Below are 72,089 nucleotides of genomic sequence, written 5' to 3'. Positions count from 1 at the left end.
GAAAGACAGGCTTTCTGACTGGCACTTCTCCTGCAACCAATGGCTTTAGGTGAGTCACTAGAATCTCTAGATTATGATGTCCTCAATTTTGAACAATGGGAAGAGCTTATTTAATTTTTGGAAGGGTTTAAAGTGATATAGAGGGTCAAAACAACATTTGGCATATATTTTGCCTTTAATAAAATTAGTGGAAATCATAATTGGATACCATACTTGCCACATAATTCTAAAGAGAAGAGAAACAAAGAACTTGGTTCTAAAAAGAAACCAAGAACTTGCCTCTCAGTCAAGGCAACTTTTAAGCTATTTTTACTCCCTTTTCTATTGTTCTAGTGGCTGCTGAACTAATTCTTGACAAGGTTGATTTATAAATTCCTTTTTTTTTCTTTGTTCATTTTCAGATAGACTAAAAAAGAGCAACAGAAAAATGTAATTACCAGGAAAGGAGGAAAAAAAATTGGAGTTTGGTAAAGCAAAGGAACTCTACACAATTTATTTCTGTGATTCAAAGCCAAAACAGTGTTTCGCACATAGTCAGTTCACAATTAAATTTTGTTAAACTGAAAACAGACAAAAACTCTTGATGCCTCTACTTTAATAGGTATAGTGGTTTAAAAAAGCCTTTATTTATTTTCTGGACAAATGGAAAAACTTCAGGAATCATAGTTGATAATCAAATGTCAAAGTGCTCTAAATAACTTCTATTTGTTCTGCTACTTTTAAATAACACAGGAAGGAAAACAAGATTCAGAGAAATAATGTTTAAGTGGAACAAAAAAAGCACAGGACTCATCTGAAAGTTGACGCATTTCCCATAATATTCACTACAGTGATAGGTAATTATTTTGAGCTAACATTATGGATACTAGAAAATACAATATGATGTTGGTAAAATACATAAAATACAATAACAATGCTAATATAATAATTATAACATTTCTGGAGTTAACCCATGGTTATGTATCAGGTACTGTTCAGTATATTTCCATATATTATTTATCCTCATGAATACTGCAATAAACAACATGTGTTGTTCTTTTCCATTAAAGGTGAGGAAACTAAAGCACATGGAGGTTGGGTAATTGGCCCAAAGTTATGCTGCTCTTACATAGGAGAACTAGAATTTGAACCCAGGCAGTCTGACTCCAGGATATATAACTGTAATCATTATGTTGCAAAAATGTGGAAGCAGTAGAATGTTCTTATGTTTGTCTTAGAGTTTACATCTAATTTTAAAAAAGACAATAAGGAAATTGACAAATACCCTTATTAATGGTTGATCCAAATTAATTTCAGCTACTCACCACAAAATAAACTTCACCATCGTTGTACACACCCCCAACCCCATACACACACTTCAACCTGATCCACACAACCTTAGCATTCGGAAACATTTTTAACATATCTGTTTATGCTTAAAAAATAAGGTCCCTGCTCAAACCATTTTTATTGTCAACAGAAAAAAACATAAGCCTTCTGGTAGTAATAACATTGCCTAGTTAACTTTTGTGTTAATCATACACTGGCTGCACTCTGAGCTTTTCTACAACAAACTTTATACCATAAAATTCTACCCCTAGAAGCTCTTAAATGCTTAAGAGGGACGTTTGAACGAGGAGCTTAAGTGATGTCTAATGAAATGAATATGTATTTATGTTCTCCTATCTTCCCATTTAAGGTAACTTAAATCAAAATGTCCATTACAGAAACTGCATTCCTATATTAATCTATTTATTAAATGTGTTACTTTAGCTTAGATTCTAAATAGTTTATGTCTAAATTCCATCATTTTAAAAAGGAACTTAATTATCATCTTTGCAGTGTTATTGGTAGAACAAGTAACTTTGAAATGTATAATGTTTAGCTGAGTATGTGGTACACTAGAAGTGCTCAATAAGCATTGATGACAATAAGGCTGGTACTTCAGGAGAAGATAGAAATGTTTTTCAAGAAAGATATTCTAAAATGAACAAGGTATTTTAGCTGGGGTCTATCAAGCAAGACATCTTATAAAGGAAAAGAGCAATACAGTTGGAGTGAGAAAATCTAGACTCTTTTCCTGGCTTTCGAGCGACTTTGGAAAGGTCTTTTACAGATTATGAACCTGCACACTGCAGAAGGATTCTGGTCCTGGCTAGCTCCCTGACACCCTCTCTCTCCATTCTCCATGTCCTCACTACCCTTCAGCTGACTTAAAAAAAAAAAGCTTTATTAAGGTATAATTAATACAAGAAAAACTACACATATTTAGTTGGGTAACTTTTGTCTGTTCTGAAACCTATTTAGTACTTTACTCTTTAGAGCATTTACCTGGAAAAATCCCCTAAACCTACCCACCCAGATCTTCCTCTTGACTTCTTCTCTCCATTCAAGTTCTCATCTTAAATAGCACCTTTTCATGGGAAGTCTTCACTGGCTACCCTTTATAAACCTGACTCAGCCCCCAACCTTATTGGCTTCTTAACAATCATTATTATCTGAAATTATGCATCACTTTGTTTACATGCTGTTGTCTGTTTATCCCTGATAGAATGATGTCTCTGTGAAAGCACAGGCCTTGTCCACCTTTTTCAATGCATTATATCTGACACAAAGTAGATTCTCAATAAATATAGGTTGAATAGAAGGAAAAAAAACACTACCCTATCATTCTGAGACAGTTATTACAAGGACAAATAAGATAACAGACATGAACACATCTCCTGAACTGTAAGGTACATTACAAATTACTGTTATAAGCCAGATCTTAACACGTTTATGTGACTTGCCCCAAGTTATAAGAGCTATTATGTAAAACTAGAATCTGAACCCAGACAGTCTGACTCAAAGACCTATAATCGTAATCACTTAGCGGAAGTTCATGTGCAACTACAGAAACTAGGCAAGATAATGATGGCCAACCACTTCAAACAAAATAATTCTTTCTTCATTAGCTCAAAGACATTTCAGCCTATCAGGACTTCCAGTAGGGTCCAACGTGAGCTGGGAAGCTTTGTAACTCATTTTAACAACTTGGTATGGAGTATTTAACTTTTTGTTAATATCTAAGCTCTCTTGGATTGCCGAAGGCTGGTTGGGATCATTAAAGTGAACAGTCCTTCCCTTTTTACCTTCCTTTGCCATGACTAAGGACACGTCAAGTAAGGACTCATTGGTGAAAAGAGAAGCAGGGAACTAGCTGCATGAAGCCTATAACTTTCAACCCACTTTTCCATGACCTCCAGAGAGAAATGTGGCTATATGGAGTCTGATTTCAGTATGAAAACATATTTGCCTGGCGTGAACTCTCTTGGGATTTAATTCACAGCTGTTAGAAAGAAAATGACTTAAGCGAAGCCATATGTGCTTATTTTATAATTGTTTCAGGCACTGCTTGACAAAATTCAGGGTTTTTTAACCTTAAAATATTTTTTTTTATATAACTAGCTTATATGGGTACCAGTGCTAGAGCCTTTTTCATGATATAAGCAGGACATTAAGTGAGTATGACTTTTTCCTTTTCTTCTGTCAACGTCATTTTATGCTCATTTGGTTGTCTCTGTAGTTCTTATATAATGTTGAGTAAGTATTTCTCTTAGACTTAGAGCAAACTTATATTTTGGTTTCTTCATCAGTTCCTTTATACAGTTTGCCAGGGAGCTATAGCTCTGAATTACTAATATTCCATCTAGAAAATAATGATGATCTATTAGGGGAGTTAAACACTAACAACATTCAAAGGTTTACTTTTGGTCAAATATGTTAGCTAATGAAATGATAAGGACTGCATTATAAGAAAATTCTGATAAATATCTTCAAAAATGAAAGATTCAGGTCTTAGGTAACAACTTTGCTCATTTTTTAAGAGGAGTACTGGCAAAGTAGAAACATCAGAATGCTGAGAGGGCTTAAAAGTATATCATATAGCACTAAGGAAACAGGATGTTTAAAGTAGAACAGAGGAGATTACAAAAAGACTTATTATTGCTATCAAATATTGGAAGAAACATGAACTGAAGTGCCATGGGAACATGTATTGCTAATAACACTTCTTTGAACCACTCTTTGGAGAGCAAGTGTTGTGTTAGTAGGTGGTGAGTTTTCCATAATTGGAAACATTTAAGTGTGAGATAGAAGACTGCTTACTGAAGATGTTACAGGTAAAAACTGATTTTTCAGATTGACACATAAACTTTAGAATTTTTTCAAGTCCTATGCATTTGAGGAATGAATAATTACTCTCAGGATCAGAGCCCTAGATGTCAGAAGACCTGAGATGTATAACTAGTTCTCTCACAGACCTTTGGGGGTTATTGGCCACATGACTTAAGCACAGTTTCATTATGTTTAGTAACTCTTTCGTGTACATGCACACACTCAGATGGAACTGTACTTTGGAGTATGTTTCTTGGAAATTTTAAGTTTTCCTCAATTACCTCGGACCAGCCAGGGCTGACAGTATCCAGCAGGCTGCCCCAAACCAGTGCTAGGACCTGTGTGAGTCCTACCTTCTAAGCCACTTCTGGATAATCTGTGAACTCTACCTCCATGCAAGAGGTTGACCAGATGCCCCAATAAGCTCCAGAATTGACACGTATATAGTATCTAAGGGTCCCATCCTTGAGTCCAAGCCTGGCAAGTTGATTGCTCCCATTGACCAGCATGGCATTTCTTTCCACATATTGCATGAGATTGGGCTTTCCAAACAGTGCTAACATGCTGATTTTGAGTGATCTTTGCTCATGTTAGACACAGAGTGAGTTCAGGATTACCAATGCTCCACTGTCAAATGTTGGACTTAAGCCGTGTGTGTGGCTTCATGTGTAAGTTCTCATACATCTGTGTACCAAGCTTGATGAAGCCTCTAGTGTACAGCAACTGAAAGCAGCAGGGCAAGCAGCAGGGAACCTTTACCTTATGCACTTCCTGTCACTGGCACTCATGGTGGTCACCTATACATTCTCTGTGACGTATTCTCTGATAGTGGCAGAACCTATTTCTTCGAAGGACTTTCATGATTTTTGCTCCTCAAAGACAATGAGACCTTTCATTCGATGTCTTCTCTGCATCCGATCAATGCAGTGACATTGTGCTTCCCTAGGTCAGTCGCAAGCCACCCTGGATAAAGAACAAACATTCCTTATGTGAATGAAACCACCTATGACTCTGCCCATGGACTCTTTTTCTATCCTTCCACTGTTGGTTGAGTGTGAAAAGCAGGGGTATGGCCAATATTGAAATAAATTACCTTCTAAGAAAGCAGTGGTCAAGACCTAAAGAGTTCAAGAGGATACATTATTGGGAGATGTGTTTTTCTATGTTTACACTGTATAAATTTCTGAATGGTAAATTTAACATGACCATACAATGAACTACTGTTTAAATTTTTCTGGTTAATCTGGATAACTCTTGCATTCATTATCATGGTCAATAATGCAGAGTAATAACCTTTGAGAGATTCAATGGAAGTCAGTATTCATGGGTAACACAATGGATAACCCAGAATTATGAGAAATGAGGTAATTAGCATTAAATACACGGTAGTAGGGAACTTCAGGGACAAGAAGTTCCATGCTATTTCAATACAAACTGGTCTGTAAAGCCATGGCATTGTGAGTAATAATTTGCTACATTTTTCTCAAGTTGAGAGATGTGAAATTAGCCAGGAACAGTATATGTCACAATATAGAACATGAAAGAGAATTTATAGGATTGAAGAGAAAGAGGTGGTGCTTGGGCACTAGGTAGAATCATCATGTCCACTGACTGGACAGTAATAAAAATGTGAGGAACTCTTCTCCACTCATTTTTCTACATTTTCATCAGTAAATTACTACTCTTAGGATTCCTTGAATCTTCTAATAAATGTTTAATTGAATTGTTTATATAGATGGGCATCTTACAAAATATTTGCTCAGGGCCCCACATACCCTAGCCGTGGCACTGCTCATCTATTTTAGAAATTGTCCTATAGTCTATAAAAAGTTCCTTTTAGCTCTAAAAGGCATGATTTTATGTTACCATTTTATTATCTATTCCATAAATATATTTGTGCATCATTTTTAGCAAACTTAATAAGAATAAGCAAGCTTAAATAGAATAAGCTTGATGTACAAATAAGGTGAAATATTGTATGATGGGCAAGACCAAAAAACTGGATCAGATTTGAGTACTGGTGAAAATAACAGTTGGGTCTTTTCTGAGTCTATTAATTAATGATTTTATAATTCACTAACAAACAAGTTATACAAAGAATTTCTGTATAAATTCAAGATCACAGTTAAGTGATAACACAAGTGGAAGTGACTTCTAAGTTTTTGATTAGTTCCCCATGGTTAAGTTTGAGAATTCACTGAGCATATAGAATCTGTTTACCATGTTAGGTGACTCCATGATCCTGGGAGAGCTTATTTTTATACACTTTAACCTAGAGTCTGGGGAGGGAAGAATGTCTTTGCTGAAGGGCTTTCCTCACTACCATAACCATGGCCAGACAGTCAGTTGATTTATTGGTGCACAATTCAACCCACTGGGTGGTTCCTCAGGCAGGTCTGGCTATAGCCTACCCTGTAGATGGTGACTCTTCCACTACACAGGTCCCTTTCATTTGCGTATGTGTCCAATATAAGTGCCCCTTAAATTAAAAAACAAACAAACCCAAGAACAATTAAAATATCAAGGTATATGTCAAAATTAAAACTGCCCAACTTTTTAGGGATTCCTAACACATGAAACAAGTTAACCCCACACCTTCATCAGGGACTGATGGGTTTGATTAGTATTTAATGTGAGGACTCCTGATACTATAATGTTTTTATCCTTGAAACATTGAGCATAATGTGATTCAAGGGCAGAAGTGGCCGTCAGTGTTGTCATTAAGTCTAGAGCAGGAGCTGGGGAACTGTGAGATATTTGTAGGAGGAAAGTTAATAAAGTAGCTTCAAAGATACAACAAAACTTATATGCCAGCTTTCATACTGAAATGGGAGGAACCAGAGATTCAGAGATTGCACAGCATAGTGGATGCATATGTGTTTTGGTGTCAGACAACTTGACTTTAAAACTCATTTGTTATTTACTAGTGTCATATTGAGCAGAACTGCTGCGTATGTTTGTGCAGGTTGTATACTGCCCAGGTTCTCTCAGCCAGTAAGATTCAGCCGATGATCTACTTGCCAAGAGATTCTCAGAGCTGCTTCTACCTGGAAGTAAGGAAGCTTTTTTCTCATTCCCACAAAGGTATTTTGTGTCCTGAGGATGCTAGTTAACATCTCTGAGACTCAGTTTCTTCATCTTAAACATGTACATAATACTACTCTATTTACCTTGCGGGGTTGTTGCGACGATTACAGAGAATGTGTGTGGAGAGCCTCCCACGATACAGGCACCCAATTAGCGCCTGTTAGAGTAATAGGACTATTGTTTGTGCTCAGCTCTGTGTATGTATGGAAAATTATATGCATCGTATGATGTATTCTGGGGGATTATGAGTTATCTGTGGAAAAGATAATGTGCACATGAACCATATTGAGTAGGAGAGGGTCAGGGTGGCCAAGAGAATAAAGTTTCATGGCAGAGGCTGGGGCATTTTACTGTGTAATTTACAAATTATATCTCCTTAAAGAAATGTTTTTAAGAAGTCTTTTGTTTTGGAAAAATGTAGATTTTTCATGACTAGTAATAGGCAAAGTATCCTTGAAAAGAAGCCTGAGATGAAATATATCAACACGTTAATAGCATAGAAGGAGCGCAGTGAGTGGACTAGAGTTAATAGAGTTCTTGATTTAGACCCTTTCTCTGCTGTTTATCAGCTTCATGCTCTTTAACAAGTTATTCTCTGAGCTCCTGTTTCCTCAGTAAAAGTAGACAATATAATAGAACCTATCTTAACACTTTTGCTGTGAGAATTAACTGAGATCATGAATTAAATAACTATAAACTATGAATAGTATCATTATCATCACTGAGCAGGAGCACCAAAGGTAACTGACTTCATCCATTTCTGAATTTTCAGGTTTTCTGTAGTGAGCATGACTTGCATTTATAACAGAAAAATATAAACTAAAGTATAAAAACATTCCAATAAAAGGAAAACTGTGATTGTATGTAAGAAAGAAGATACGTTTCATAATCAAAAGCAATGAAACTTTCTCTGGGTATATCAAATGGAGTAGAGAGAAGTGCTTTCTTATGCATACCTTTTTTCAAGTGGAGACTTCTATGGAACCATCTTCCAGTAGATTACAAATCATAAATATTAGACTTTCATAACCCATCTACATAATAATTTGTAAAAGTTTTATATAAAAACAATTCTTTCTAAGGTGTTTGAAGTAATGCTTTCATAATTAGAATAAAAAATAAAGCAATAGGGATTCTCAACCTAAATTTTCCTTTACCCAAAGGAAAATGTTGATGATGAAAAGTAGAATGGGAATTTTCTTCCATTTCTTCATAAAGCATTTTTTTCAATCAACAAATTAACATTCTAATAAGAAATATATAGTTGGTCTTTATCCCCATTTTGGGCACAGAGCTCTTAAAACTCTTGGAATTTCCTAACTGATGACAGCAATAAAGGTATTTTTTATGTTAATACAGTGACTTAGAAGATTTCCAAAAGTCAGATATCTACTGCTTTGAAAAAAAATTGTCTTCTTTGGTGTGATAAGGAAAGTGCTTTAGCTTATATTTGTTAGCAGAAGATTTTGCCTCTTAGTATATTTTGGTGAGAAGAAGTTTTTAGAGCAATTAATAATGCATTAACTGACACGTTATCATTGCTTTTTTTAAATCAAATGTCTCACCACACCACTTTGTAATTTTACTCTCAGCCATCTGCCAAGCTAGGTACTTTAACCACGTTTTGTTTTACATATGTGGCCTACTTTGAAAGTTTCAACATTTTTCTGGCTTTGTTTTCAACAGACACCAAATTCAAATAACTGAATGTGTGAATGTTCCACATTTTTATACAAATATAAGCATCACAGAAAATATACATACTATTATTACTTGAGAAATATTTCTTGTTAAGCTGTATTTAGTTAAGTGCTTACTTTGATAAAGTAATCTGAATATTTCTCTTTTGGTTAAAAGAATACTTCTGATGGCTGGAAAAGAAAAAGCCTTTAAGATTTTCCTTGACTTTTGGTTATTCTCAGACTTAGTGAAAAAATTTTTCCTGCACCCATTGCTGGTAGACCAGTCCCACAGATATGGCTTCAGGCAATGAAAAAGATAAAGTTCTAGTTCTTCATGTCCACATGGTAGACATGAATGGAATAATTCATATTAAATGGATTGTATATGTGACAAAGAAAGCTTCCTAACATTTACTGAGCACAGTAGTAGGCTGACAAATGCCCCCAGTCCACCAAAGATATGACCATGTCCTAATCCCTGGAGCCTGTAAATGTTACCTCATTTGGCAAAAGGGTCTTTTCAGATATGATTAAGAATCTTGAGGGACTTCCCTGGTGGCGCAGTGGTTAAGAATCCACCTACCAATGCGGGGGACATGGGTTCGAGTCCTGGTCCGGGAAGATGGCACATGCTGCAGAGCAACTAAGCCCATGCGCCACAACTACTGAGCCTGCACTCTAGAGCCTGTGAGCCACAACTATTGAGCCTGCGTGCCACAATTACTGAAGCCCACGCGCCTAGAGCCCGTGCTCCGCAACAAGAGAAGCCACTGCAATGAGAAGCCTGCGCACTGCAATGAAGAGTAGCCCCCGCTCGCTGCAACTAGAGAAAGCCCGTGCGCAGCAACGAAGACCCAACGCAGCCAAAAATAAATAAATAAATTATAAAAAAATGAATCTTGAGATGAGGAGATCATCCTGGATTACCTGGGTGGACCTTAAATGCTATCAAAAGTGTCATAAGAGAGAGAAAGGAGAAGACTCACATACAAGAGAAGGCTTTGTGAAGATAAAAGCAGAGATTGGAGTGATGTGGATGCCAGCAAAAGGTTGGGAACCACCAGAAGCTGGAAGAGGCAAGGAACATATTCTTGATTTTGGCCCATTGAAAATGTTGAACTTTTGGCCTCCAGAAATGTGAGAAAATAAACTTCTCTTGTTTTAAGCCACAGAGTTTGTGGTAATATGTTAAGCAGCCACAGGAAACTAATACAGCAACCTACTATGTTCAAGGCCTAAATATGTGGTAGGTGTTTTTGTTATGTTATCCTACTTATTCTTCAGGATTATCTATAGTTTTGATGCCAAAAGCTCAGCCTGTGTGCACCAGTGCCAAATTGAATCTCGGAGACAAAGTTTTGGGTGAAGTAGAAGAGAATAGCTTTATTGCTTTGCCAGAGAAAGGGAGACACAGCAGGCTCCTGCCCTGAAAAACTGTATGTCCCAACCAGGGAGGATTTGATGAGTTTTATAGCAATAGTTGAAGGGTGGGGTTGCTGACAAGATTAGGGTGTGTGCAGGGCCTGTATTCTTCTAATCTGGTCTCAGGTAGTCTTCTTGATGAACTTCTCTAGTTCCTTTAATGTAGCCTCAGGTGGTCTTTCTCTGGTATGAAGAATGTTGACATCTTAAAGAGTTTAAAGGCATTGTTATATGTATCCCTTGAGGTGGAACCAGGACCCTGCCCCAGGGCTGCAGTATGGTTTCTTGGCTACTCCTCCCTTGTCTTTGCATCCCTTCCCTTCCTGGATTAGCAACTGTTTGAATCTGCCCTTTGGAACTCAGGGAAGTTCATGGAAGCCAGAGTCTGTTTCCTACAAGAAAACAGGGGACAGAAAGGCTTTTGTGCCCAGGAGCCCCATGGGGTCCTGCTTGGTTTCAGTTTGAGAAAGATTATATTTATCTTAATTGTACAGAGGAGGAAAAAGAGTGAATTTACCCAATGTCCCACAACTGCAGTGCATCAGGGTCAAGATACAAGAGTTTCTCTAAGTGGTCCCAAAATTTATGGTGCATTTACCTACTTATGTTTGCTCACTAATATATTATTCCTTTAAATATCACCCCAAACACTGGTGGCCTCTCATTTAAAGGTTCCTTTGGTAGTAATGAAAAGAAGAGACAACCAGTGTCTTAGATAAAGCTTTCATAGGTACTTGCTATGAAAAGAATAGTCACCATATATCTCTAGTATTTTTCTACTTTTTTTTCATCATAATAGTTATTTTCACACAAACCTGGCTAGCTAAAGATAGACCTGTTAGGTAGACTTTCAAATTGGTTTTGATCCCCAGAGTCTTGACAGCTGGAGTTTCTCTTCATGAAAATCTTAGATTTGCTCATAAGACAGAGTTTGAGAAAGCCTGTTATTCAAGAAAATGATAGATTTTCATTTATGTTACCTAAGAAAAGAATAAAATCAGGGTGAGAGTGTTAAGCAATGTGCACACATTAAATGTATTCATTATAAAGTGACTACATGTATGCATTTATGACTCAGATGGTTTCCTGTTTTAATTTAAATTGACAGAAAAATGTACTGTGTTTCTCTTCCCCATCTTGTTTTATTTCACTTGTAACATGCTAACAAAACACATTCTAGCTTAAATCTGATTTTGTTATTCATATCATATAAAATTAGGTGTACAGGTGACCAAGGTTGTTGGTAAATTATAAATCAGTCCTCAAACTGCATTCTCCTTGTTCGCTGGTCTACCTTCCTGCCTTTAGATTCAGTGTTGCTCTAGTTCTCAGGTCAGAATGGATTGTAGGGAGGAAGTACTATGTTTTGTGATTTAAAGAGTAATCTTTAGCAAAATCAGATAGAATCAATAGGTAGGATACACCCAGTATAGGTAACTGCAGCAATGACCACAGAAGTTCTTTCATTGTAGATATTATCCAAAATATTCATTGGAATACAATGAACCCATTCAAAGGAATGTAAAGAAAATGATTGTTTTATTATGTAAAATTTGTTTTGTGTGGTTTTATTCACATGAACATAAATTTTTCCATGATTTCATGGCTCATTGTTATTCAAGACACAGTGATTCTCCTTAGCCTATTAGGTTGAGTCATAATCCTTGCTCTGGATGAGGCTGGACCTCCATTTTTCTTGGGCTGCATCCACTGAACTGACCCTTCTTTCCTGAGTCCTGTGAAGTCTGATCACATGTCATTTGCTATTGGGATATTGTTTCCTCATTTCATGACTTGAATTATGATTTCAGTTAGTCCTTTTATGTAGATTCTCTACATGTTCAAGGTTCACTGTGTGTTCAGCCTTTCGAGTGATTTGGCTGATCTCCTTATGCTGTACACAAAGCTGGTGCCTTCTCTGCTGGGTAAGTCAGGAATGTCTTTTGTCAGTCTGCTTGGCTTGGCAGCTTTCTCTCTATCTGGAGCACCCTGGCCTGCTCCATCAGTATCCTGTGCTCTGCTGTGGCAATAACAATTATAGAGTATTTTCCTCTTGGCAAAAAGAGTTACTTTTTAACTAAAAATGGATTCTACCATGAATACTGCCATGACACTTGCTGACAACATCACTTTGGCGGCAATATCTTTTTATCTATGAGGTTAATTTCTATACAGTAAAATATACATATCTTAAGTTCACAGTTTGACAAATGTTGACATCAAGGTATAGAATATTTTTATCCCCTAATATAGGTCCCTCATGCCCTTTACTATCAACCCATCCCCTTCCCCAGGCAATTACTATTCTAATTTTATCACGTTGATTAGTGTTGCCTGAGTGTGAACTTCATATAAATAGAATCATACATCATACATTATTAATACCTCATATATGCAACATGAATCTTTTGTGCCCGGCTTATTTTGCTCAACGTCATGTTTTTGACATTTATCCATATGTTTACACTCATCAATACTTGATTTTTGTTAACAGATGAATGGTCTTCTATTCCATGAATATACTATAATGTATCATCTGTCAATTCTGCTATTGATAGATCTTTGGACTCTTTTCAGTTTGGGGCTATTCTGAATAAAATTAGTTTGAAAATTCTTGCACAGGAATATACCTAAAAATGGAATTGCTGAGTTACAGAGCAGGTGTTTCTTTAACTTAATTAGAAATTGCAACATCAGTATTTTAAGGGCAGTTGTTAATATATTTTATGGCCACTCTGGACAGGCAATAAAATTTCAAACCCCTGTAATAACACAAAATTAACAAATTGACTTTTATTTCTAAGTTTTTGAAATTGAATGTTTCACTCATTTATTTGATAAACTTTTAACACATTATTGACTGGGGGATTTTTGCAGAAACTAACGCCTGTGGCCGTAATACGTCTCCGGTCAAAAATGTGTTGATTGAGAAAGAAAAGCAGGATTGTCATATGCGTAACCCTAAAAACTCAGGTTGCCTCGTAACAGATGGACCACAGGCAAGGATGCTTTTCTTAATGGGAGGAATTGCACCCAAGCTTACCTTCAGATGGGTGTAACTCCCTTCCTCTCTCTAGCATATGCGTTCTCAATTGTGGTGACATCACCCCTAAGGGGGAGTAAATTGGTTCTTGAGAGGGTGGGTGGTGAGAAAAACTTATCCTTTTAAAGTATACAGCAGAGATATGCATACAGAACATAGAATTATATCTGTGGTATTTCTATATATTATATACAGGTATCTATAAAAGGCTCCCTATAGGGGGCAATAATGGAAAAAAATGGTTCAGGAATATTGATTTAGTAGCTTAGATACGATTTCTCAGACAACTCCTTGCACTGGTATTTATATTTAGATTCTCTAGTGCCTAGGTTCTTTCCTTTTATACCTCACTTCCAAGGCTATTCACAAACTTGCACTATAAGAAGGTATATAACAGAGGACAGGGACCTTCCCTGGAGCACCATTGCATGCTATCACCTCCAGCCTCATCTAGTTCTCACCTGGTTTCTCTGTGTCATGATGAGAGAACTTTGATGAAATATATGTCTATATTTGATAACCTGGGGGTTTATATGTTTTCCCTACAAAGGGTGGTCTTAACCAGTGCCATGAGACCTGGTGTTATTAGCCTTTACTCACCTTGTCAAAATGTCTAAGTTGTATTCTATCTTGTATTCCATGTAAAACAATCCATACTAATTTGCTTGTTTGTAAAAATCTTCTTTGCCAAGAACCTGTTGAGAAATCCAGTCTTGTTCTTGTCAATTCTTTCCCTAAAACTAATAGTCTGACCCCTGATCCCAAGTCCAGTGCTTCTGGTCATGGTTCTTCTTGAGCATACCTGAAGAGACCTTCTATTTTGCTGTCTGGGCATCCAGGCCTTTCCTGCTTTGCTCTGCTGACTTAGAATATTGAGATTCTTTGATACTTCATGTCATTCCCCATTTTCAAATATTTACCTTAAGAAAGAACAGAGATTTCTATGCCTTTTACAACAAGCCATGCCAACACAAATTGACTTCCCTTGACACCAAATATGTAAGTCTAGCACCATGTCCCAATTTTCTCCAGCCTACTCTGTCTTGCTGCAAATACACTGAAATGTCTAGTAGTCAATTCCTCAATTCTGACAAGAGTAATTCTATATAAATGGAAGAAGCTGATTTAATCCCTCTCTATCTTATCTGTGGCAGATAACCTGGTTGAGAAATTTGCTCTGGTACCTTTCCATGGGTTTATCAAGAAAGAATGACAGGTATTCTTTGCCTTTTTCCCTAGGGACTCTTTTTCCCTTATTCTCATTGAATAGATAATAGGCTTAGGGAAATAAATGCTGGACTGTGAGACTGGTTGAATTCTAGGTTTTGAAAAAAAAGAGAGACGTGACTCTGAGAACATATCTATTCCCTAAATCTTGTAAATTGGGTGCTTTGAGGTTTGAAACAAACCTGCACTCCCCACTTCCACTCTGACCCAGAGGTGGTAGGAGCATTTAAAGGAATATTTGGATTATTGGAGACTGAAATTTAAGTTGTAGAACCTTGGGAATCACAACAATGAAAAAGCTGGGATTTGCCCAGAGCATCAGCACTGTAATGACTTTGAATGGTCCATGCAGCCTCAGACAATGAACATCTTTGTGGAGACCATGACATAGAGCTCTGTGGTCTTTTTTCAAGCTTTCCAAAGTTATTAAGTATGGAATCCTGCGTGACTCTATGGAAGGGAAAGGGTCTCCTATAAAATGATTGACTGAATTTCTCATTAAACATTCAAGGAGAGGACAGAGGTAAGGAAGTCCAAAGCCAAGTTGAACTCGATTTGGAACATGGGGAGAGAGAGTTCATGCACTCAAGTGTTGAGAATCAAATTTATACTTATTTTACATTTAACAGTACTGCCTCTGTTAGATTTTGGCCATATGCTTTTAAATAGACCATCCATCTCAAATTTGTATCACTTTATCTTTTTTATTTTTCTTCATGGCATTTAATACTATCTGATGTAATAGTATGTTTGTTTACTGCTTTTCTCTCTACTAGTTTTAAGCTCCATAAAGGATGAAGCTTTGTCTTTCTTATTCGCTGCTCTATACCCCATACTTGAAATATGCCTGGCATATAGTAGGCACTCAATAAATATTTAATGATCGAATGAGTAGTATTCAGAAGTTCTCATGGTAAGTAGGAAGAGATAGTGAAGAAGTCAAAATATTTAATCTTAAAATATTGACAAGATGCAGCTCTCTATGAAATAAAAAGGATATCCTGGATTTCTTAAAAATAGTTTTATATCATCATTTTGTATTTTGCTTTAATACTCTCTTCAGTTTATTTAATACCTTTGATTTCCTTTTATGGCTTATTTTTGTTCAGAAGATGATCCCCTTGGAGTGTATCAGCAATTGGGGAGGTGTATGATTTTATTAGCTTACTTTATTTCTTTGACAATCTTAGACTTCCAGTCAGTCTGAGTGATCTTATGTCCCTCTTTGCATATTGCTAATATACCTTGCTATTTTTTAATATAGCTTAAAATGCATATTTTATATTCTCCCTGTTTCTGATTTTCCAAAGTAATAATAGATCATTTTTATATGGTAGATGTTTAATTTCTTTACCTCTATAGTCTATGTGGTGTATTTACATTGATATCAGCATGGAATTTTTAAGGTACTTTGAAGCATAGAATTCATGTTAAAGGGATTAAGACAACTCTCTTTGTTTATCTAGAGTCGAAAAATAAATGTGAGGTGGGGGAAAAATTGTGAGAATTTAAGAGAAGGAGAGTCCAACCTATCTGGAGCCAAATTCCAACATATTCTTACCAGCAGTGCATACAGTCTGAAGAAAAGAGAAAATTATTGAGCTATAGGACTTTTCTTTACCATGAAATCTCACCAGGTCACATGTCTCTCCAATAGAATACATTTTCCTTTATTAGTTATCTAGTGCTTAGTAACAAATCTTCCAAGTATGAATGTCTTAATCCAACTATAATAATTTGATATCTTTCACGGTTTCTCTGGATCAGGAATTTGAACGATTTGGCTGGGAATTTTTGGCTCAGTGTCTCTCCTGAGGTTGCATGCAGCCAGATACAGGCTGGGCTGCAGCCACCTGAAAGTTTCATTAGAGCTGAAGGATCCACTTTTAGGTGATTCTGTTATAAAGCTGGCATATTGGTACTGGGTATTATGAAGAGGCTTTACTTTTCACATGGGCCTCGCTATGGGGCTGCTTGAATATCCTGACATCATGATGGGTTTTCTGCAGAGTTGAGCAATCCAAGAAAACCAAAGCAGAAATTGCAATGCCTTTTATGGCCTAGCCTTGGAAATCACACTCTACCATGTTTCTTGGCCAGTCCAGATTCAATATGGAAAGAAACTAGATAAAAATATGAATACAAGGAGACAGTAAGTATTGGAGTCCATCTTGTGGGCTGACTTCTACAACTTTCATACTTAAAACTGTCTCTAGGCAGAATTAGAAAGAGAGAAAGCAGAAATTTATTTCCCCAGTTGTGAATGTCTACTTTATCAGTCTCTCTTAATAGTATTTTTCTGCTCTCTGAACTGCTAATCAAAATCAACAACATCCAGCCCTATGGTACCTTAGGGAGAATTCAAATGATATTCAAGTAGATATGAAGGAGACCTAAATAGAATACACTCAAAGTACTTTTTTCTTTTCTTTCTTTCTTCCTTTTTTTAATTTAATTTTATTTCTTTTTCAAATATTAAGCTTGGTAAAATTGACCTGTTCTCATTTAATATTAGAAAGGAGAAAAAAATGACAGAGCAATAATTGTACCACATTTCCTTAGTCCATTTTCTCTTCTCTCCTAAACTGTCATTTTCTGGCTTCACTCTCCTCAAATCTCTAAGCCTCCTCTCCTCTCACTGTCAGATGATGACCTTGCCTCTTAACTCCTTAGCAGTTAGACCCACTTTTAAATTAACTTTCTTACACATGTGTTGTGTACTCTCCCTCACTTCTATCATTAGGAAAAAATTGTCTGCGCTTTTAGCTGCTGTCAGCCGTTCCCCTCATGTACTAGAATGCATCATCTCTTAATCATGGAAACTTCTCCAGCAACTGGTTTCTTTCTTTCCTCCATTTCCAAGTTTTTCTTTTTGGGGGTTGTTCCTATCAGCTTAAGAGCATGCCATTAATTTTCCCATTTTATTATTTTTTTTTACTTGACCTCACATTCATCTCCAAATGTTGCCCATTTTTCTCTAACCTTTTAAGAAAGCTCCTCAAAAGAGTTATGTATACTTGCAATCTCCAATTCCTCCTCTCCCATTCTCTCTTGAAGCAACTTCTTTTAAGCTTTTTATTCTCATGGTTCCACTGAAACAGCTCTTGTTAAAGGCCAGTAATAACCATCATATTGCTATGTTTAAAGGTCAGTTCTAAGTCCTCTTTTTACATGACTTATCAGTAACATTTGACACAACCAATCACATCCTCCTGCTTAAAATATTTTCTCCATTTGGCTCCCAGGCACACAGTATACTCTCGCATTTTCTACCTGTAACAATGGCTGCTTGTCTTCAGCTTGTGTTGTTCCTTCTTGCTCACCTATCTGATCTCTTCACAACAATATATAACAGAAACAATTACAGAGTCTCAAGAGTTTATAGAATTGATGTCTCTACAGAAAAAAAATCTTGAAAATTAGTATCATTTAATTGGAGAATTTGACATGCTCTCATTTCATGACACTCAAAGGAAAAAAAAAAGGGAATCCAAAATATATGGATAACACAATTATAATGCTCAAATAATACAGACCTGCTAAAAACAAGCCCTGGCTGATTGTTACTCAGGAGGACCTCCCTGCTCCCTTGCTGGGAATTAGAATTGAGTGAGTTGCCACACCCACTCTCCAAAACAGCCTTCTTTCTACTATGTATGGGATTGTTCACGGTGCTTACATACAGTCTTACTCAGAGACTTAGGATCTTGTGGCTTTGTTTACATTATTTTGTTTTTATTGTTTGTTTTTCTCTGTTAGAAGAAAATAATAGAGAACTCAGGAAGGATTCCATTACCTCTAAGGAGAAGAGCAGCCATTTCAGCAGCCACTAGTCTGTAAAGGTTTTCCCATCTGCCTACAACACTGGATGTGTACTATGGGTGTAGAAAACCAATGGAGAAAGAGATTAACAGTATGAGTAGGATCTAGCATTTTAGGTGGAATTACTGGACATCTGTGGGTTAGGACAGAAAAACAAACTCATTACCAAAGTTTTGCATACCAATGGTTCTGGTTATAGGTAAGATGTGTGGAAATTTAAGTTTGAGGTTTCCAAGAAATTCTGGTTGTCAATAAATAGTATATACACTTTAATGTTTAGAATATATTTACTAATTAATGTTAATTCTAAGTTAGACTATGCCAATAGTAAAGAGTTGAGAAAGATTAGAAAGAAAGATAAGAATATTCTGTACAGGGAATGTGAATATAAAAGTAAAACACTTGATCAAATAAAAATACAAGAGTTTTATAGTAGACTCACAAAGACTTGCCTTAGCAAGAATGATAAGTGACTATCAGCTAGTTATTTACTTTACAGCCCTCAATTAGGTTTCGTTGTTATTTAAAAGATGAGTAAGTACCAGTATTATATTATTAGATGAGAAACCGTAATAACAGTTCTTATGAAAAACACCTACCATTTTGCATGTAGAATGTCCATTATCTTTAGCAATGCAAATCCTCTGTTACATTTGAATTAAGTATTTGCATTATCGTATACTCGCTTTTTCTTCACTTTTATCCCTAATTCATAATTATGAGCATTTTGCTTAGAACAGGATTAGGATCATTGTTATTAGGAAAACATTCTTTCCTATTTAGAGTTAATGAATTCACTAGAGATTTTTGCCCTCATGATGATTACTTGATTAGGTACACCTGGAAAATCATTAAAGGAAAGAGCCGGAACAAGAGGGATTCTTTTTCTTTTTGCTGTTCAGACATGTGCAGGCATGTCTGAGGATACTAGGGACACTCAGGCTATAGAAATCAAGCTATTTATTTAAAACATGAATCCGTGACACTCACTGACACCTGTGTTCCCACAGCTGAGATCAGAATCCTACTGCATTTAAACTGAGCAGAAGCTGGGGCTAAAATAATAAGAGAATAGTTTTATTTAATAATTTAAATTGCTGATTTTAGTGATAACCACCTGTTCAGATTTTCTTATCCATAGAATGAAGAATGGTATGGGAAATTTGATCCTTCTATAGTAATATCATTGAGAATTTTCTTTGTAAGTGGGTACAGGCAGCATAATCAATTGGAATATTGTTGAGATGAGGGGTGGCTAGTATGTATATCTTCTAATTTTAGTGATTAATTAAAGCCTAGAAAGATAGGAATTCAAAAGAAATGTTTTCCAAAAGAAATTGGATAAAATAAGCTAATTAACACATTTTAATTTAATTAATCAATATTTAAATAATTTATTACATCTCTCTTAGTAGAAGACATTTTCTCAGGCATAGTAAGGCAGAATGTTATTAAAAAATTATACAGGCCCTGTCTCTATACTCTCATTCTGTAATTGTGGTAATTTATGCTTTGATATGTACTTTTGGTAGTCAAAAATATAATCTCTATAAGGGTATTTTTTAATATAAATGTCATTATGCATGCTAGTCATAGTAATTTATTAGATCACCTTTGGGGATTAGTTGGGAGTACAACATTGTATTACAAGTAAATTTAGTGAGTCTATGGTGTTGGATGTAAATCAGTGCTACTAAAAGTGAAAAGAATCCTATTATATAGAGAATGAAAAGTGGAATTCTATATTTATTTGTTTGGTCTTATTTCTCAATTAAATGACAATAATAAGTGTTGGAATTACTATTGCTTCAAATAATATGTAGAACAGGATAATATTTGTGTTAGTAAATGTTTGATTAAAATTATTTGAACTAAACTAAATATTGAAATATAGCATTATTTTGGGATTTCAGTTACTTTTGATTAGGTGAAATTGGCTAGCAATTAATATTAATGGTGGTAACTAGCTTATACCTACTGTTAAGGGTGTGGATAGTGAGTTGAAAAATAGTTCAATAAGATATTAAACTTATTTATTTATGCAATAAATTTATTAAATAATGAGGCTTTAGGAGATAGTTAATTCAGATTTTGTTTTGAGGCATCATACTTAAGGTAGGAAAGCAATTTTTAAAGTTGAAATGTATTGAGAATTTTGATGTAAAAAACTGTACATAATACCAACTACTCTTACAAGAAGTGTTAAGCCTATAGCAGCTTTCTGGGGTGCAAATATAAAATGTAGTGCTTGATGTTAGGTTAACATTTACTTTTCAAAAAGCATTATAATAAACAAACATAATATTATGCCCATTAAACACTGTAGCGAAGTTATATGGGATAAATTAAAAGACTTAGAAGAACTATTATAAATGCTAGTGAGAAGTTTATATTGATAGAGTTATTAGGTAATTGTTATAACCCGTAATCTAAGGTGTCAAAATTATTTGTTTTATTGTTAAACTACATAATTTTACTCTTATAAATCTTTTTTGAATTAATTTGTAGGCTGAGTCTGTGACTCATAGTATAAGAATAGCATTTATTTATTTATCTATTTATTTATTTACCATTTTATTTATTTACTTCATCTATAGGTTGATATCCTAAAAAGTCCAAGTTAGTGTTAGTAAAAATAAAATATGGGGTCAAACAGTAAAAATTTGATTGAGACTAGGAAACATTCTGTTGTAAATTGTAAGAGGGACAGTTCTAGATTTTCAAATACAAATTCATATGGATTTGATTTTTCTGTATATTGGTAGTAATTGTGGTAACCAGAATGTGAAATTACTAATATAGATGCTAATATTGTTAAATAGTCCTGAGTTGGTTGTACTAATTAGTACAACAAAAATAGGATCAGTATCAGTACACTGTTATATAAAGAAATAGATGATAATTAAAAGGGTCAGCTTTAGGGTCAGTTTCAAAACTGAAGTGAACAGATGTAAAGTAAAAATTTATTTGCCATATAAAACATATAATTGGGGAATGTTTTACCATTTCCGTGAAATCCATTTTTCAGAAGTAATACTGAGTCATAGATGCATTCGTAATTAGTGTATGATGTTTCATAATAGGTCAAATATAAACATCTATGATGATAAATAGTGTTTGTAGTATTTGTTTTCTGTGTATTTCCTTTAGACCGTGGGGGCTCCGGTGATGGATACTACAGCAGCTGGAAAGGGAAAAATGTTAAGAAATGATACTTCTAATGAATTTAGCAGTTTAGTAGTTTAATTCATGCTAATGATTAGCCTCTGTCAAATTTTGGCAGAAGGGCTGCACTTGAGTGACTGAAAGCTCAAAAATATCCTGCAATAAAATATTTCTAATACATTAAAGAGAATTATTTCATATTAAAGTTCTTTTTGTACAACTGATGTATGGGGATCTTGGAAAGTATCTTCTTAGACACTATCCCTTCATTAATAACATACTGTTAGTGCATTGTTTAATAGTCTGATTATTAATAGAGTTAATGATTTAAATAAAATGGAATCTTTAACAGTGCAGATAAGGCCCCCTTTAGTGGACAGGAACTTAACTTTATTACACAGTAAGCATATGTGTGGCAAGTCATTAGGTATTTTCTGTAATTATAAGCTTCCTAGAGGGGTGAAGACGTGATTGAATTAGGACAACTGTAAACTCTAAAATTGTAAGAAGTATTCGAATAATAAACATGATTGAGGCTACTGATAGGAATTTACATTATTGATGTGGATCAACTTTCAAAGTATTCTAAACGTACTGTCTCAAGCACAGTGTCTATGAAGTTATGGTTTTAACCACAAAATTTCAGATCCATAAATTTTTTTTGTTTTTAATAAAGACCGCTTCTAGTAGATGTTAATGCTTCTCACTTTACTTGTCCTGGAAAAGCAACTGTTTTTAAACCTAAAGAAAGAATAGCTCATGGATGGACCATACTTTCTGATGAGGCTAATGTTTAGATTGGCAGTTCTATGAGGATTATTACATGACTATCAGTTTCTAGGAAATAAAATTCTCTGAGTTATAAGTCTGAATCAAAGTTAAGACCTTCATAGTCTTTATAATCATAAATTCCATTCATTGGCATCCTTTTGTTTCTGTGGTTAGGAATGGGCTATTGTTTTTTCCCAATAATTAAATAATACATAATAAAGAACAATAAGAATGAAGATAATCAAAGGTAAGATGACTTATACTGTTTCTAATTCTTAAGCACCTGTTGTGCTTTTGTGAGTTAAAATTAATATTAGATGCATAATATATGTTAAAAGATAAACTGAGGCATATTAAAAAAATTAAGAATTTGAGCAAAAATTGATTTGAATTGGGCATTGCCAAATCAGAAGTGGTTAGGAGTGCTTCATAACAGGAGGTTGGGGAGAGGCTTTTATAGAGAAAAGGTGGAAGCAAAGTAAGGAAATTACTGATTGGCTATAGTCTGGAGTCTAGCAGGCTGTTTCTGACTGGTTGTCCTTAGGTTTTGATTTTATAACCCTGAGGCATTAATTGATTTTTGTTTGTTTACATAGGCTGTTACATTAGAGCCACATCAATCCAATGATCTCCTTGTTTAATTAATTTAATAATTCCCTCTTTGATCTCTCCGCCTCGGGTCGCCGCAGCCTCCGCTGCTTTCGGGCCTAGCAGCCTGAAGAAAAAAAAAGAGAAAAAGATAAAAAATTAAAAAAACCGAAAACGCTTTACTATCTTGAAAAAAAGCGAATCCTCCTCGGAGAACCCGCGGGGAAGTCACTTTTGCACGCTTCCGGCCTGCCCGACGCTGCCGCCACCGCACCTGGGCGTCCGTCGGTCCCCGCCCATCGGTCCGGTGGTGAGCTGCTCGCGCGCCCGCTTCCACGCGCCTCCACCCGCGCCGCCTGGCCGCGTCGCGTGGCAGCCCCGCGCCCGCCGCCTTCCCCCCCTCGCGCCGGCCTCTGCGTTTCACGGGTCCGCGCTGCCCTTCGCCGGCCCGGCGTGGGAGGCGGCTGCGCACTCCGGCCGCCCGGGGCTTGCTGAGTCGGCACCGACAATACTTGGTTTCCCTTTTCCCAGGGCTGCTGTAATCTTAAACCGCCGGGAGCCCGAGGCCTATATTTATAGAGAAACGCACGTTCCGGAGGCCGCCGTGGGCACCACTGGCTTTCCTCTGGAAGAATTTTTGTAATTTGCAGGACAGTCCTCTTTTTAATTTTCTTCATTTTTTGAAATTGGGAGCTTCAAGATCAGGACAGCTGAAAATTACAAACTCCCAGGGAGGGCCATATTGTTTTTGAGAGCCGTTTGTCTGCGGTTTGTCAGTCTCGATCTCGTCCGAGCCGTCCCCGAACTCCTCTCCCGCCCTCGGAGCCGACTCCAACTTCTCTGAGCTTCACTGCCACCTGTGAGCCTCGGCACGGGCCACGGCTCGGAGCGGAGCCCCCTTTGTCCTGTGTGGTCCCTCTAAGAAGTCCTCCTGGTGGGGCTCAGGGTGCTGGGGGCTGGGGAGATGAACGCTGTGGCCAGCAGCTACCCCATGGCCTCCTGCACGTGGGTGCCCTGCACTAGGACGTCACCGAGGTCATCCTGTACGGAAAGTTCAGTCCTGCGGGGCCTGTGCTGTCCATCCGGGTCTGCCGCAATATGATCACCTGCCGTGCCCAGGGTTATGCCTATGTCAACTTCCAGCAGCCGGCTGACGCTGAGCGGGCCTTGGATACCATGAACTTTGATATGATTAAGTTAAAGCCAATCCGTATCATGTGGTCTCAGAGGGATCCTTCTTTGAGAAAATCTGGCGTGGGAAATGTCTTCATCAAGAACCTGGACAAATCTATAGATAACAAGGCACTTTATGGTACTTTTTCTGCTTTTGGAAACATTCTGTCCTGCAAGGTGGTGTGTGATGAGAACGGCTCTAAGGGTTATGCCTTTGTCCACTTCGAAACCCAGGAGGCTGCCGACAAGGCCATTGAGAAGGTGAACGGCATGCTCCTCAATGGCCACAAAGTGTTTGTGGGCAGATTCAAGTCTCGAAAAGAGTGGGAAGCTGAGCTTGGAGCCAAAGCCAAGGAATTCACCAATGTTTATTTCAAAAACGTTGGGGAAGAGGTGGATGATGAGAGTCTGAAAGAGCTATTCAGCCAGTTTGGTAAGACTCTTAAGTGTCAAGGTGATGAGAGATCCCAGTGGGAAATCCAAAGGCTTTGGCTTTGTGAGTTACGAAAAACACGAGGATGCCAATAAGGCCGTGGAAGAGATGAATGGAAAAGAAATCAGTGGGAAAGTCATTTTCATCGGCTGTGCACAGAAGAAAGTGGAACGGCAGGCCGTGTTAAAGCGAAAATTTGAACAGCTGAAACAGGAGAGATTTAGTCGCTATCGGGGTGAACCTCTACATTAAGAACTTGGATGACACCATTGATGATGAGAAGTTAAGGGAAGAGTTTTCTCCTTTTGGATCAATCACCAGTGCCAAGGTGATGCCGGAGGATGGGAGAAGCAAAGGGTTTGGCTTTGTCTGCTTCTCATCCCCTGAAGAGGCAACCAAAGCAGTCACGGAGATGAACGGACGCATCGTGGGCTCCAAGCCACTGTATGTCGCCCTGGCCCAGAGAAAGGAAGAGAGAAAGGCTCACCTGACCAACCAGTATATGCAGCGGGTGGCCGGGATGAGAGCGCTCCCCACCAATGCCATCTTAAATCAGCTCCAGCCTGCAGCTGGGGGCTGCTTTGTGCCAGCAGTTCCACAGGCTCAGGGAAGACCTCCATATTACACACCTAACCAGTTAGCACAGATGAGGCCTAATCCACGCTGGCAGCAAGGTGGGAGACCTCAAGGCTTCCAAGGAATGCCAACTGCTATACGCCAGTCTGGGCCTTGTCCAGCTCTTTGCCATCTGGCTCCAACTGGTAATGCTCCGGCCTCTCGCGGCCTCCCTACTACCGCTCAGAGAGTCGGGTCTGAGTGCCCGGACCACTTGGCTATGGACTTTGGTGGGGCTGGTGCTGCCCAGCAAGGGCCGACTGACAGCTGCCCGTCTGGAGGTGTTCCCACAGCTGGGCAGAACCTAGTGCCTCGTGCTGCTGTTGATGCCGCTGCTCCTCAGGCTGTTGCACCTTACAAATATGCCTCCAGTGTCCGCAGCCCTCACCCTGCCATCCGGCCCCTGCAGGCACCCTAGCCTGTGATTCACGTGCAGGGACAGGAGCCGCTGACCACCGCCATGCTGGCCGCAGCACCCTCCAGGAACAGAAGCAGATGCTGGGTGAACGTTTGTTCCCGCTCATCCAGACGATGCACTCAAACCTGGCTGGGAAGATTACGGGGATGCTGCTGGAGATTGACATCTCGGAGCTGCTGCACATGCTGGAGTCCCCCGAGTCTCTCCGCTCCAAGGTGGATGAAGCTGTGGCCGTCCTACAGGCTCATCATTGCCAAGAAAGAAACTGCCCAGAAGGTGGGCGCTGTCGCTCCTGCTACCTCTTAGACAAGGACAGACTGATTCAAAAGCCAAGTAAACCCTCATGGAATTCAGCTCAAGGTTTGAAGACGTCCTAGCTTGTCCTATGGACCTCAGCACCAAGAACCACAAATCGCAAATTTAATAGGTCATTTTGTATCAAAAGGTCAATTATGGCGCGCCTAGAATTTTTCAATTAAAAGAATATATTCTCTGGGTTCTGATATGGCCCAGACAGTGTTAACTTTTTCTTTTTCTATTGTGAGTTTTGATTTTTTCCCCCCAGAAATTGGTTTTATTTGATGTACCCAAGTCTTGTTTCTCAATAAAGAAAAAAATCTCCATTAAAAAAAAAAAATTCCCACTTTGAGTCATCCTCTAATACATGAGATATTGACCAAAAAAATTGGTATTAGTACCACTTTTATTCATCATCACAGTTAAGTTGCTCTTGTCTCATTGTAAAACTCATAGGTTATGATGTCAGATTCATAGAAGAATGGTTTTTTTTTTTTTAATGAAGGGCAGGGATCTGTGGATCTGCCCCTAGCTGGGTATCTGCCTCTGGTGTGTGGGCCTTGGAGTTGTTTTTTTTTTTTTTTTTTTAATATGATGAAAGCTTTTATTTATTTATTTATTGGCTGTGTTGGGTCTTCGTTTCTGTGCGAGGGCTTTCTCTAGCTGTGGCAAGTGGGGGCCACTCTTCATCGCGGTGCGCGGGCCTTTCACTATCGCGGCCTCTCTTGTTGCGGAGCACAGGCTCCAGTCGCTCAGGCTCAGTAGTTGTGGCTCACGGGCCTAGCTGCTCCGCGGCATGTGGGATCCTCCCAGACCAGGGCTCGAACCCGTGTCCCCTGCATTGGCAGGCAGACTCTCAACCACTGCGCCACCAGGGAAGCCCAGAAGAATGGTTTTTGCTGTTCATTGTGTTGTTCACCTTGTTTCTGTTTCTCTGAACTCATTGAGACCATCTGAGGTACTGCTGATGGCTACAAACATGCATTTAAGACTTTTGAGAGAACACAGCTCAGGAGGGAGATTACAGTGATAACTATTAGGAGGATAATACCAAGATACTGAAGTATATTGCTTAGCCAGGGCCCTCATGAACCAAACCAGTTGGTATCAAATAAATCAAATAATGTATTTACCTAGAGGATATCGACCTCCAGGTTTTAGCCAAGTGGCTTGTTTGTTAATTTCTCATATTTGCTACAATACCAGAGGTGTCCAGGTACAGAGGAGGTGTTTGCTATGGCACAGACTTCTCCTTTTCAGCCAGTAAGTACTCTAAAGCAATTCTATTATCTAAAAGCACCTTAGGAAGAAAGTCTAGAGACTTTTGTTGTGTGTTAAGGAACAATGTCTTCCCATGCATTAACAGAGAGAAAAAGCAAGTAGCAAAAGGAATAAAGATTTCATATTAGAGATGAAGATATTGATTTATGATTTTGGAAGAGCTGTCCCCCTCAAGATGCCATCTGCTTCTGAAGAAAAACTTCCCTAGAAGTCAATTTTAATTTTAGATCTCCAGCTGGTGTTCAGTTCCAAGAGTCTGAAGGAGACCTTTTAAATTGGAGGAGGTGAACCCAAGGGTCAGATCTCTGAAGTTTGGCTGTCATTTGGATAGTGAGGAGAACCTGGTATGGTCCCTTCCATGGAGTTCAAGGGAAGTCTTTGTTCTTAGTGATTCCAAATCAGAAGGGTGGGAGATCCTGTCTGCAGGCTCTGGAGGGAGGGGGGTGTCCCAGCAGGTCCCACCATGGTCACTAGAACCTGTGGAGGAGGAAAAATAATTTCCCCCCTACCCTTTATTGTGAGTGCTTGGCTGAGACCTCTTTCTTCTGCGGTACCTCATAAATGGATAAGCTTATCCTCTACCGTGGCCATTATAATTCAAGATTATCTTTGGTAAGGTTAACCTGGTTGTTCAGCCTTAAAACAAAATTTTATTCCCCTGAGGCCTCAAACTGGACCCAGTCCAGCTTAAGTCAGACACATTCTAACCTTGTACCCAGTACCGTTTCTAAGTCAGATCCACTCTGGCTCTGGACAGTTTCCAGAGCCAGTGGGGGGGAAAAAAAAAAAGCTTTAAGTCTGAAAGCTCATAATGAAAAACCTACAGAGGTAGGATCTGAGAGGGATTTACCATCACCTCCAGAGGCAACAAGACAGAAGCAAACTCAAAGGGGCACAGCAGGTACCTTCACCTGCTTGATCTTTGTTCCGGGGACTGTCAGCAGTCTCCTTCAGTTCCCTCTTCTGACATCAGAACCATTAAAAGATAAACTGAGGCATATTAAAAATTTTAAGAATTTATTTGAGCAAAAATCTATTTGAATTGGGCAGTGCCAAACTGAAAGTGGTTAGGTACGCTCTCCTGACAGGATCTCGGGGAGAGGCTTTTATAGAGATAAGGGGGAAGCAAAGTAAGAAAATTGTTGATTGGCTATAACCTAAAATCTACTTGGCTGTTTGTGATTGGTTATCTTTAGCATTTTGATTTTGTAACCTTGAAGCATTTACAGGCTTATATTTTGGTTTGCTTATGTAGGCTGTCATAGCATTAGAGCCACACCAGCCTAGTAACCTCCTTATTTAATTATTCTAACATAATACTAAAGAGCTAATTGAAATGCTATTATAAGACATGGAAATGATAACATTATTCTACAATGGAACAACCTTGAAAATCTGCAGTGGATATGCTAAGAGACATTTTTTTTTTCTGCAAAAAACACAATTTTAATCTATAAATTAACTTTGATAGAGTTAGGTAATATTTACCTTTGGTAATTGGTAATGGTTGTAGTATCTTACTTGCTAAGAAAGCTCATAAAGGTTATGATGTTGGCTTGAAACCAATTAGAGAGATTTCGTTCCTTCCTTTCTTGATATTTATGATTTTGTCTGGTGGGTTATTTGAAAGCATGATGTGTTGGAAAGCATCTGTGAAGTCACTCAATGTCTGTTGCCGTAAGCTCCAGTGCTGTTTTTGTTTTAAAGTAAAACCCTCAGATTATTAATACTTTATTATCATTTCTATTAGTGGACTGATTCCATAGATGAGTGTTCACATTGTGTTAGCATCTGCATAGGCTAATTATCACCACTGCATGTCAGAAAGGCCAAGAAAATGTTGGGGAAAGAAAATTAAATTATTGTTAAATCTAAAATAATTGTTCAGCTTTGCCTCATATAGGATGTAGCATATATCTTGAAAATAATGGGAATAAGTAAACAAAACCACCTATGTAATAAATACTGCTTCTATAGATAGATGTGATAGAAATGAGCAACAACAAAATATGTATCTTGTAGAACAATATATAGTAATGAATTAGATAATTCCTGTTAACCTGTTCACAGTAAGTAGGAAAAAAAGCCTATGGCTCAGAGTATAGCTGGTGATCATTTATTACTTCATTCTTATAACATAGCTCGTCGGTCAGACTTACCTTTATTTGGATAATAGTAATTATGATAATAATTATAGTAGCAGAAATGAGATATGCTTGCATATCTACTTCAATACTTAGGGTATAATAGTAATGTGATATATAATAAACCCTAAAATTCCAATCGATATTGTGGCTTAGACTATTTTTATGCAACTAAAGAATTTTTTACTGAACAATATGTTACAATATGTGAAATTATTCCAAGCATATGTACTTCAGGATGTGTAATCAATTAGAATGAATGTTGTTATTAAGTTAAGGTCTCCACCTCCTGTGGGATCAAAAGATTCCATTTGGTTAAGATAATCTCTGCTACAATTATAGAAAGACTTTCTACGAATAAAACTGCAATAATCAATAGAAATCAAAGAAGTGGTGTCTGGTATTGTGATGTAAAAGGTGGCATTATGTTAATTAGTTGCAGTAACAAATTGATGGTGCCTAAAATTGTTGAGACCCCTATTAGATGAGGGGAGTAGATAGTTAAATCTATTGTGCCTACAGGTATTAGATTGCCAGTGCATAAAAGGGTGCATTGTTCACCCTGTTCTTGCTTTGACTTCTGCTGTTGTTGATGCAAGTAGTAAAAGGAATCATGGGAGTAATAATCCAGAGCTTATTTATTTTTTAGAATGCTGTATCTGATGCACCTATCATTAGTGGTGTTAATGAGTTTCAGAGTCCTCCAATCATGTTGGCATTGCTATAAAGAAAATTATTACTAAGACCTGAATAATAACCAATTATAAATTTAAATAATTTCTAATAAAACCCTCATTGATTAAAATCAGCCTAAATTAGCTGTCTTGATTAGTGATCTCTACTATTCTATCTAGTTTAAAAACCAAGTAGTCAATATACAGAACTGACCACTTTGTGATTTGTTGAGAATAGTCAAGAGTAGATAAATTTATGTAAAACGGCTAATAATAAATTTTATATGGCAGATATAAGGACAGAGGCTAATTCTTCATTTTACCAAACTGGGAGGTTTAACTTACATACTGAATTGCAAGTCCCAAGAAGCAGTTAAATAAAACCTTGTTTCGGTTTCTCCTGCCACTCTCTACAAAAGTTAGGAGTAGATCAAAGCCAGTATTGAGGGAAGGTGGTTATCAATGTAAATGACACATATGCATATATTTGTAATTATTATTACATATAACAGAATAATTGCTAATGTGACCTCATGTGGAAATTATATTACACACATAGGGCTCCGATTAGGGTACATTCTGAGCTTAACTGATTACATGGCTAAGCTTGATATGGACAAATGGTATTTTGAGATTTAACTCTGTTAGTAGATATGGTCTTGGTGTGCGCATTCAGATTGTTTATGCAAGGTCAGGACAAGAATAGTTAATAATCTATACTAGTATTGATAAAGTTAGAGGTCAAAGTTGTTCTTTGATGTATCATTTCATGACATCTGCAGTTGGTTGAAGTCCATAAGGACCTACAATATTTGGTTCTTTCTGAAATTCAATGTGACCTAAGTTTTTTGTTGAAGCATTAAGAAGGCCAAGGTAAGTAGAATAGGGAAAATTAGTAATTATAAATTAACTAGAAACTTGTTTATTAAAACTAAAACGTTGAACTCCTGAAAACAGTTTTACATTATTACTGGATTCTATCACCTAGATGAGCGCAATTCTTGACTTATTTAATATCTAGTATCTGGCTCTTTTGTGGAATGGACCTTATTGCTTAAGTCCTTTCATAATGTGAGATATCTTTATATAAAGAGGAACCAAGTGGAAGTGTTCTGATCTGAATTCAGGTCACACAGAATTTTTAATGATGGAACAAAGGAACCTTTTAAATAGAAGTTACATTTTTAGAATGTCTGGATACAACAATAAAACAATAAACCTTAACATCAATTTGACCTCTAAAATAGGATTTTATTATTTCCATTTGAGAACTCTGTTGCATTGGTGAAAATTTTGAGTAAATTAATAATAGTTATATATTTAGAATAATTAGTCTACATTTGATCATTTGGTGGCTTTTCTATACTCTGAGGTCACCTCAACCAAAATAATTAATTCAATTTATGATTAGTTACTTAGATAACTGATTTTCATATTCAATTAATAAATTTAAGTTTTATGTGTTTTAGTAAGTAGAGGGAAGGTTGAATGTTTATTAAGTTACTTTAACTTCTTTTAATCTTTCTTTACTGCATATTTGTTTTAGGTTAACAGTATATTGAACAAATACATTCAAAATTTTTTTTCTATCTATTCTCTAGCAATAGCTTATTTATTTTGGCAAGGGACTATGCAAAAAATTATTTCTTATTACTTATATTAATTTTTTTCCTGCATATGTAGTTAATCCAATACCGTGTTAGGAGGTGGTTTTGCTTGTAGGTATTTAGCATGGTTGTGCTGGTGTGCACTTGTAATTGGTGCTGCTCTTAAGCCAGTTACAATTTTATGAGTAATTACTCTCCCAGGATGGTTTTATTCTGTTTCAAATGATCTGTACATCTTCTGGTTAACGTTTAAATTTACATTAGGATTTATTCTTCTTTAGGTAAATTCAAAGTTGAACTTAAGTTCTGCTTTGGATAACCAGCTATCACCTGGCTCAGGTTGTTTTTTTTTTTTTTCCCTCTACCTGTAAGTTCGTCCCATTATTTTGTCACAGAGAAAAATGTTTCTATATTAATTGTTTACAAGTAGCTTGTTTGTTTTCTTTCTGTGTTTTAAGTTAAAGTTCTCTGTTTATTATGTTCTAGTTAATTCATTATGCTTAAGTATAAGAGTTACTCTTTCCTTCTGTTTTTGGTTTTGAACCTTTAATGAGAAAATTATAATATTGAGCTCAAGAGTATCATGTTTGTACGTCACTGGGTCAAGGGTTGGGGATTCAGCTAGAACTAGCAAATAGGTTATACGTAAACAAAGATACATGCGGTCACAGAATGAAAAACTGCTGCCTGGCACGATTATGTCTCAGTTTTCTTATCACTCATGTTGGGGATCGTGTAGCCGACGAGAATAGACATCCACACTCTGAGTGCCCTCCAACACATCTGCCTCCAGCAGCATGTGGTGAATCTTCATCAGAAATTTCTCATCACACTCATACCCTTTAATTGGACCTTTGGGTACCTCACGCAGATGCAAGGTATCTGCCATCTCCAGAAACACTGCTTATTTCACCTTGGGTATCACTCACCAAGAAGTTTAGATTGAACTTCACTGGGTTGATGCAGACCTCGGTGGCCTGGAGATGCAGGAGGAAGCCATGGGCACCGCCCCCACCTCTCCTTTCACCTGTGACCTCGGAGAGCTATGAGTGAGCAGCTTACGTTAGCCACCAAGCCATCTTGCCAGGCTGAACAGGAAGTAGGTCAGCACTCCTGCCTGTGTCACTTCCGGGATGCTCCCCTTGCTATATCCTTTTGGATGGCTGGTAGGAGCAGAACTGGGGAACTTGCTGGAACTCTTTCCTCTTTTTAATGTTTATTTATTTATTATTATTATTATTTTTTACTTAGTGACATACTTTCCCTAACATCTAACTTAGATTTTTCTCTTCCATACTATACTTTTAGATATTTGGTATAATTATTAGTAATAGTTGTATTTGCTTTATTAGTAGTAATTGTATTTTTTTAGTTTGAGCTAGGATTGGTTCAAAGTGGTTTCAAGTTTAGTTTAAATTCCCCAACTGCATGCTTGGTGCTTTTAAGTTTAAACTGCACTTTAGTTTGCCCAAGTGACTTTCTAGTGTACTTACCATGTTATTGTATTAGATTTTTTTTATTGGAGTATGGTTGCTTTACAATATTGTGTTAGTTTCTGCTGTACAACAAAGTGAATCAGCTATATGTATACATATATCCCCTCCCTCTTGGACCTCTCTGCCACTCCCCCCCACCATCCCACCCATCTAGGTCATCACAGAGCTCTGAGCTGAGCTCCCTGTCCTATACAGCAGGTTACCACTAGCTAGCTATTTTACACATGGTTGTGTATATATGTCAATCCTAATCTCCCAATTCATCCCACCCTTCTCTTCCCCTCTGTGTCCACATGTCCGTTCTCTACATCTGCTTCTCTATTCCTGCCCTGCAAATAGGTTCATCTGTACCATTTTTCTAGATTCCACATATATGCATTAATATACGATATTTGTTTTTCTCTTTTTGACTTACTTCACTCTATATGACAGACTCTAGATCCATCCACATCTCTACAAATGATCCAATTTCATTCCTTTATATGGCTGAGTAATATTCCATTGTATGTATGTACCACATCTTCTTTATCCATTCCTCTGTTGATGGACATTTAGGCTGCTTCCATGTCCTGGCTATTGTAAATAGTGCTGCAATGAACAATGGGGTACATGTGTCTTTTTGAATTATGTTTTTCTCAGGGTATATGCCCAGTAGTGGGATTGCTGTGTCATATGGTAGTTCTATTTTTAGTTTTTTAATGAACGTCCATACTGTTCTCCATAGTGGCTGCATCAATTTACATTCCCACCAGCAGTGCAAGAGGGTTTGTTTTTCTCCACACCCTGTCCAACATTTATTGTTTGTAGATTTTTTGATGGTGGCCATTCTGACTGGTGTGAGGTGATACCTCACTGTAGTTTTGATTTTCATGTCTCTAATAATTCATGATGTTGAGCATCTTTTCATGTGCCTCTTGGCCATCTGTATTAGATTTTTAGATTAATATTACTTATTTTTTATTATTCATATTATGTTTGGATTTTATATGAGGAAGGTAAGCTGTGTGCACACTTCAAGGCCTGATTCAGTTGGCTTTTTAATTTGCTTTTAGCCTCTAATTTCCTAAAGTTTCTGTTAATGGATTCAGAGAATGTAGCTCATTCTCCATACCCTCATGTAACATTGTTATGATAATTCTTGTTGTTATTTCAAAACCTTTCTTAGTGTTTGCTGTAATGGCATTATACTGGTTAAATCAGCACGTGGTAATGATTTACTGATTATAGAACTGGGTTCTGTAGAGGAGTTTAACACATTGCAAAACATTTTCAATTTTGACCTACTGCTAGTAGTACTTTGGTCATTTTTTTTTTTATGTGTAAACACTGTGTGTCCTAATGCATTTATCCCAGCTGTTACAATTTGCGGGGATGCTTTCGATATATAGTTACAAAATATTTTGTTTTGACATGTTTTTAGAGAGTTCTATTTCAAAGTCAAGATTAGTTCTTTTAAAATCTTATCTATAAGTAAGTTAAATTGGGAAAATCATTTTCTTTTAAAACATGTTTCCAGAAAAGACACACGTATAAACATAACTTAATATTGTTAAATATATTGTAAAACTCTCTGAAATCCAAATAGATAACTTTTAGATCCATTGGTTGAATATCCATTCCTAGTAAAATGAGAAAGAATCTCTATGCTGTTGGTGTATTATAATTTTTTCAACGTGTTAGCCTTGAATAGAACAATCTTACTCTCATTTTGAAACTAGGAATAAGAATAAGATGGCTTGTGAATGGATTAGTGAAAGGATACTTTATTCTACTTATTTTTATATGGTTTCTTTTCTTTTAAAAATTAATATTAATACATTCATTTATTTCTTCTTTATTTTAATACACATGTGCATGCACGTAAGAGGAGGGAAAGAATCCTAAAGAATGAATAGGAGGAAGTCTTGGAAAAAGTGTAATTGAGGTTTTTCAAGCTCTGAGAACCGCTTCTGTCAAGACTCATAAATTAGGAAGGGTGTACGTCTTTCAAGGGGCTGCACACTGTTTGGCAAATCAGGATGTAGAGCTTGACATGGGTAGTAAGGAAATGAAAAATGATGCTAGCAGCTCATTGCTAGAAACTGACAGCTTGGCCGTAGCGTTCCCAAGTAAACATAAACAACTTTCTCAGAATACAGTCGATACTCAGACAAGGCCACTCTGTGACCACAATAGAGTAAGACAAAAAAGGACACTTTGTAACCATAGAAGTAACTAAACATCTCCTTCTCCAGGAAAGCAAGAGTGACTACTGGTTCTTCACTAGTGACAATTCTAGGTCCACTTTGGACCCTCTGCCTTCTAGATAAAAAATATGAAAATACCCAGTGACTTGTCCCTGCTGACAGCATCCCACCCCCAGTTATCCACAGGTCTCTAAATCCTGCTTAAATCTCTCAGCATGAATCCACATATTATAATCTGTTCCTAACTCTCTTTTACAGAGACACTTCAGTGTTCCTCTGATGTGTGTTCTCCCTCGTTGCAAGAAGATAAACCTAAATTTGTTTGATTACAGGTATGTGGTGGTCATTTGTTGGCAGGCTTTGACGTAGCGACATGAGATGGTCCTGTATTATTAGGCTAGAATAAGATCATAAAGGCATACTAGAATGTATAATGCCAAGGAAATGGCCCTCTGTCTTTTCTGCTATGGATGGTCATTGGAAGGTACAACAAACAGGAAAGAACATTACAGAATTGTTGAAACCTTCATTTTGGTGGTAGTTTGGAAGATAAATTGTTTTAGGGGCAAGATTAAAAGGAAATAATTTGGGAGACAGTTTTAGCAATCTGGACAAGAGGTGATGAAGACCACAATTAAAGACTGACAGTGTGACTATAAAGTAAACAGAGAGGAAGAGCGCAGTGCTCAGTAACTGATTCTAGTGATGCCATTTGCTAAAAGGCAATGTGTAAGGGACAGCTTTGGGGAAGGTTAGATGATTAGTTGAGTAGGAGTTACTTGTGAGACTGGAGTTTGATAGTACAGGCAGCAACTCAGTCCATTGATCTGAAACTCAGGAGAGATATTTGGGTTGGAAAACAGATTTGGTTGCTACCAGCAGAGAGATGACAATTACAGCCATTTAATTTTTATATGACATTTAGTTATATCCTGAATGAACCCGGAAGGCTCTGCTATTCTAGTTTTTGCTGTCTCCTTCTAGCAATTAACTAATTGATGCATTCGATTGTAAAACACTGAGTGAAGTTGAACAGGATAATTTGTACCTGCCTTAAGAAGGCAAATAAACTAGATTCAGGCAATTCATAAATACAACTCAGCTATGAGGTAAGATAATAAACACTCTATCCTGTTCATGAATCCAGGTTGTCAGGCAGGAATGACCTGAGGGGTAGATTGCTCAGCTAATTTCTCAGATCCAACCAAGCCCATGGCAATGGTGAGGATAAGATGAATAGACGCGTAAGTGGAAGATTTCTCTGTGAAAGGAGTTTAATCCTTCTTCCTTTTCCAGGGGAGATGACGTACATGAATGAGTAATAGTTGATAATTCCCAAGGTGTAGCTGTGGGGAGGAGAATGTTGGTTATCCATAGTCAGAGGATTTTCAGTAATTATTCATTTCCACATTCATTCCACTCTGAAGAATTTTTTTAAGACAGCTGGTATCTTGAAGGGCACATGGATTCTTCCAGAATAAAACATTGTTAGTCCATGATTAGGCAAAGCCTTTCTATAGCTGGGTTTTGTTGTTGTTTGTATTTTTGTTCCCAGTAGCTGTAAACTATGAACATTTATTGTTTGAGTCGACTTATTTATTTTCTTCAGTCACAGCTTTGGACAGTATGAGAGTGTGTTATAGGTATAACAATATTGGACATTCATGCATACTTTACATACATTGTTATATTTAATTGTTATCCCAATCTCATGAGTTAGGTAACAATTTCATCCTGATTTTGGGGTTGACATAACTGGGGTTTAGAGGAATTGTTCATTATGATATAGCATAGTAGATGTTGGAACTGTCTTTAGTGGTAGAACTCTTTAGTACTACACCTTCATTTACATACTACAAAAATTAGTGCATAGTCTTCTGATAAGGAAAAAAATGTCACCAACGTAATCATTATATTGTTCTTATTTGATAGTAGTATTTATTATAATTTGCTTCTAGGTTTCGATTGGTTTCAAAATATAATCATTGCCTGCCAGAGAATATAAATTAATTGCTGACATTTTACATAGTATTGTGGTTTCAGTTTCTCACTGAATGCAGTATCATAATCATCCTCTCTCTTTTATCACATCTTAAAATTGGAGAATCCTTTTATTATCTATTATAATTACTCTCCCTTTCAGGTATGTTCTCTTGAACAACAGAAAGCTTTGACATGGATATATTAACCATTTCATTTTCTACTGTTTATTTGGTTTTAATCCTTATAGTCTGAGAAAAGTTCTCCTTCATCTATAACCTCACACCCTGCTTCTCCTTAGGTCACATTTGGCATCTTATCTGTGAACCTTGTTTTTAAAACTCAGTTTCCTGGACTCCACATTTTAAATACTGAATCGGAGTCTCTAGGGATGAAGCCAGTGAATCTGGAATTTTAGCAGGATTCTGAGTAAGTTTTATGTACACTATAGTTTGATGATCACAGCTCTAAGGAGAGATGGTTGGACATATTTTCTAGATGTTTTACCCAGCTGCTAATCTTTAACTATATGATGAAAATAACAAAACATTTGTTTTTGTTCCCTCTGAAATTGCAAATAATACATTATCACTCCACATTCCTTACAATATTGCAAGATATTTTTGGTAGCACATAATTAGTACATTAGTATAATCATACATATAAAACTCAAGTGTGAAAAGATGTATTTTATGTAACATATGATTCAGTGTTAGAATTCATTAACATGAACTAACACTTTAAAGAACAAAGAAGACTCCCAGCCATGGACACAGGGGCTAAAAGTTCAATGCTGAAAGGCGGAAGGAGATGATACCAGGTATTTCTTACCATATCATCGGAAAAAGAGTTTTTCTTTATTTCATAACTAGCCCAACTGAAAGGTGCGGGGGAATGGTAATACAATTAAATAAACCAAAGGCATCATGACAGTTGGTCAATTTCCTTAGAAGAAAACAAATAATTAGTCTTGCCACTTTCAAAACCAGTGTAAACATAAAATTACTTACAGTGAATAAAATCAATACAAAGGATATGTTGGTTTCGTATTATGGTTAGGTAAGGAAATGAAAAAGACATGGAGATAACAAGCAGGAAAGGGAAGCCATAGAGGCAGAAAATGAGAGTGCAAAGATAGGGAGGCTTATGTGTTAGCAAGGGCAAAAGAGGCAAACTTCTGCAGAGATTAATAATTGCTGCACAAGATCCATTTCCTCCCTCTTCTTTAGTAGAAGATCCTGAGTATTAATTGAGTACTCAGTATTCTCAGCTAAGTGACAACATTTCCCATTCTCTCTTGTGTCTGCATATATATTGAGACAAAATTTGAGCCAACATGATATCAGGAAACCACAGATGTTGGCTAATGGAGTTTCCCTAGTTGGGAGAAGCACTCTTTAGTCTTCCGTTCTTCCTCTGTCCTGTTACCTGAATTGGGATGTGGTGGACAGAGCTCCAGAAGTTCTCTTGTACCATGAACTATACTTGGGTACAGACACCAAGTGAGGGTGTGGCAACAGAATGATAGGAAGAACTCCATCTCCATGATGATGCTCACACCAACCCTGTACTGCCCACATCAGGGATTTTTATGTGAAAGAGAAACTCTGTCTTTATTTGGCCTCTGTAGCTTTTGTGGTTTGTTAGTTAGTTATTTGAAGGTGAAACAATTTGAGCTGAACAAAAGGTAGACACCAAAGAAAATAAATCACAATTTTTACTTAATGTTTCCCATCTTTTCATAGGGGTACTACAACTGACCTTACCACAACCAAGATCCTAGCCCTAACTTTGGCTTTAAACTCAGTTGTTTAGCAATTCTAACAGTAGAGGGAAGGCATCATATCCAGGGAAAGCTATCCTACTTTGAAGAATCTGTGAAGAGACTTGAAGAAGGGTGGCACTTTAGAGTTTCTGCTCTCTAATTTAGTTCTTCTATTTAATATCATTAATAAAGTTCTCGGTCAATAACTTTAATTCCTCCAACAAACCATTGCTGACTCATATCCAGTACACAGTTGCCTGAGGATCCCAGACAAAATCCTACTGGTATAGGTCCTGCTTTTCTTCGTTACACTTTTCAAGCAGCTACTTTATAATTTACCCTTACTAGCGTGACCATTATCTCTTACATTCTGAAAGTGCTCTTTCAGAAAAAATCAATGAGGAAAGACCCCAAAGCAGTGAAATAAGGCCCTCAATCTTAATAGCTGCTATAATATGGACATTTCTGAATGAGCTGTGTGTATTTTTTATTGATAGTGACAATAGATAGAGATGACCCATACTTGGCATACGAGAAATTGACTAAAAGTCAAATTGTTAGATTTCTTCCAGACATGAGGGAAAGGCTACAGAACCAACTGTTTGTTCTTTCCATAATTGCAGTGTTTGTTTTGTTCTGTATAATTTTTTGTAGACTTAACGAATTCATAGTTATATAATGATATTTTGCATCTGAGGTATCTACAAATTTTCCCAAGTCTGCTAATATGATTACTAGAAGATGTAATTAAAGATAGTGATGAACAAATATTTTGTCTCTGTAACCCTAGTACTAAAAACATTTACTAGACAATGTAATTGGAAATAAATTTTCAACGAATTAGGAACATATTAAAATAACAAGAGATAGCCAAGTGCAAAATTCATATGAACTCATAAAAGAGCCACACTAGAAATATAAATATCATTCAAATGGAAATCAAATGCATATAGTGGCTTTATTCATAATTAACACAAGAAAACAGGCATCTGTATGTTTACTGTGATTTAAAGAAATATAAAATAGTTACTTTATCAGCTAAATTATTTCTGAAATCCAAAAATAGAGAGACTTAAATACCAGAGCATTCCACAGAGCACAAGCGATTGAGTTCATGTTTTCACCTTTGCTTTCTCCCAATACTTACAAATATTACTACAGTAAAATAATAGATGTGCCAGGACCAAGAGAATGAGAGCGGGTGTATCTGTGGAACATATCTGTGGAAGTGGGGAAAGAGGTAGATAAGTGTTCAGTGATTTAAATGATCAGAATATTTGAAATCCAAACAAGTGGTCAGGAAAGTGCAGAAGAGAGGAGATTCGCACTACCAACCACAGAAAGGCTCAGATGCAGGAGGCAGCAGGGATCTTCACAAGTGGAGGTCCAGGTGGAGAGGATTTTTTAAAACTTTGTAGAAGATGCTGTTAGTTATTTGACCCCTTTTCATACCTGTTTTACCTGGCAGCTACCCTTGCTCAGTGCCAGCAGAAGGAGGTTCACTCTGTCAACAGTCAAACGAGAGGGAATCCGGACTCTGGGATATCAGTAACAGATGATAAAAGGGGTATTAAATAAAATTCAATATACAGAACTATGAGATTCACTAGCCCATTTCTACAATACCTGGAACTGTCAGGCTTAAAATCCCTAATTAGTAGACTGAAGGATTCATTTCTGGAAAAAAAGCCTATATAAGATAATATATTCTTAAAGATACTGACAGGAAGAGGTCCCCCATCAAAATACCTAGTAGCCCAGAGTTCTGCATCACCCACCAGTCTGCAAGCCCTATACGTATATTCAGAACTTCCCGTATGCGTCCCAGTGCTTCCTACTAAATAGGAATTCATAGCAAAGAATGACAAGAAATTTAAGTAAAGAGTTGAATATGAAAGACAAACATCAAAATGAAGAGGTATAAGGGAAATGATGGAAATATATATATATATATATAGTGCAAGAAACAGGAATAAACATTTATATCTATCTATCCGTCTTTTCACAGAGGAAATGAGAAAATATTCCATGACATGAGAAATAAGATGACAAAGGTAAAAGTTTAAAAGATAACACAAAGATTTTTTTGATATTTAAAATATTATAGCAGAAATTAAAAATAAAATAATTGTAAATGAAATTGAGATATTTTCTCAAAAAGTAGGAAAAAAGGCCATGTGATGGTAAGTAGAAGCAAAAAATAATATTAGGGAATAAATATAGGTAGTCTAGCATCTGAATGATAGAAGTCCCAGAAAGAGAAGACTAAGAAAATGTAGGGCAGATAATTATGAAACAAATAATTAAAAAAAAATTTTTGTGTGTGTGTCTGTGTTGGGTCTTCGTTGCTACACACAGGCTTTCTCTAGTTGAGGCAACTGGGGACTGACTACTCTTTGTTATGGTGCGCAGGCTTCTCGTTGCAGTGGCTTCTCTTGTTGCGGAGCACGAGCCCTAGGTATGCGGGCTTCAGTAGTTGTGGCTTATGAGCTCTAGAGCGCAGGCTCAGTAGTTGTGGCACACTGGCTTAGTTGCTCCGTGGCATGTGGGATTTTCCCGGACCAGGGCTCGAACCTGTGTCCCCTGCATTGACAGGCGGATTCTTAACTACTGTGCCACCAGGGAAGTCCCTTTTTTTTTTTTTTTTTTTTTTTTTTTTTAAAAGAACTGAAAAACGTGCATCTCCAGATTAAATGGGTCCAATGAGAGGGAGAGGGAGAGGGAGAGAGAGAGAGAGAGAGAGAATGAACAAATATTTGAAATAAAAATGGTATCCAGTGTCTCCAAAAGCCATACTGGAATCTCGAAGAAAGTGGATTAATTACTTTAAAACACAGAAGGGGAATAGTTTTGAACCTAGAAATCTCTACTTGACCAAGAAACCAAATAATTCTAAGAGTAGGTTGAAGACATTTTTCAGACGTACAAGATACCTAAAACTGAACTCTCTTGCACTTTTTCCAAGGACTCTACTGAAAGAGGCACTCCAGCAAGATGAGATAAGGAATTAAAAGGGTGAAATATATTTTAAGAAACAGAGGATTAGTACTGTAATTAGGAAAGAATCTCCACCCACAGTGGAAACTTGAGAGCCCAGGAAGACAACTTTGCACTGAGTTTGGAGAACCAGCCTCTCAAATTTGAGCAGAAGGATAAAGGACTCCAGAAGGAATATTTTCAAAAAGAAAACACATCAAATAGGATCTGTGATGATTTTTAATGTTTTTCAGGGGAAGTTTATAATTATGAAAGATAGTTTGGAGGTCAGTTACTGATGCATTAAGATACAAAGAACAAAGCAAACAAAATAAAAGTAACTATTACTTCAAGGAAAATAAAACTCAATACACAAAAAGAGAATGAAATCATGGTATACTTCAGCAATGCACTTTATTTACAATGTAATGATGACATTGACACCACACAATGACTTTAATAAACATTATTATGTTACTCTGTTGGGAGATGGAGGAATGGGAAGGATGCTGTGGAGCTTACTGTGCAAGAGACCAGTGAAATCCACACTGAATATTTTTAAAAACTGAAAATCAAGAAACAACAGGATAAACCTGTTGTTTAGAAACATGTAGTTAAATAACAAATTATCAGCTAAAGGAGTTAAAAGGGGCGGCCTGTGAGGAAGAGAAATAGTGAGAAAGAGTAAATGGTTTTCATAAAAATGTCTTGTAGTTTTACTTGACATCTTAACTTTCAATATTTTCATTTATAATTCTAAATACAAACACAAATATCAAATAAAAAGGCGTAAACACTCCTTTTGTTAATACATTTTAAGGCTGTCATGCCTTTGTCATTTGGAGTGCTCAGTACTTTCAGCTACTTCCTAACATTGCTTTGTTCAGAGAAGTGGGAGCAAGGAAGAAGGGGACAGTGTCTCTGGAGGAGAGCAGAAGATGAAGACACAGCAATACACGTTTCATACTTTCTACAGTAACTTACCCTTGTCCTGCTTAGGCCTCTTATTTATTATTTAATGATAAAAGACCAAACCTAATTCACTAAATTAAAAATAGCAAGCCAGGGGACTTCCCTGGTGGCGCAGTGGTTAAGAATCCACCTGCCAGTGCAGGGGACATGGGTTTGAGCCCTGGTCTGGGAAGATCCCACATGCCGCGGAGCAGCTAAGCCCATGCGCCACAACTACTGAGGCTGAGTGCCACAACTACTGAAGCCCGCATGTCCAGAGCCCGTGCTCCGCAACAGGAGAAGCAACTGCAATGAGAAGCCCACGCACCGCAATGAAGAGTAGCCCCCGCTAGCCACAACTAGAGAAAACCCGTGCACAACAACGAAGACCCAACACAGCCAAAAATAAATTAATTAGAACAAAATAGCAAGCCACTTTTTAAAATTAAGAAATACTGCTAAATGCCAGAAAACATTGAAACCTTTCTAAAACCTTAAATATATACAATAATTATATTATTAGGCAATATGGTTTTCTTTTTTTTAATAATTTTTATTGGAGTATAGGTGATTTACAATGTTGTGTTAGTTTCAGGTGTACAGTAAAGTGAATCAGTTATATGTATACATATATCCACTTTTTTTTTTTTTTTTTTTTTAAGATTCTTTTTGCATATAGGCCATTACAGAGTATTGAGTAGAGTTCCCTGTGCGATACAGCAGGTTCTTATTAGTTATCTGTTTATACATGGTAGTCTGTATATGTCAATCCCAATCTCCCAATTTATCCCTCCCCCCCCATCCCCTGGTTTTCTTTTGTTTGACCATTGCACACTATACAAAGCGACCCAAAGTAGGACTCTGGCTTTTACAATTACTTTGAATTATTCTGCACTGTGGCAGAATAATTTAGTTATTATCATCAGGGCTTTTTAAAAAAATCATGCCTGTTCTTATGTTAGCATTTTTATGCCACCTTCCTTTGACAATCAATATTAATTCTATTTCAAAGCATGATAGGATAATCAATCCAAGAGTTATTTTTTCCAAGGGTTGCCTCCATAAAAATTTTTGAGAATCACTGCCACAGTCCTGGGTCTTTCCTTACATTTGCTATACATTTCTCAGTCTGAAAAAGGAGCCTATTACCATGAACGTAACAACGAGCATCTAAAGTTTTGACTCAGACAATTCACTGCACTGTGAACGAATATGAAAGTGTAGAAAGAACTGTAAAGAAAATCTGGTTAAATTAAACCAGTAGCTCCCCAGAGTGGTCCTTGTACTAGCTGTATCAGAAGCTCCTGGAAGTTCTTATTTAAAATAGATTTAGAGCTTATCCCATAACTATAAGACCACAACTTTTTTGAGTGTGATCTGGTAACCGATAGATAACAGTTGAGATGTTTCAAACTACCTGCTTAGACTGAAATTATTTTTGTGTTTAACAAAGCCTTTGTTTACACTTAATTATATTAAACCCTGAATAATAATTGGGGCTAATTAGTTTCTGTCACAGTTTTAATGTCGTTACTGCATAAGCCACAGCCATAATGGGTGAAGGTAGATCTTCCCTAGAGATACAACTTTAAAGCCCAAGAAACCACAGAAACCACAGGAAAAAAATGATTGCTTTAATTTGTCACTGAGCTTTGAGCTCTTGCCTTTTTTTTTTTTTTTTTTTTTAGAAATAGGAATTCATCCTCTAGGCTTTCAGGTTATTTTTTCAAGCTACAATTCACTTTTCAGAACCACAAATGAATGTCTCTCCATCTGTTTGTGTTGTCTTTGATTTCTTTCATGAGTAACTTATAGTTTTGTGCGTACAGGTCTTTTGCCTCCTTAGGTAGGTTTATTCCTAGGTATTTTATTCTTTTTGTCGCAATGGTGAATGGGATTGTTTCCCTCATTTCTCTTTCTGATTTTTCATTGTTAGTTTATAGGAATGCAAGAGATTTCTGTATTAATTTTGTATCCTGTGACTTTACTAAATTCATTGATTAGCTCTAGTAGTTACCTGATGGCATCTTTAGGATTTTCTGTGGATAGTGTCATGTCATCTGCAAACAGTGACAGTTTTACTTCTTCTTTGCCAATTTGGATTCCTTTTATTTCTTTTTCTTCACTGATTGCCGTGGTTAGGACTTCCAAAACTATGTTGAATAATAGTGGCAAGAGTGTGCACCCTTGTCTTGTTCCTGATTTTAGAGGAAATGCTTTCAGTTTTTCACCATTGAGAATAATGTCCTGGACTTCTGTTTTTTGGAATGTTTTTAATCACAGTTGCAATTTCAGTACTTGTGGTTGGTCTGTTCATATTTTCTATTTCTTCCTGGTTCAGTCTTGGAAGGTTATACCTTTCTAAGAATTTGTCCATTTCTTCCAGGTTGTCCATTTTATTGGCATAGAATTGCTTGTAGTAGTCTCTTATGACCCTCATGGATTGTTGGTGGGAATGTAAATTGATACAGCCACTATGGTGAACAGTATGGAGATTCCTTAAAAAACTAAAAATAGAACTACCATATGACCCAGTAATCCCACTACTGGGCATATACCCAGAGAAAACCATAATTCAAAAAGACACATGCGCCCCAGTGTTCATTGCAGCACTACTTAAAATAGCCAGGACATGGAAGCAACCTAAATGTCCATCAACAGAGGAATGGGTAAAGAAGATGTGGTACATATGTACAATGGAATATTACTCAGCCATAAAAATGAACAAAATTGGGTCATTGTAGAGATGTGGATGGACCTAGAGTCTGTCACACGAGTGAAGTAAGTCAGAAAGGGAAAAACAACTATGATATATTAACACATGTATGTGGAATCTGATAAAATTGGTATAGATGATCTTATTTACAAAGCAGAAATAGAGACACAGACTTAGAGAACAAACATATGGATACCAAAGGGGAAAGGGGGAGGGGGGTGGTGGAATGAATTTGGAGATTGGGATTGACATATATACACTATTGATACTATGTGTAAAATAGATAACTAATGATAACCTACTGTATAGCACAGGGAACTCTACTCAGTGCTCTGTGGTGACCTAAATGAGAAGGAAATCCAAAAAAGAGGGGATATATGTATACGTATAGCTGATTCACTTTCCTGTACAGTATAAACTAACACAATATTCTAAAGCATATATACTCCAATAAAAAAAAAGAATGTCTGAGGGAACACATAGTTCAAAGGTTTCTCTGAAGCAAGATATTAGGTCCCATGTGTCATGAGGGAGCCAATGAAACTTCAGACACAGAGACCTGAATTTAATTGCCAGAGAACTCCAGGAAAAAAATAATTCTACCAACAAGGATAGATTTTTTTTAAAAGACTAGAAAGACCCCAAATGTGTATAATAGTTATCTGTGAGTTAAAGGAACAATTTAAAAATGGTTTCTTCTTTATAGCATTCTTTAATTTTTGCAATAAAGACCATTCATTCCTATTATATCCAGGAAAAAAAACCCTAAACATAATTTAAGTTCTTCCTTTAATGACAAAACAATTAAGTTTTTTCTCAAGATTGCAAAGCTGGAAAGTGAGGGGGCAATAAAAATTGTAAAAATCCCTTCTGTACATTAGGAAGTCCCCTTGTTAATTTGGGGGTCTTGGATTTTTAGTTTTGGATTTTGGGGTAAAGTGTGTCTCTAGGAATAAAGGGCAGTCCAGGAATTTGCTACTATATGGGAGACTATGTTAAATTAAACTTACCTATGGTGTTACTTTAGGAGACAGTGGGACTTTATCGATAGAGGATGTTAGTGAAGGTAATAGAGAAGATGTCCAAGTAAAATTAGAATATTCCTCTCTCTCTCCTGTGAGGTTCCCCGAAAGACCAAAGGATTTTAGTGAAGTTCAACATATACTTTACCTATAGACTTAAGTAGGTATAGACATGAGCTTGACAGTCCCATATGACAATCTGCTTGTTAGATGCTGGTGCAGCTATTAAGTCTATATTTACTTATTGTAAAATAGGTCCTACACCTTTTAAGTGATTTTAACAGTGTGGATGTAAATATAGGAGATGGGCAAGAAAGCATTTTTTTATAAGGGAACAGGATTGTCATACACTGACTAGTATTTCGGGACAGGAATATTGATGAATGGCTTTCCGCCTTTGACAACTTGACAGCTGTCACTATAGAAAAGGACATTTGTTTACAGAGGAAGTTTGCAGGCTGTGTTCTGAGAACTGTATTTCATTACGAAGCCTAGCTGTCTTTAATTCCCCATTTGAATCACACATATGTGGCTAAATATGAAGTTTTCAATTTATGCTCTGAAATTTTATGCCACTTCTTGCTCTGAAAAGAGAAACTAGAAAGCCCTTCTTGAGGGACATGGAACTATGGACAGATATCAGTTGCCTGGATATCTCCAAGTCTGTGCCCTCGTTGGTCTCTGTATTTCATGAGAGTCAAATAAAATGGCATGATCCCATATCACATTGGTTGTAGAAAATAAGCAGACCATTCTTGTAAAGTCTGGGGAAAGGTTTCACTACTTCTAATCACTTCATCATGATTTACTACTCTATGTCTCTTCCTGTGATAAAATTCACTAAAAACTTAAAGGGGCATGACCTTCCTCCAATTCTTAATTACTGCTGCCTGGGATGTGAGTGCAATGGCTGAAGCACCAGCAGTCACCCTCCTAATTGTATCATTGCAGTCACGTGCTATTGGTTTTCTGCTTCTATTCTCATACCACTACCACTACAGTCTACTCTCAATAAAGCAGCCAGAGAGATTCCTCTAAAAGGTAGAGAAATCATTTCATTCTTTCAAAAACTCTCCAGTAACTTCCTGACTCATTCAAAGTACATAAAAGCTAAAGTCCTTTCAGTGGTCTACAGGTCACCATAGTTTGGACTCCTTTTAGATTTGGGTCTCACCTTGAGTCACTGTCCTCCTACTTTTCACCTGATTTATTCTCCTCCAATACACTAGCCTCTTTCTTTTTTCAGACAATTCATGCATGCCCCAGACGTGGATTTATTCTTCCCTCTACCTGGAACATTCTTCCTCAAGATATCCAAAGTCTCACTTCCCTCACAGCCTTTAAGTTTTGCACAGCTGTCAACTGCTCAGTGGGACCTTTTCCTTTACCAGCCTATTTAAAATTGCTACTCCCATCATTCCATATCCTTCCTTCCTTGATTTATTTTTCTTCATGGAATTTTGTGTCTTCTAACTTATTATAAAATGTATTGATTTTGTTTGAGATCTGCCCCATGACTAGAATAGAAAGCTTGTGTTGGGGTATTTTTGTGTTTTATTATTATTTTTAATCAGTGTTATAGCCCTTATACCTGGAACACTGTTCAGCGCTGGGGTTTCATGTCAGTGTGCTTTGTACAGTTGCCCAGGGTCCCTGTCTAAGAAGGGCCCCCATGCTTAGGGTTTAATGCTCTGCAGTTGCCATCTTGAAATGTAATTCCTGAATGTCATTCTTAATGATTTTCTCTTTGAATTTGTATCATCAGTGAAGTCCAGTAGGCAATGGAGTATGTGCCTGGGGCTTGGAGCATGAGCTCTAAGGGCCTGTCTCCTGCCACCTTTCTGCCTCCTCTGGCAGTTTCTCAGCTCCCTGCTCCCCTGACCTTGAGGTCCCCAAATTCTGCCTCGTTGCCCCCTGTTGACCCCTGCCCCTGGCATCTTGGGCAGATCACGGTGATGGCAGTTTCTGCCTTGGACTGGTGTCATCACAATGCATTTGGTGGGTGACTCAGTGGAGTTGAACCTCCTCTTCTACCCCATCAGATCCAGAAAGTGACTCAATATTACAGAGGCTCTATTTTTAAACATCTCCATTTTATGACTATCAACATCTCCCTCCTATTTGTACTGAATTATATTAAGATCTGGTCATTCTTCCCCTGGATTCTGCAGTGGTCTAGCCTGGTCTCTGGCCAGTTCTCTTTCCAGGCTCCAGGGTTAGGCTTTCTTTCTCCCAGCAAGCCCCGAGGGGCTCTGTCTCTCTCAAAGTATTCTTATATATCTTTGTTTTGTAGCAGTATATGTCATATGCCAGATTCTTTTTATGGGGACAATAATTTACTAGTTGAGTTTTAAAGAAGAGTAGTTATGAATTGGAAATAAATTGGATCGTGTCCCTACTACAGGCTTTCAAAGGTATGTCAGTTTTCAGGAAATACGTTTACATTTTTAAGAAAGTATTTGATTATTAAAATAGTGTATTTCTAAATTACAATTGGTATGATAACTGTTTCTATCCAGTTATTGCAGAAAACATAAGTTCTTAAGGTTATTATGTAGGAGTCAGAATTTCTTAATCAAAATCCTAGGAAGCCTAATGAATTTTGCAGAACATGGAAGCATTCTCCTAAAATACCTCATTTTAATGAAAAAGTGTGTGCCCACAAATTGCCTGCTAGTTTTCTCCTCCCCTACTCGACAAAGCTGAATCCAAATATCCTGGGAGTAGGCCATTCTATAATGAAAAAATTAATAGATTTTACTTTTAGAGTTAAAGGCAACTTATTATGTTATTTCATTTTCATCCCTTTTCTCTAGAGGTCTTTTCTGCACAGCACAGATTGTTGGTACTTCACATCTGACTCGTGTGAGGAAGTAAGTGCGCATGAGCAAAGATAGTGAAGTAGGAAAATGAAGGAAATAAGAAGGGAGAATAAAAATGAAAAGCATTTTCATGGGGAATAATGAGAGACAAAGGCTATAAATGCTCATCAGCGCATCCTGTTGGATAGCACGTTATTGACTTCTTAGCCTTCATCTGTGTTACAAAGTTCAAATATGGATCCAATCACCAAACTGAATCCTAAATAGAATTTCTAATGCTTACCCATTTCTTTAAATAATTATCCCATTACTAAAAATTTAATATCTCAGATAACTTACTAACATAATAAATGACTATATTTTGTTTGAGATGAACAATCCAGTTCTTTCAGCATTTTGATGCAGAGTGGCTCCCAGGAAATAAATTTAATCATTCAAAAAGTAAAATTACAAAATATTTTTTAAAAAGCAAATAGGATTTTTTCAAGTACGCCTAAGAATTATTAAAAATAAATATTCATTTGCTAGCCAGTTACTCATCAAAATTTATTTACCATCATTTTGGTAGAGTTCTCTAGAGATGGTGGAGAATTAACAGACTTTGAATATACACCAACCCTCATGAAAGTTACAAATAGAAATACTAGAATAATAACAGCTGATGTATGTAAACAGAGCTACTCAAAAAGTACCAAAAATAGGATAATGGAACAATTACAATTAATATGTGTTTGGTGCCCACTATGCATGAGGTTTTGTACCAGGCATTGGGGTTATAAAGGTGAATGAAAAGCACCAGATTCCAGGTTCTGGAATAAGTGGAAGAATTGAAATGAAATGAAATGAAAGTAACATGGGAAACTGTAATGGGAATATCTCTTCTACATATTCTGGGATAAATGAGAGAAAAGTGGGGAATGAAACTAATATAATTTCATTTATTGAGTATAAAAACCTTTCAATAATACTAACTAATGTTTATATCTTGTTCAGTGGGTGCCAGGAGCTCACTTAAAAGCATTAAATGAATTAATTTCATTTAAGCCACAGAAAATCATATGAAATAAAGACTACCCTTATCATACATTTCTAGAATATTGCCCTGAGGCTCAGAGAGTTTAACTTACTCTCTAAATTTACACAGCTTTTAGAGGCGGACTGATCCTGGAGGCTGTGCCCTTAGTAACTACACTGTGCAGTCTAAGAGTTGAGTATGAGAAAAATAGTAAGGGAACTCAAGCCCGGAATAAATAACATTCTCAGGTGCACAAAACTTTTATGAGAAAGAAGTGCTATTAAAGTAACATCTACATGATTTCATATTACCTGTTTTTTTCCTATTAAAAAAAAGCTGCCTCCTGATTAAATTAAAATGGAAGTTTGGCATGATGAGGAAAAGCTAGAACTGAGTGGAAATAAGGTTGACTGGGCAGCAGGGTGAAAAATCAGGGGGAGGCTGAATAATTCCTAGTTATGTAAGCTGTGTATTTTTATATTATAGTTTGACACCTTTTCCACATTTCAATTTGCATGAATTTTAGAGGAATTAATTTAATGAAAAAGCATATTTAATCTTTCAGAAGAAAAAAAAGCAATATTTATTTTTATTTCTCCATCCAAATATCACTGACTCTACAGTGACTAGAATCTAAATGAATACTTTAAGTAAATAACACTGTAAATCTTTCAAGAAATATGAGTTCCTTAGATCTTTGAGGCAAATAGTGCACTTTCCAGAACTGATGATGTGTACTTACATTGCACTTGGAGAGAAGTAACTCATTTTCCTCCAAGATGTTCCTGTAAGAAAACTGTGGATACATTTATGAGGTCTCATAATGGAAAAAGCTAAAAGTAGTTATATGGCATTTGATTAGTAGCTCCTGACTGAGATTCTCTTAACTACAAAATACCTGCAAAGTATAGGAAAAAAAGAGATAAGACTTAAAATATTTTCAGAAATTGATAGTAAGTTTCACTGACTCAATCTTGATGATTTTGGAATAAGTAAAATAGTTGCTGCCCTGCCTATTTTTCTCCTCATGACACAGGTGAACACCTGAGGACTTAAATAATGAAGGTAAGGAAATTTGTGCTCACCTACCTTAGCCCTTGAATCAGATAGCAAGTTTCCTTATTCTACAGCACACTAGAATTCACAAATCTCAGAGAACTGAATTTTATAAAAAGTGTTCTTGGATTGGAAGAATCAATATTGTTAAAATGACTATACTACCCAAGGCAATCTACAGATTCAGTGCCATCCCTATCAAATTTCCAATGGCATTTTTCACAGAACTAGATCAAATAATTTAAAAATTTATATGAAAAAAAAAAGACCCCAAATAGCCAAAACAGTCTTGAGAAAGAAGAACAAAGCTGGAGAAATCATGCTTCCTGACTTCAGACTATACTACAAAGCTACAGTAATCAAAACAGCATGGTATTGGCATTAAAAACAATCACATAGATCAGTGGAACAGAATAGAAAGCCCAAAAATAAACACACACACCTATGGCCAATTAATCTACAACAAAGGAGACAAGAATATTCAATGGAGAAAAGACAGTCTCTTCAATAAATGGTGCTGGGAAAACTGGACAGCTACATGTAGAAGAATGAAATTAGAACATTGTCTAACATCATATAGAAAAATAAACTCAAAATGGATTAAAGACTTAAATGTAAGACCAGATACTATAAAACTCCTAGAGGAAAACATAGGCAGAACACTCTTTGACATAAATCACAGCAATATTTTTTTGGATCCATCTCCTAGAGTAATGGAAACAAAAGCAAAAATAAACAAATGGGACATAAATAAACGTGAAAGCTTTTGCATATAGTAAAGGAAACCGTAAACAAAACAAAAAGACAATCTACAGAATGGGAGAAAATATCTGAAAACAATTTGACTGACAAGGGATTAATTTCCAAAATATACGAACAGCACATACAGCTCAATATCAAAAAAACAAACGGCCCAGTCAAAAAATGGGCAGAAGACCTTAAATAGACATTTCTCCAAAGAAGACATACAGACAACAGGAACATGAAAATATATGCTCAACATCACTAATTCTTAGAGAAATGCAAATCAAAACTACAATGAGATACTACCTCACACCAGTCAGAATGGCCATCATCAAAATGTCTATAAATAATAAATACTGGAGAGGGTGTGGAGAAAAGGGAACCCTCCTGCACTGTTGGTGGGAATGTAAATTGGTGCAGCTAATACTATGGAGAACAGTATGGAGGTTCTTCAGAAAACTAAAAATAGAACTACCATATGACCCATCAATCCCACTCCTGGGCATATATCCAGAGAAAATACTAATATTCTAATTCAAAAAGATATAGCCACCCGAATGTTCATAAAGCACGGTTTACAATGACCAAGACCTAAGTGTCCATCAAGAGATGACTGGATAAAGATGGGAAATATATATATACACACACACACACACACACACACACACACACACTTATATATATGAATATTACTCAGCCATAAAAAAGAATGAAATAATGGCATTTGTAGCAACATGGATGGATGTAGAGATTATCATACTAAGTGAAGTAGGTCAGACAGAGAAAGACAAATATATGATATCACTTATATGTGGAATCTAAAAAAATGTTACAAATGAACTTATTTACAAAACAGGAATAGACTCACAGACATAGGAAACAAACTTAGGTTACCAAGGGGGAAGGGAGGGAGGGAGGGATAAATTAGGAGTTTGGGATTAACAGACACACACACTACTATATATAAAATAGAAAACCAACAAGGACCTACTGTATAGCCCAGGGACCTATATTCAGTATCTTAATAATACAATTCAGATTTTAAAATGGAAAAGAATATGAAAAAGAATATATGTATATCACTTGGCTGTACACCTGAAATTAGCACAACATTATAAATCAACAGTACTTAAATTAAAAAAAAATCTCTGATCATCCAATGGAAAGTACAGGCACTTTAATCTTTAAATTACAGACATGTTCGTCTTTAATATCATTCTGTTAAACATCCATGGATTGAAAAATAAATCCTGGATGTACTGATGTATAATGATAAAGTGAGACAAGATACACTGTATGATAAAAGCGTATGACAAGCAGGATTCAGGAACTGATACTGTAATGCAGGTGGAAGAGTTTTCTGCTTTGGATCTCTATACTTTCAAAGAAGATGGAAATTAGTAGAAACTTAAACTATGTATTATGAAGTGTATATGCTGTAACCCATATATGTGTCAAGAATGTTAAAATTAAGAACTATACCAAAAAAAAAAAAAACCCATGCAGTTACAAAAAATATGGACTTCCCCCCCTTTTCTTTTTTTCCCTCCTTCCTTTTTCCTTTTTTATTTGTCATTTCTGCATTAGACAGGGTTTTTCTAGGTATAGATGAAAATGAGAAAAAGAACCAGAACACGAAAATTAAATATGCTATAATCAAGTAAACAAAACAAAACACATCTTCATATCAAAAATCAGTCATGAAGTCATGTTTGTATAGGTGTGTGTATACATACATATATGAAATAAGCTTGCAGAACAAGTGAATGGGAACATCATGGAGAATTCTTAAAGAGACAGGTCAAGCTATTGAAAATTAATATTAGAAGAAAAACTTAGAAAACTCTTGGACATACTCAATAAAATTGAAAGAAGAAATAACCTGATGTCAAAATATTAGGACCCCTATAAATAGTATGAAGACCCAGAGAACAGACAAGTTTGACATATCAAAAAACAAATTCACATTAAAAAGATATGGGTGCTATGTGGGGGAAGTTTAAGGATCCTAAATCTAATTTTTTAAAAATGTATGATATACATTTTTGTGAGTCAAATGTAATCTAACACTTCAAACTTGATCAACTTTTGGCAACATTGTAATATTTATCAAGAGAAATACTTAAAACCTTCTAAAACACTTAACAGGTGTGGCCAAAACAATATTTTCAGGACTGAATAGCCCAGTAATTCAACATTTAGAAATACACTTTAAGGAAATAATAAAAAATTATTATCAAAATGTGTGCACAAACGTGTATGACATCATTGATTATAATATTAAACTTTGGAAATACTCTGAATTTCCAGAATTAGTAAAGAAAATAACGCTACCTAATTATGAAATAATATTGGGAGTATTAAGCCATATTTTCAAATAATTTTATTTCCATGGAAAAATATTTGCTATAACATAATGTTAAAATGAGAAAAAGAGATCCCTAAACTATATATTTAAATGCTTCTAATTTTGCAAATGTATATAAATATGTGGTATCTGGTGAAAATTTTTATGTCTAGAAAAGATTTACTTCTATATGGCTGAGCAAGAGTAACCAGGGTCCTTTTCATATAATTAATAGCTGCAAACATTTTATTGAGTCAGAAATACAAAAACTCAAAATCTCTTGAGAATATTGGATGAAGACAGGGAAAATTAGGCTAAACATGGCCTGTTATAAAATTTGAGACCAAACAGCTGTTGTGGTATAGCTTTTTAAATGTCCGTTTAGGTCAACTGCAAATGCATTTACCAGAATTGCCTTCCTTAACCTGAATCTGGATGAAGGTTGGGAAATTTGCCCATGATTTACAGTGTGGAATTGATGCAGCAATCATGTGCTCTCACACAGGTCAGTGTAGGGTTAGACGATCCTCAGCTGGACCTGCAGCTCCTACAGCTCCTGAGGCTTTCTTCCTTCAGTTTTTTAAAATCCTGAGCTAGCTGCCCATGCAATTCCACGATGTAGCACAGCAGCTTTCCTACTGGTCACTTGCATCATCTGAATTGAAGACCCAGGGGCATCTAGAGACCAGTGTGTGTTCCAGAGAAAGACAGATGCGGGGTTCAGTTTATACGCATTGGTTCACTCATCCTCATGGGTTCTATTTTGTCTCTTTCACACCATATCTATCTTTCCTTCCCAACTGCCAGCCGTGCTGACCTATGGCCTTGTACCAGACTCAGATACAACAGACTGACTGACACCAACTGCTTAATGAGCTCCCACAATCATGAAAGGTCTAATCTTTCCCTCCGATTGATTGGATCACTCTTAGTAGTTTTGCATCTCTGGGTGAATCCTATAAATGTGTTAGCCATGCTTGATCCTCCCATTTATCAATATTAATACTTACCATGTTGAATATACTGATCAATTATCATGATGGCATAATGTATATGTGTTCATTTAGCAAAAGTAAATTATAACTACACTGTTGTATTAAGTCACTGAAGGAGGACTTGGTATAGAAAGGCCACTGTTATATAAAGAGTATAAAAATCACATTTCTAAAAGTAATGGTGAAAGGATAAAAAAGTAACTTCTACCATTGCCTCCTCCCTGCCAGATTTTTCTCTCACCTGCCTACAAACATCTATGTTTTTAGGGAGAGTTTTCTGTCTTTTCTGACATACTCTAAGGGTTAGAAACACTTATCATAGTGGGCTGAAAAAGTGGTTTCTGACGTCAGTTCTTTTATTCTTTTCTCCTTTTTGCTTGGGAAACTATTCCTGGGAATCCTTGATGTTCTATCTGTAGACTGACCTAGATATATTCATCTTAACTTCTAACCTTACCACTTCTTGAGGAGTAGGAAGACTCTGCTCCCATGACTTTGTATTTTATTCAGGCAAACGCTGTCCTGGAGGGAAATATTCTCAGATGTGCCTGTTTCCTTCTGATGTTCAGGAGTTTCCTGAAAAATCTGAATTGCAGGAGGGCAATAAATTAAAATTGTTTTTCTCACTACACATTTATCTTCATTATTCTCTCAGTTTGGACAATTCTTGGACTCTCTGGAAGTGTGAGGAAGAATAAAAGGGGATCTTTGTATATATGATATTTCTTTCTGGAGACATGATTAATTTTTCTGAAAGAGCACATTTTTAAGATAGTGTTAATTTAGATACGGGTCCATAAATAGTAAGAATTAGAAAGTCCTGACTAAATAATGCAAAATGAATGGTCAAGTGAGGGAATCAGTAACAGCCAGCCCTCTGTTGGAAGACATAAAACTATTTATTTAAAAAAATCAGAATAAGAAAAACATGCATATAAAAATCATGGTTAATCATCCATTTCTATAGGAATCTAAAACATCTGAAGTGTCAGCTTTCAGAAGAGCTGAACTATGGCAGAGTCTGCCTTGCTATTTACAAGAACAAAGACTTACATCTTTGCTTTGTTCCGAATTTTATTGGCAGACCTCATCACAGTGCTACCTCAATCCAATTGAAAACATTTCAGTAATAGTAAGTATCTGTGATATTACACTCCATGTAAAGTCAGACAAATGCTCTGTTATTGTCAAGATAACCAGAAATCTTAAGATTTGTCAAGAAATATCTTGTTACAATACAGATGGTTTAGCCCTGAAGAATCATGCAACCATTTTTTTTTTCTTTTTTTGAGAAGAGAGAATCCAATAGTAAGTATAATCCTTCAGGTGTAAAACATGCTTTAATTAGGATAATCCAATAGATTTATTCATTAAAAAAATTAAGCCTCTAATGAAAGGACAGAGGTCATTTTATTACAGAGTATTGCAAAGGTTTAACCACTGCTCACAATGTGTATAGTAATTTGTAGGAGTTACGTTCTGTCAAGTCACCACGCACACTGACTCTGTGAATACTGAGCTATTGCTCCAAGGAGAAATACAGGGTTATAAGTTCCTACAAACTTCTGGTCACCGCATTTTTTTCAATTGAAACACCATTTGTGTTATATAGGGTTTGGCTGCCAAATTCTCGTGAAACAGGTTAGTCTCCTCTTCCGCATAACTCTCTTCCTGTATAGCACTTAGCAGGTATTATTTGAAAAATTTCTGCAGCCTTTTGATTTGTGTAGCACCTGCCTCACATGCAAGTTTAACATTTTCCCCACAATATCGCCTTTTGAAACATGTGAGCCAGTCAGCCCTGTTAGGGAAGGAAGGGTTTAACATTTTCCTGACCCTAAGTAATGTGACCGTAGGTTCCTTTGGCTTTCAGCCTCTACAGTGCAGCCTAAATACGCTTTTTTAAAAAAAAAAAAAACTCAGTTTTGTCTCATGAATCCACAAATTCAGCCACTTTTCCATATTCTCCACAATTTCATCACACGCTATAGATGTTACTATAGCCCTTTATGGGGCGGCTTCACATACAGATTGGTGAATTTCCTCTTCCTTCTTCTGGGTGTACCTTATTGTTGATCCAGTAGCATTGATCTCACAGCTGACAGCATTACAACTCACACCTGAACACGTTTTCTCCATAAGACACATCACAGCCTTTAGCGCATAGGAACACTAGACAGCACTTCAGCAGTATGCTCGGAGGCCATTGTAAGAGCAGAATCACCAACAAAAAGCCCCCAAAATGCAAAAAAAAAATGGCTTTAAATAGACCCCCCCCCCAAAGGACACTTGTTTCCAATAGAAGAACTGAAACAAGAAGGCAGAGAGTGTCACCTTGTTAACCTCAGCTGGGAACATTTATGTAGGACAACAGAGTTTTTGCCACACTGCACAGACCCACAAATGACTATGACAGCACCCCCAAGTATCGATTTGGGGGCTACTAATCCATTTTAGCAATTAGGGAACTTCACAAATATGGAATCTGTAGATAGTGAGGATTGACTGTATTAATGATAAAGATCCAGTTGAAGAGATGGTCTTGTTGCGTGTGCTTCATGAACTGTGAATCAAAGTTAGGTTTCTGCTGGCAGTCTCCTTTCCTATTGGAAGTTGGAATTTTATTTTTTGACTTTTCTTATTACTACATTATGGAAGATAGAACAGTTTTGTCAGCACAGAACTGAACCAGGACTTTTTTTTTAATGACTGAAATAAGAAATGAACTACTTTTGCCTCTGGGGCTTCTTTATTTCATGTTTTGAGGGTTTTATTATTCCCTGTACACTTTGTGTAACGCTTGGTAACTGTGGCAATTCACTTACACTTGCACCTTGAGAAATTATGAATTCATTCATGCATTCTGCAAAGACATTCATGCATAGGCAAATTTTCTTAGATAGGGATGCCAACCAAAATGGAGGAGTAAGGAATTCCAGGGCTCTGCTTCTCCACGAAAGCTGTTAATGAGCTGGCAAAATTGTCAGAATCATCTTTTGCAGAACTCTGGAATCTAGTCAAACACTCGCAACCAGCAAGGGAAAGCTTATTGAAGAAACAAGCTGCTGCTTTACAGTAAGAAAGCACTGTGGCATTTTAAATTGCCCTGTGACTATGGTGACCATTGGGAACGCAGCCCACATTTCCAGGAATACTGCTGAGGAGCTTTGTAGAATGTTACGTGGTTTCTGATGAGAAGTCCACTGTAATTGCTGTCCTTATTCCTCTGTAGGTAATTTGTTTTCTGGCTCCTTTCAACATTTTTCTTTGTCTTTGGTTTTCTGCTGGTTGATTATGATATACCTAGGTGTAGTTTTTTTGGATTTGGTATCTGTCATTAAGTTTGGAAATTTTTTGATAATTATTCAAATATTATCATACATGTGTGTGTATTTTTCTTTCCTCTTTTTCTTTTATTCCAATAATGTAGATATTAGATCTTTTTAAAATTTCCTATAGTTCCTGGATCATAGAGCTTTTTCATTCTTTTTTTCTCTTTGCATTTCACTTTGGGATGTTTTTATTAACAAATCTTTAAGTTCACTGATTATTCCTTCAGCCATGGTGAATCTACTGATGAGCCCATAAAGGCATTTTTTTCATTTTTGTTACAGGGTTTTGGATTTCTAGCATTTAACTTTTATCCTTTCTTAGAATTTCCATCTTTCCTTACACTACTCATCTGTTCTTACATGTTGTCTGTTTTTTTTTTTTCTTAACATATTAATCATAGTTATTTAAAATTTTCTCTCTGATAATTTCAACATCTGTCATATCTGAGTTAGGTGTGACTATGATTTTTCTTGACTTTCTGTGTGCCTTATATTTTTTTTTGTCAAAAGCCAGACATTATGTTACATAGTATGAACTGAGGTAAATAGTGCTCTAATAGTGCTCAGATTTATGCTAATCTGTCTAGGAGTTGGGCTTTGTTTAATGTTCACTTTAGCTGTAGGTTTCAGAGACTCAAATTCTTCTAGGGTCCTTTTTGTCTCCCCTCTTGACTTTGGACTTCCCTGTGTACTCCTCCTCCGAGAGAGCCTGTGTCTTGTAGCATTTTCACCTGTGGTCCTCTATTATTATACTAGGCCCCTGATGGTTGTCTAGTAATGTATGAGGGAGAGTGTACATTGTGTAATCTTTCAATTAAATCTCCATATTTCAGTGCATTTGTATTTTTGGCATATGCCTCTCATGAATGTTTTTTCTTGTATAGTATCGCCATACTTTAAGTGAGATAGAAGGCTCAGTGGCACTGGGATGAGAAGAATGCCTCTCCCCCGTGGCTCTGGGACAAGGCTGTAGTAAAGTCTCTCCTCCTACAGAGGAGACCTTTCCATGGAGAAGGCTCTGAGTGTGTTATAAAAGAATTACTCTCCCCTTCCATTGCCAGACTGCATGGGCTACTTTTTGGATCTTCATTTTGAGAACCTAGTGGATTTCCTGGATATAAATCCCATGAAAACGTGCCACCCTCCACCCCCATCCCTGGTGGCGGGTCACCAGGAGTTTCTCACTCTCAACTAATCTTACCAGTTTATGGTTCCAGTGGCTACTGGTCCAGGTAAGAGTCAGCTGTGACACTTTGGATTCACTTGTCTCACCCAGTTTGGGGATGATGGTTTGTCCTGCACATCTAGTTTCTCTGATAGGTACAAGAAAACTCATTGATTTCCATTTTGCCCAAATTTTTCTTCTTGTAAGGATGGGAGTGATGACTTTTAAGCTCTTTACATATTTCAATTGACACCCAAAGTTTTCATTTTAATTAAAAGTGTGTTGTTTAATTTCCAAGTATTTTGAGGTTTCCCAGATACCTTTCTTATATTGATTACTAGTGTTTTGAGAGCATAATTTGTATTATTTCAGTTATTTTAAATGTGTTAATATGTGAATTAACTGAATTAACTGAATATGTTATCTATATTGGTTAATATTTCTATTCAAGCCTAAGAATAAAGTTTACTTTGCTTTCATTGGATTGTGTATTCCACAGATGTCAGTTGGATCTAGTTACCTGTAAATGTTTGTGCTTTTGACACCAAGATTCTAAACTATTTCCTCTTCCACTGAAAATATCACATAGTGGTTCTCTTTCATCCTTTCCTTCCATATGACTAAAACAATGTGTTTCAGAAGTGTCTGGAAGGGTGACTGAAGGGCCTAGAATTGAAAGATTTGCCATGTTCAAAATGCCCAGAACTTTTTTGCTAAATTAAGCAAGTCACAACTGAATTTCCTTCTTGTATTTTTTTTTTTTTTTAGATTCTGTTCTTCAATTTCTGTTCAAAAAATTTTATCTTATTCTCAAACTACAATTAACCCCATCAAAGTTTGTCAATTTTATTTTATTTTTTTAATTAATTAATTAATTAATTTTTGGCTGCGTTGGGTCTTCATTGCTGTGTGCCGGCTTTCTCTAGTTGTGGGGAGCTGGGGCCACTCTTCGTTGCAGTGCATGGGCTCTAGGCATGCGGGCTTCAGTAGTTGTGGCACACAGGCTCAGTAGTTGTGGCACATGGGCTTAGTTGCTCTGCGGCATGTGGGATCTTCCTGGACCAGGGCTCGAACCCATGTCCCCTGCGTTAGCAGGTGGATTCTTAACCATTGCGCCACCAGGGAAGTCCCAATTTGTCATTTTTAAACTCATTTGAATATTATAGAGAAGAGCTTTCATTTAGTCATTTTCTTTCTTTATTCAGTATATGAAAATCCGTGGTTCACTCACTGCAGTATAAAATTCCAGGATACTAGGAAAAGTCTTTGGTACATTCATGCAAACTTGGAAAGCAAGGAGTTATATCCTAAGACACATCAAATTCATAATGTGTTGCCACATATCGCAGATTCTCAATAATTCCACATATCTCCTGGGTTATTCAACTAAATGAAATTTTGATAATTAAGGAAGCATTTCACATTCTGAGGATGTCAAACGTAGTTGTGTGTTAGATAACTCCATAAAGTAACCATCCTGGTGCCTCTGGTCAAACCTTATGCAGTGTCCCAAAGAGGTTCATGTAAAAGCTATCCTTCTATGGCATCAGCAAACACATGGTATAAAAAAATAAGAACATGTTGCACTGAGATGAAAGGTGTTTATCCAACTGTATGCTGAAGGGAAATAGCATCACTTGGCATATCGTATAACACATTTAAAAGCATTATCAATGGTACTGGAGTATTTTGTAAAGGCACTGTTTCAGTTTTTATTCTCTCCTCCAAATCACAAACCAGAAATATTAATTCAGGAGAACTTGACTTGTCTCTTCCACTGGTCAAAGTTTTAATTTTTCTTCTCATTGATTGGCAAAGTGATAGGCAAGATGAATATGCCTCAAGATGCTATTTTGAATTGGGGCAAATACACATTCTAGTGATTTTGCTACTTTGTTACAAATTGTGCTACAGTCTCATGAAAAAGTTCTCCAGTGCCTGATGTATTTTATGTACTTCTACAGCTATTAAGAGTTTAATATAAAAATTACATTAAAAATGGGAGTTTGGGATTAGCAGATGCAAACTGGTATATATAGAGCAGATAAACAAGGTCCTACTGTATAGCACAGAGAACTATATTCAATATCCTATGATAAACTGTAATGGAAAAGAATATGAAAAAGAATGTATTTATATGTATAACTGAGTCACTTTGCTGTACAGCAGTAATTAACACAACATTGTAATTCAACTATACTTGAATAAAAAATAAATTAAAAAAAAAAAGAATTGAGACCAGTAATGTCTCTTTAAAAATTTGATCTAGCCTAGTTTCAAATGCATAATAAGCTCTGTATCCCAACAATAAGGCCAAAAAAGTAAGCTGCTTTGTGAGGTTTAAAAAAATAAATCACATTTTACAGGATATTTTACTATTAAATTAATATCAACGTATATTCTATACTTATGTCATTAAATATGTCTATCCAGAAATTTATGGTTTTATCAAAAATTCAAACTATAAAAATCATTTTTTAACAAGGGAGTTTTACTTCATTCCTATATGATATTATAACTGGTGATTGGGGTTTACTCCCCTAATTCCTTATAAAATATGAACTTCCTTGAGATTATGGATAAAATAAAATAGAATGGATAAAGAAAATGTGATATATACGTACAATGGAATATCACTCAGTCTTAAAAAAAGAAATACTTCCATTTATAATAAGACCAATGAACCTGAAGGATATTATGCTAAATGAAATAAGCCAGTTGTAGAAGGACAAACATTGCATGATGCCACTTAAATGAGGTATCTAAAGTAGTCAAAATCTTAAAAGTAGAAAGTGGATGATGGTGGTTGCCAGGGTTTAGGGTTTAGGGAAGGGGGGAAATGGGGAGTTGTGCACTGTACCCAGCAGGGTTGGTGAGAGCAGTCTAGTTGCAGTAAAAGTGGACTATGGAATCAGACTGCCAGACCTCATGCCTAATATCATCAAAAGCATCTGTCAATGGACATTTGGGTTGTTTCTATATCCTAACTGTTGTGAATAATGCTGCAGTGAACATAAGGGTGCAGCTATCTCTTCAAGATCCTGATTTCAATTCTTTTGCAAATATTTTCTCCTGCTTTATGGGTTGACTTTTCACTCTTGATTGTTTCCTTTGCTATGCAAAAGTTTTTTAGTTTGGTGTAGGCACACTTGTCTAATTTTGTTGTTTGCCTGTGCTTTTGGTGTCATATCCAAGAAATTGCCAAGACCAGTGTCAGGAAGCTTTTTCCTTATGTTTTTTCCTATGAGCTTTACAGTTTCATGTCTTAAATTTAAGGTCTTAATGCATTTTGAGTTGATTTTTGTATATGATATAAGACTGGGGTCCAGTTTCATCTTTTTTGCATGTGGATATTCAGTTTTCCCAACACTATTTGTTGAAGAGCCTATCCTTTCCCCATTGTATATTCTTGGCACTCTTGTTGAGAACTGCTCTAAGCAGTGGGAAGCCAGAGGAAAGTGGTGGAGGTCCTCAGTGGTTCTGATGTGCAAATTGGTCATCTGATTTGGGTACTGGGGCAAAAGGCAAATCGAACCATGTCATGTAATAGCTGTTTCCCTCTAAAGCTTCCCTCAGGATAGCTGGAGCTCTGGCCTACTAATCCATGCAGTTTTATCCAATAAAGTGAAATGACTAGGGGAATGTCAGAATGATCTCAACCTATTATCAAACTTTAAATAGGTAAGAAACTCAGCCCTCTGGCAAAATATCTCTTGGGGGAGAAAAAATGAAAGAAGAGGATAAAATAGCCCCCAAAATTCAACAAACAAAACAAGCAAAGATAAATAAATAAATAAATAAATAAATAAATAAATAAGTGGGGTAAGAATTCACAAATAAAGTTTGTATTTACCTAAAAAGAAAGTAAACAAAGAAAACATGTGCAGAAATATATACACAAACTGATTGCAAATTATAGGAATTTTACCTGAAATGATTTGTTAGATTACCTTTAGTTAACAAATTAAGCCATTTTGGGAACTAAAACTTTTTCTTGGTTTAACAGTGTTTTCCACCGTTTAACTGAATGTCTTAACCCTTCCCACAGTTCTGAGCCTGCTGTCTCCTCACACATAAATGTGAAGCTAGCTTATGGTATTTCCTAGAGCACACATTTTATTGTATTTTCATTATAACTTCCTGGCACCACAGCACACATTGTTAGGAGTAAGTTACTTTTAATAAGTCTTGGGAAACGATTATACTTTCTAAAAGAAAATTGTCCAAAATTGATAGAATTCAACCATATCAATAGATTTTTGATAAACATGTTTAATTATTTTTTTTGCAAAAGTAGCATTTTGTTTCTTCTTTTATACTTGACAGCACTGCATTATATATAACCCATAGGCCTGTAATTTTTACAAGCATCACTTTGTTTGCAAGTGTCCCAGAAATACAACTGAACATATGGTAAATAAATACATTTTCCCAGGGCAAACTGATATACAACACCCAAGCACAGAATGTGGAGCATGGCTAGAGCTGGAAGTCCCTGATGTGACGATGCACATTTCCTCACTAGAGCAGTTTGATATCTGATCATACAGAAGGAGCTACTGAAAGATTCTGTTGAAAGGGAATGGTTTGCTTTGATGTATTCTACTGTAATTGTCCCTGAACATGGTAAATGATTTAATAAAAGGGAAGAGCTAGTAGATTGGCATAAAGACAACCAAACAGATACATATTCAAAAGTAGGACAAAGAAAAAAACCTTTGAGAATCCAATAATCTCCATAGCAAGTTTTCCTTTAGCTTTTGTCACTCAGTGAAATTTGAAAGAGAAAATAGAATGAAATCTCATTATTAAATTATTGACTGGTTCACAGGAGAAATAATCAATTAGGACAAAATAAACTTCTCCCACCAACAGCATTCATAGGAATATCTAGAAATCTGTGCATGTTTAATATAGATACTAGTAAAAAGGAGGGTCCCATTGTCTTTAGTAACACCATGCATTTTCTTTAAGTGTATTTTTTAAGTAAAATATTTATTAGGTTTCCTAGTTTTACCACAGTCTCAGTATTGCATGCTTTAAAGCACAGCTAGAGATAATCTGAATATCTTATTTTAGAAATGAGGAAACTAAAGAACAAAAAATTGCTTGGTTGATTTGTTAATACAAAGGCCAGAACAAGGATGGAAAACCCTCTGACTACAATGGTCCTTAGATTTTATTAGAGGGGCTCTTTGTCAAATCTTAAGACTAAATGCTCATCACCAGAGTGACTTCTTTGCCTTCTGCCTGGTACTGCCCGATTGGTTATATTCTTGAAATATTTTTCAGATTTCCCTAGAAGTTTTCATCAAAATTCTCCATAGGTTGTATCCAACAACTCTGAATATTGGACATGTGCTCTAGTATTAGTTTTCTTTTAATGATGTTCTATAATTAACATGAATTCTTTTTCACCTATAAAATGTTATAAATCATTGTTAAAAATCTTTAAAGTGATATTCTAATTGATGTATTTGACCTCTCATCATCTGATCTCTAAAGAATTAATTAAAGTAGTTTAAGAATATAAGGACAGTGATCAACAGATCAAAATAATAGAATGCCCCTTTGTTTTGTTTACTTTTTATGTGGGGGTTACTTTTTTTTTTAAATTTTATTTATTTATGGCTGTGTTGGGTCTTCGTTTCTGTGCGAGGGCTTTCTCTAGTTGTGGCAAGCGGGGACCACTCTTCATCGCGGTGCGCGGGCCTCTCACTATCGCGGCCTCTCTTGTTGCGGAGCACAGGCTCCAGACGCGCAGGCTCAGTAATTGTGGCTCACGGGCCTAGTTGCTCCACGGCATGTGGGATCTTCCCAGACCAGGGCTTGAACCCGTGTCCCCTGCATTGGCAGGCAGATTCTTAACCACTGCGCCACCAGGGAAGCCCCTACTTTTTTATACAGTAAAGCCATTCACATTCTTCACTCTTTTTGCATATGTCAACAAAACTCACATGACTATCTTTTATCCTTGTATATACATGTCCTGCTATTTTGTTCTCTTAAAAAAACAATAGACAAAATACAGTGATACTATCATCATGAAAGAATTAAGAATCTTTTGAAGTGCTTATTTAGATTCATTTCTGAATTCAGTCTGGAAGTTATAATTGTCTTATCAATAGGTGTCATGATTTGGAAATAATATTGCATTCAAAGTTAAATTCCTCTGGCATGTGACATCTTTTGTCATGATCAAAGTGAGCAAGATGGGGCTTCCCTGGTGGCTCAATGGTTAAGAATCCGCCTGCCAATGCAGGGCACATGGGTTTGAGCCCTGGTCCGGGAAGGTCCTAAATGCCACGGAGCAACTAGGCCCGTGCGCTACAACTACTGAGTCTGTGCTCTAGAGCCTGCGAGCCACAACTACTGGAACCCATGCACCTAGAGCCTGTGCTCTGCAACAAGAGAAGCCACCACAATGAGAAGTCCATGCACCGCAACAGAGTAGCCCCTGCTCACCGCAACTAGAGAAAGCCCGTGCACAGCAACGAAGACCCAACGCAGCCAATCAATCAATCTTTTTAAAAAAAGTGAGCAAGACATCATTGCTCTGTGATTCCTGAAGAGAGACAGCCTTCAATATATTTGTGTAGGAATCAGAACACTTATAATAGGATGTTGTGCCACTGTCCATTATTAAGTTATTTTAGAGTTATTTTTTTTAATGTTATAGTGACCCATCGCTTTTAGAGTATGCGATGAATTCAACTTTGTAATTAATTTAAGGGGTATTTTAGTCTGAGGATGGCAGCTTAATATTGCAAAAATATAGTTAAATGATATGCAATATGGAAGGAGGTAGGACTAAACAATGCAGAAAGTTATTTAAAAACTGATTTGGACTCATATCAATTTAGAGACTGAAGCCAATTAAAGGAAAACAAGAAGAAAGAGCTATATGTCAACATCTATTTCTTTTTAGATTTGTTTGATAATTAGTTAAATGTGAAATGGCTAATGGCAAACTTTTGTCAGAGCAAATTTATTTAAATTAACAATATTGATTAAATTTATTATCTATAGCATTTATGAAAGTGAACTTTTACCATAAAGAGAACTTCTTTTTGCCTGCTCTCTGTGCAAATTTGACATTAGTGACTTGGGAGATTACCCTAATAGAAATGACCATAGTGGAATTGTGTTGAAAAGTCACAATTTCACCCTTAAAATTAGGTGAAATAAGGTATTTTCACCTTAAAAGTGACAACAATAACTAACTAGAATAAATTTTTTATGGCTTTTTGAACTTCGAACTTGAGTGGCTGTTTTGAACCCCAATGCCTTAGCAGTAATTCACACTTCTATCTCTTTTATTCTTTAAAAATTTATCGCCAGTAGATCAATGATTAGAATTAGAACCATTGATAATTTGGTAACATTATTCTCTGAGAAACCATATAAAGTGGACAACACTTTATTCTGCCATATTGCCACATAAAAAAATTACAGAGGTTGGAGAAATTTGGGTTATTTATTAAAGAAGTTAGAGATTCATAATGTATAGGAATGGATAAGATTCCAACAGCTAAGACTGAAAGCTTAAACAGCTATGTTTTTCACAGATTAACTACATATTTCATTTCATTTTTAGATCAACAATACTGGTTTGAACACATATATTTCGCATATTTACTACTTGTATATGTACAGAATTTCCACCATGAGTCTCACCATGATTTAGCACTGGGTATTATAGTGCTGAAAAAACTAGGCAGTTACTACTTTCATGAAGCTTCATTTAGGGAAGAAGTAGGCAATAAATAGTCATATATCCATATGTAATATATACACACACATGTATGTATGTGTGTGCACATATCAGAAAGTATTGATGAATGCTGTGAAGAAAACAAATAGAAAAAAGGGATATCATTTTTGATAAGGTTATCAAGATATATATGATGGTCATTATTTTATATGGTGGTCATCATATAATAAGGTTAATTGGTAGGGCAAATTCCTCCTAGCTAAGAATATGCTCAATACCAAATTACTCCTGAGGCTGAGCATATATAAACTAGATATCAGATTAAACAGTTACATAAAGGAATATTTGTTGCAATTGAATAATAATAAAAGAGTATCTTTTGTTTTTCTGTTTAAGGCAAGAGGTAAGCAGAATGGGAAAAATAGCTCTATTACTACTAAACTAGGTTGTAGGGCATGGCTCTGAAATACCAGTTTTTTGGTTTTTAGTTTTTTTTCAGTATTAGACCCCAGGATAGAGTTAGCTCGTTCAAGCATAAATAATGCTGGAGAATTGGAGCTTTTCCTTACAGGCTCCTTCCCCATACCAATGAAATGTAATTGGTATTTTAACAAGTTTCAGTGTTTATTGTGTTCAAAGCACAAAATATATTCTAGTCTCCCACTCTCCCATATAATTTTACTGAGTGGAGAAAATCTTCCTGTCTCCTTGGATCACTACTCCTGTACGCTGTGATTTCTGCTTACTTTAGGATAACTGGTATGCTTACAATCACTTTACAGTCACAATGTCAATTCTGTTAATAGAATGCCCAGCTAAAAAAGTAAAATACAAACTCTGAACTTGATTTAATTTCAAATATTCTCCCTTTTGCTGGATGAGCATGCTTTCAGAGCAAGCTTTCAAAGAATAATATATTTAGCTCTCTCCTTACTCTCATTTTCTGGTTTCTTTACTGGTTCCTCTGAGACAGAGACTTGGGGGGGGGGAGTTTTGCAAACTTTCTAACATCCATTATTAGTTCAGTTTGTTTTATAGACTCACATCAGCATTTCCTGTCAGAGGATTCTTTTGAAGTCATTTGGTTTAGAGCTGGCCAAAGAGCATGACCTTGGCCTTCCAGAGGCATTCTCCCAAATCTGAAAGTTTTAGACTTGGTAATAACCTCATAAGGACACATTTGTTTCAGATTAGAAGCAGTTTATTTGCTCCAATTTCACAGTTCAGTCACGGAACACAAACTACATTATCTAAGTACAGTGAAGACTCACTCTTCTTTGCATAACAGTAGATAAAAAGGAAATCAGTGCAAGTGACTTTTTTCAAAATATTTGTTCGCAGGTTAGTTGGCACTTATGTGTAGTGCATCCTATCAGATAGATTGGCCTGAAAGTAGAGAAGATGGATGCTATCTTAGTCCATTCAGATTGCTATAACAGAATACCATAGATTGGTGGCTCTGAAACAATAGAAATTTATTTCTCATGGTTTGGGAGGCTAGAACTCCAAAATCAAGGCACCAGCAGATTTGGTGTGTGATGAGGACCGACTTCCTCCTTCTTACATAGACAGTCTGCTTCTTGGTGTGTCCTCATATGATGGAAAGTGCATGGGAGTTCTTTGGGGCTTCTTTTATAAGGGCACTAATCTCATTCTTGAAGGCTCCACCTTTATGACCTAATAACCTCCGAAGGCCTCACTTTCTTATACTATCACATAGGGAGTTAAGATTTCAACATATGAATTTTGGGGAACATAAACATTCAGTCCATTGCAGATGCTGCTCTTGGGTCATGAAGAGCTAGCTGCCTCGCCTATGTGACCATCTTTTTTTTACCAGGAGGAGGAATGAGACCAGAGTTTGGAGAGGGCTTAGCTTTCTTAGTTTCCTTTTGGCTTTGCTCTAGGAATCTGGGGCTTACTACCTACTTTCCATCTCCCTCATTTTCAATTTGCAAAGGTGTGCTAATTTCCAATTGGTTTATTTTCTTTTACTAAAATCCCATATTAAAAGCGAGAACTTGCATTTTATTGACTTAACTATTTTCTTTGGTTCAGGGGACTCATTAAAATGGAGACTTTAGTGGAAATTTCATCTTCAGTGTGGAAGAAATGTCTCTAAGGCAATGATTCAAAATGAGTCAGGTTAAAAGATTCAGCTGGATACTCACTTTCCCAGGCTGTCCTAGGAATGGTAACATTATTTTAGAATGTTTGTTATCCTATGTGGTGAACATTTTAGTGTGTTTATTGATTATTTTATTTTTTATTTTTATATTTTTGTAAGTGTTCAATTCACTGCCATTGTTGATTTTTTCACTAGGCTATTAGTGTTTTTAATAATAATTTATAAAAATTCTCTGTATAAATTTCTATCTTTCCAATATGTAGAATAAATCAGTTATTTTTTTAATCAGTTATTTGCCTTTAACATTATTTTAAAGGATGTATTTTATTACCCAATATTTATCTTAATTCTTCTGACTTATGGTAATATATTCTTTCTTTCAGATCAACTTTATAAGCAATTATATAAAAATTAATAAGCAATGCATCATATATATGTGTGTGAATATACATCATACCTATATATTATAGATGTATTTTTTCTTAATTTTTAGCCATCTTTATTTTCCTGGAATGAGTCCCTCTTGAATAATTTGATTTAATATTTAATTACTACACTGCTGGACTGTTTCTGTTGCCTTCAGTTTAGGATTGTTGCATCTATTTTATAAGTAATATAGAACTAAATTAGATCATACCAAACAATTGATAGAATACCTAGACTATGTCTCCAAGTTTAACACATGCTTAGCACACATTATGTCCTCAATAAAGCTAAATTATTCTAAATCTGTTGCATATTATACACTTATTCTGTGCAAAATCTAGTAAGGAAACAGAAGTTAGAAAGCCCCAATTGTTTGTACAGATGGTTTAAATTTTAGTAACTGGAATGAGAGAAAAAGACAAGTATTATGCACGATGGAATGAAATAAATATCTCAAGACAGATATGGACACCATGGCATGGACATTCAAAGAAGGAAGAAAATATAGAAATTCATAAGTGGGAAAATAAAAACCAGAAGTTTAAATAAAAGTATAAGGCAAAAATGTGAGCTGCAAAAACGTTGAGTCAAAATAACCATAGAAAATTAGCTAAAATGAACAAATATGCTGGTTTACATATATAGACATTCAGAAATGAAGGAATTATTAGATGGCTGATTAATTCAATAAACATATGGTGAGATGCTGGGTTTAAGATAAATAAGATTAATACAGCCACTAGCTTCTAATCACTCATACTTTAGAGGGGGAAACAAATAAGTAAATAACCTCTTATAATAAGTTTGATAAATTAAAAATGGAATACATAAATATAGGTACAGCTAACTCAGATATTGTGGATCAGGGAAGGTTTTCTGAAAAAAAAAAAAAAAGTAGATTCTATATTGGGCTATGAAAATGAGTAGGAATCATCCAGTTGAAGTGAGGGCTGTGTGAATGTACTTCTATACAAGCATATCAGTTTATCTATAAAGGCACTGTTGGAACTGTGTCCTAAATATCTGTGTAACTATTTTCTAATTCCTTCACTTGACATTTATAACAATATTGTGGGTTTTTATCTCTTTGCTACATACTTGGCTAGCATTATCATGTCTATTGCCTCTTGTTTTTGATACTCTTTTTGCTTTATGACTTAAAAAATAATTCAGATTTCCTTACAGGGAAAGATAATGATAACAATGCAGTTTTAAATTACTTGTCCTCCAAATTGCTTAGGAAAACCAAGCGGGGGTAGCAAAATAAATAAATATTACGTGGATAACATCATCAATACAGCTATGTGATAAGGAATCTCCATGAACCAAAAAATGAATGGACAAGGTAAAACCATATAAAACTTGACCTCACAAAGGAACAGCCCAGGTTTACTAGCAGCACAGAGGTGGTAGAGTGACGAAAAAGAGAAGCTTCAACAAAGAGCATAGGAGCACAGAGTTGTCAATGGCTATTCACTTGCGAGTTGAGAGGAGCCCTTATCAGTAACTCTGGTAGTAACAGTGAAATAGGGAGAGGCCTTCATAAACTTCAGGATTTTTTAACAGCTTTATTCAATTGTAATTTATATCCATAAAAATTTACCTGCTTTCAGTGTACAGTTTAATTTTTGGTAAGTTTATGGAGTTATACAGCCATCACTATAATCCAA

The 72,089-nt window shown here is 36.4% G+C and overlaps 1 pseudogene across 1 annotated transcript; it reads left to right on the top strand.

Annotated features, from left to right (window-relative positions):
- Positions 1–23,890: 23,890 nt before the first annotated feature.
- On the top strand, positions 23,891–34,549 carry LOC309663549 (polyadenylate-binding protein 4 pseudogene; annotated as a pseudogene). Its single transcript has one exon. The product of its transcript is annotated as a polyadenylate-binding protein 4 pseudogene (transcript).
- The last annotated feature ends 37,540 nt before the right edge of the window (positions 34,550–72,089 follow it).

This window comes from Balaenoptera physalus (assembly GCF_965194825.1).
Source record: "Balaenoptera physalus genome assembly, chromosome: 7".
Classification (NCBI taxonomy): domain Eukaryota; kingdom Metazoa; phylum Chordata; class Mammalia; order Artiodactyla; family Balaenopteridae; genus Balaenoptera; species Balaenoptera physalus.
This window is presented reverse-complemented; position numbering and strand designations above follow the sequence as displayed.